The sequence below is a fragment of the Carcharodon carcharias genome, chromosome 18 (genome assembly GCF_017639515.1).
Source record: "Carcharodon carcharias isolate sCarCar2 chromosome 18, sCarCar2.pri, whole genome shotgun sequence".
NCBI lineage: Eukaryota > Metazoa > Chordata > Chondrichthyes > Lamniformes > Lamnidae > Carcharodon > Carcharodon carcharias.
In genome coordinates, this window is record NC_054484.1 from 13,504,594 (window position 1) to 13,576,682 (window position 72,089).

General features: G+C 47.3%; 1 protein-coding gene across 2 annotated transcripts; it reads left to right on the forward strand.

The window, feature by feature from the left end:
* The first annotated feature begins 25,930 nt into the window (after positions 1–25,930).
* On the forward strand, positions 25,931–50,550 carry LOC121290933 (E3 ubiquitin/ISG15 ligase TRIM25-like). 2 transcript variants are annotated; one of them, XM_041211988.1, is made up of 7 exons: positions 25,931–26,494; positions 27,679–27,774; positions 28,813–28,968; positions 32,767–32,789; positions 36,429–36,667; positions 43,125–43,268; positions 48,577–50,550. In XM_041211988.1, exons 1-7 carry the CDS (start codon positions 25,988–25,990, stop codon positions 49,104–49,106), a joined length of 1,695 nt encoding a protein of 564 aa, XP_041067922.1. In that variant the 5' UTR covers positions 25,931–25,987; the 3' UTR covers positions 49,107–50,550. The 2 variants fall into 2 exon arrangements, with proteins under 2 accessions (XP_041067922.1, XP_041067921.1); XM_041211987.1 differs by having other exon boundaries at positions 25,933–26,494; positions 28,813–29,043.
* The last annotated feature ends 21,539 nt before the right edge of the window (positions 50,551–72,089 follow it).

The following is a 72,089-nucleotide window of genomic DNA, read 5'->3' on the forward strand; positions in this document are numbered from 1 at the left end:
GGCATTGCCCTGGGAGATTACTAGAGTTGCTGAGGCATTGCCCATGGAGATTACGAGTGTTGCTGAGGCATTGCCCTGGGAGATTACTAAAGTTGCTGCGGCATTGCTCCTGGACATTACTAGGGTTGCTGAGGATATTGCCATGGGAGATTACTAGAGTTGCTGAGACATTGCCCTGCGTGATTACCAGGGTTGCTGAGACATTACCCCAGGAGATTACGAGGCTTGCTGAGGCATTGCCCTGGGAGATTACTAGAGTTGCTGAGACATTGCTCCAGGCAATTACTAGAGTTGCTGAGGCATTGCCCCAGGAGTTTACTAGGGTTGCTGAGGCATTGCCACAGGGGATTAGTAGGGTTGCTGAGGCATTGCCCCAGGAGATTACTACAGTTGCTGAGGCATTGCTCTTGGAGAATACTAGGGTTGCTGAGACACTGCCCCTGGAGATTACTAGAGTTGCTGAGGCATTGCCCCAGGAGATAACTAGAGTTGCTGAGGCAATGCCCCAGGAGATTACTAGAGTTGTTGAGACATTACCCCAGGAGATTACTAGGGTTGCTGAGGCATTGCCCCGGGAGATTACTAGAGTTGCTGAGGTATTGCCCCAGGCGATTACTAGGGTGGTTGAGGCGTTGCTCCAGGAGATTACTAGGGTTGCTGACACATTGCCCTGGGAGATTACTAGAGTTGCTGAGACAATACCACTGGAGATTACTAGAGTTGCTGAGACATTGCCCTGGGAGATTATTAGAGTTGCTGAGGCATTGCCCCAGGAGATTAGTAGGGTTGCTGAGGCATTGCCCCAGGAGTTTACGAGGGTTGCTGAGGCATTGCCCCAGGAGATTACTAGATTTGCTGAGGCATTGCCCCGGTAGATTACTAGAGTTGCTGAGGCATTGCTCCAGGAGATTACGAGGGTTGCTGAGGCATTGCCCTGGGAGATTACTAGAGTTGCTGAGACATTGCCCTGGGAGATTACTAGAGTTGCTGAGACATTACCCCAGGAGATTACTAGGGTTGCTGATGCATTGCCCCGGGAGATTACTAGGGTTTCTGAGGCATTGCCCTGGGAGATTACTAGGGTTGCTGAGGCATTGCCCCAGCAGATTACTAGAGTTGCTGAGACATTGCCCCAGGAGATAACTAGAGTTGCTGAGGTATTGCCCCAGGCGATTACTAGGGTGGTTGAGGCGTTGCTCCAGGAGATTACTAGGGTTGCTGACACATTGCCCTGGGAGATTACTAGAGTTGCTGAGACAATACCCATGGAGATTACTAGAGTTGCTGAGACATTGCCCTGGGAGATTATTAGAGTTGCTGAGGCATTGCTCCAGGAGATTACTAAGGTTGCTGAGGCATTGCCCTGGGAGATTATTGGAGTTGCTGAAACATTGCTCCAGGAGATTGCTAGAGTTGCTGAGACATTGCTCCAGGAGATTACTAGGGCTGCTGAGGCATTGCTGCACGAGATTACTAGGGTTGCTGAGGCATTGCCCAGGGAGATTACTCGGGTTGCTGAGGCATTGCTCCTGGAGATTACTAGGGTTGCTGAGGCATTGCCCTGGGAGATTACTAGAGTTGCTGAGGCCTTGCCCATGGAGATTACGAGTGTTGCTGAGGCATTGCCCTTGGAGATTACTAAAGTTGCTGCGGCATTGCTCCTGGACATTACTAGGGTTGCTGAGGATATTGCCATGGGAGATTACTAGAGTTGCTGAGACATTGCCCTGCGTGATTACTAGGGTTGCTGAGACATTACCCCAGGAGATTACTAGGCTTGCTGAGGCATTGCCCTGGGAGATTACTAGAGTTGCTGAGACATTGCTCCAGGCAATTACTAGAGCTGCTGAGGCATTGCCCCAGGAGTTTACTAGGGTTGCTGAGGCATTGCCCCAGGGGATTAGTAGGGTTGCTGAGGCATTGCCCCAGGAGATTACTACAGTTGCTGAGGCATTGCTCTTGGAGAATACTAGGGTTGCTGAGACACTGCCCCTGGAGATTAGTAGGGTTGCTGAGGCATTGCCCTTGGAGATTAGTAGGGTTGCTGAGGCATTGCCCCAGGAGTTTACGAGGGTTGCTGAGGCATTGCCCCAGGAGATTACTAGATTTGCTGAGGCATTGCCCCGGTAGATTACTAGGGTTGCTGAGGCATTGCTCCAGGAGATTACTAGAGTTGCTGAGTCATTGCTCCAGGAGATTACTTGGGTTGCTGAGGCATTGCTCCAGGAGATTACTAGAGTTGCTGAGTCATTGCCCTTGGAGATTACTGGAGTTGCTGAGGCATTGCCCTGGGAGATTACTAGAGTTGCTGAGACATTGCCCTGGGAGATTACTAGAGTTGCTGAGACATTACCCCATTAGATTACTAGGGTTGCTGATGCATTGCCCCGGGAGATTACTAGGGTTTCTGAGGCATTGCCCCAGGAGATTACTAGGGTTGCTGAGGCATTGCCCCAGCAGATTACTAGAGTTGCTGAGGCATTGCTCCAGGAGATTACGAGGGTTGCTGAGGCATTGCCCTGGCAGATTACTAGAGTTGCTGAGACATTGCCCTGGGAGATTACTAGAGTTGCTGAGACATTACCCCAGGAGATTACTAGGGTTGCTGATGCATTGCCCCGGGAGATTACTAGGGTTTCTGAGGCATTGCCCCAGGAGATTACTAGGGTTGCTGAGGCATTGCCCCAATAGATTACTAGAGTTGCTGAGACATTGCTCCAGGAGATTACTAGAGTTGCTGAGGCATTGCTCCAGGAGATTTCTAGCGTTGCTGAGGCATTGCCCCGGGAGGTTACAAAGGTTGCTGAGCCATTGCTCCTGTAGATTACTATGGTTGCTGAGTCATTGCTCCAGTAGATTACTAGAGTTGCTGAGACATTGCTCCAGGAGATTACTTGGGTTGGTGAGGCATTGCTCCAGGAGATTACTATTGTTGCTGACGCATTGCTCCAGGAGATTACTTGGGTTGCTGAGGCATTGCTCCAGGAGATTACTAGAGTTGCTGAGTCATTGCCCTTGGAGATTACTGGAGTTGCTGAGGCATTGCCCTGGGAGATTACTAGAGTTGCTGAGACATTGCCCTGGGAGATTACTAGAGTTGCTGAGACATTACCCCAGTAGATTACTAGGGTTGCTGATGCATTGCCCCGGGAGATTACTAGGGTTTCTGAGGCATTGCCCCAGGAGATTACTAGGGTTGCTGAGGCATTGCCCCAGCAGATTACTAGAGTTGCTGAGACATTGCTCCAGGAGACTACTAGAGTTGCTGAGGCATTGCTCCAGGAGATTTCTAGCGTTGCTGAGGCATTGCCCCGGGAGGTTACAAAGGTTGCTGAGGCAATCCTCCTGTAGATTACTATGGTTGCTGAGTCATTGCTCCAGGACATTACTAGAGTTGCTGAGACATTGCTCCAGGAGATTACTTGGGTTGGTGAGGCATTGCTCCAGGAGATTACTTGGGTTGCTGAGGCATTGCTGCACGAGATTACTAGGGTTGCTGAGGCATTGCACAGGGAGATTACTCGGGTTGCTGAGGCATTGCTCCTGGAGATTACTAGGGTTGCTGAGGCATTGCCCTGGGAGATTACTAGAGTTGCTGAGGCCTTGCCCATGGAGATTACGAGTGTTGCTGAGGCATTGCCCTGGGAGATTACTAAAGTTGCTGCGGCATTGCTCCTGGACATTACTAGGGTTGCTGAGGATATTGCCATGGGAGATTACTAGAGTTGCTGAGACATTGCCCTGCGTGATTACTAGGGTTGCTGAGACATTACCCCAGGAGATTACTAGGCTTGCTGAGGCATTGCCCTGGGAGATTACTAGAGTTGCTGAGACATTGCTCCAGGCAATTACTAGAGCTGCTGAGGCATTGCCCCAGGAGTTTACTAGGGTTGCTGAGGCATTGCCCCAGGGGATTAGTAGGGTTGCTGAGGCATTGCCCCAGGAGATTACTACAGTTGCTGAGGCATTGCTCTTGGAGAATACTAGGGTTGCTGAGACACTGCCCCTGGAGATTAGTAGGGTTGCTGAGGCATTGCCCCAGGAGATTAGTAGGGTTGCTGAGGCATTGCCCCAGGAGTTTACGAGGGTTGCTGAGGCATTGCCCCAGGAGATTACTAGATTTGCTGAGGCATTGCCCCGGTAGATTACTAGGGTTGCTGAGGCATTGCTCCAGGAGATTACTAGAGTTGCTGAGTCATTGCTCCAGGAGATTACTTGGGTTGCTGAGGCATTGCTCCAGGAGATTACTAGAGTTGCTGAGTCATTGCCCTTGGAGATTACTGGAGTTGTTGAGGCATTGCCCTGGGAGATTACTAGAGTTGCTGAGACATTGCCCTGGGAGATTACTAGAGTTGCTGAGACATTACCCCATTAGATTACTAGGGTTGCTGATGCATTGCCCCGGGAGATTACTAGGGTTTCTGAGGCATTGCCCCAGGAGATTACTAGGGTTGCTGAGGCATTGCCCCAGCAGATTACTAGAGTTGCTGAGGCATTGCTCCAGGAGATTACGAGGGTTGCTGAGGCATTGCCCTGGCAGATTACTAGAGTTGCTGAGACATTGCCCTGGGAGATTACTAGAGTTGCTGAGACATTACCCCAGGAGATTACTAGGGTTGCTGATGCATTGCCCCGGGAGATTACTAGGGTTTCTGAGGCATTGCCCCAGGAGATTACTAGGGTTGCTGAGGCATTGCCCCAATAGATTACTAGAGTTGCTGAGACATTGCTCCAGGAGATTACTAGAGTTGCTGAGGCATTGCTCCAGGAGATTTCTAGCGTTGCTGAGGCATTGCCCCGGGAGGTTACAAAGGTTGCTGAGCCATTGCTCCTGTAGATTACTATGGTTGCTGAGTCATTGCTCCAGTAGATTACTAGAGTTGCTGAGACATTGCTCCAGGAGATTACTTGGGTTGGTGAGGCATTGCTCCAGGAGATTACTATTGTTGCTGACGCATTGCTCCAGGAGATTACTTGGGTTGCTGAGGCATTGCTCCAGGAGATTACTAGAGTTGCTGAGTCATTGCCCTTGGAGATTACTGGAGTTGCTGAGGCATTGCCCTGGGAGATTACTAGAGTTGCTGAGACATTGCCCTGGGAGATTACTAGAGTTGCTGAGACATTACCCCAGTAGATTACTAGGGTTGCTGATGCATTGCCCCGGGAGATTACTAGGGTTTCTGAGGCATTGCCCCAGGAGATTACTAGGGTTGCTGAGGCATTGCCCCAGCAGATTACTAGAGTTGCTGAGACATTGCTCCAGGAGATTACTAGAGTTGCTGAGGCATTGCTCCAGGAGATTTCTAGCGTTGCTGAGGCATTGCCCCGGGAGGTTACAAAGGTTGCTGAGGCATTGCTCCTGTAGATTACTATGGTTGCTGAGTCATTGCTCCAGGACATTACTAGAGTTGCTGAGACATTGCTCCAGGAGATTACTTGGGTTGGTGAGGCATTGCTCCAGGAGATTACTAGTGTTGCTGAGGCATTGCTCCAGGAGATTACTTGGGTTGCTGAGGCATTGCTCCAGGAGATTACTAGAGTTGCTGAGTCATTGCCCTTGGAGATTACTGGAGTTGCTGAGGCATTGCCCTTGGAGATTACTAGAGTTGCTGATGCATTGCCCCAGGAGATAACTAGAGTTGCTGAGGCTATGCCCCAGGAGATTACTAGAATTGCTGAGACATTACCCCAGGAGATTACTAGGGTTGCTGAGGCATTGCCCCGGGAGAATACTAGAGTTGCTGAGGTATTGCCCCAGGCGATTACTAGGGTGGTTGAGGCGTTGCTCCAGGAGATTACTAGGGTTGCTGACACATTGCCCTGGGAGATTACTAGAGTTGCTGAGACAATACCCCTGGAGATTACTAGAGTTGCTGAGACATTGCCCTGGGAGATTATTAGAGTTGCTGAGGCATTGCTCCAGGAGATTACTAAGGTTGCTGAGACATTGCCCTGGGAGATTATTGGAGTTGCTGAAACATTGCTCCAGGAGATTGCTAGAGTTGCTGAGACATTGCTCCAGGAGATTACTAGGGTTGCTGAGGCATTGCTGCACGAGATTACTAGGGTTGCTGAGGCATTGCACAGGGAGATTACTCGGGTTGCTGAGGCATTGCTCCTGGAGATTACTAGGGTTGCTGAGGCATTGCCCTGGGTGATTACTAGAGTTGCTGAGGCCTTGCCCATGGAGATTACGAGTGTTGCTGAGGCATTGCCCTGGGAGATTACTAAAGTTGCTGCGGCATTGCTCCTGGACATTACTAGGGTTGCTGAGGATATTGCCATGGGAGATTACTAGAGTTGCTGAGGCATTGCTCCAGGAGATTACTAAGGTTGCTGAGACATTGCCCTGGGAGATTATTGGAGTTGCTGAAACATTGCTCCAGGAGATTGCTAGAGTTGCTGAGACATTGCGCTGCGTGATTACTAGGGTTGCTGAGACATTACCCCAGGAGATTACTAGGCTTGCTGAGGCATTGCCCTGGGAGATTACTAGAGTTGCTGAGACATTGCTCCAGGAGATTACTAGAGTTGCTGAGGCATTGCCCCAGGAGTTTACTAGGGTTGCTGAGGCATTGCCCCAGGGGATTAGTAGGGTTGCTGAGGCATTGCCCCAGGAGATTACTACAGTTGCTGAGGCATTGCCCCAGGAGATTACTACAGTTGCTGAGGCATTGCTCTTGGAGAATACTAGGGTTGCTGAGACACTGCCCCTGGAGATTAGTAGGGTTGCTGAGGCATTGCCCCAGAAGATTAGTAGGGTTGCTGAGGCATTGCCCCAGGGGTTTACGAGGGTTGCTGAGGCATTGCCCCAGGAGATTACTAGATTTGCTGAGGCATTGCCCCGGTAGATTACTAGAGTTGCTGAGGCATTGCTCCAGGAGATTACGAGGGTTGCTGAGGCATTGCCCTGGCAGATTACTAGAGTTGCTGAGACATTGCCCTGGGAGATTACTAGAGTTGCTGAGACATTACCCCAGGAGATTACTAGGGTTGCTGATGCATTGCCCCGGGAGATTACTAGGGTTGCTGAGGCATTGCCCCAGGAGATTTCTAGAGTTGCTGAGGCATTGCCCCGGGAGATTACAAAGGTTGCTGAGGCATTGCTCCTGGAGATTACTATGGTTGCTGAGTCATTGCTCCAGGAGATTACTAGAGTTGCTGAGACATTGCTCCAGGAGATTACTTGGGTTGGTGAGGCATTGCTCCAGGAGATTACTAGAGTTGCTGAGGCATTGCTCCAGGAGATTACTTGGGTTGCTGAGGCATTTCTCCAGGATATTACTAGAGTTGCTGAGTCATTGCCCTTGGAGATTACTGGAGTTGCTGAGGCATTGCCCTTGGAGATTACTAGAGTTGCTGAGTCATTGCCCCAGGAGATTACTAGAGTTGCTGAGGCAATGCCCCAGGAGATTACTAGAGTTGCTGAGACATTACCCCAGGAGATTACTAGGGTTGCTGAGGCACTGCCCCGGGAGATTACTCGAGTTGCTGAGGTATTGCCCCAGGAGATTACTAGGGTGGTTGAGGCGTTGCTCCAGGAGATTACTAGGGTTGCTGAGACATTGCCCTGGGAGATTACTAGAGTTGCTGAGACAATACCCCAGGAGATTACTAGAGTTGCTGGGACATTGCCCAGGGAGATTATTAGAGTTGCTGAGGCATTGCTCTGGGAGATTACTAGAGTTGCTGAGACATTACCCCAGGCGATTACTAGAGTTGCTGAGACATTACCCCAGGAGATTACTAGAGTTGCTGAGACATTGCCCCCGGAGATTACTCGAGTTGCTGAGGCATTTCCCCGGGAGATTACTAGAGTTGCTGAGGCATTGCCCCAGAAGATTACTAGGTTGGTTGAGGCATTGCTCCTGGAGATTACCAGGGTTGCTGAGGCATTGCCCCAGGAGATTACTAGAGTTGCTGAGGCATTGCCCATGGAGATTACGAGTGTTGCTGAGGCATTGCTGCAGGGGATTAGTAGGGTTGCTGAGGCATTGCCCCAGGAGATTACTACAGTTGCTGAGCCATTGCTCTTGGAGAATACTAGGGTTGCTGAGACACTGCCCCTGGAGATTAGTAGGGTTGCTGAGGCATTGCCCCAGGAGATTAGTAGGGTTGCTGAGGCATTGCCCCAGGAGTTTACGAGGGTTGCTGAGGCATTGCCCCAGGAGATTACTAGATTTGCTGAGGCATTGCCCCGGTAGATTACTAGAGTTGCTGAGGCATTGCTCCAGGAGATTACGAGGGTTGCTGAGGGATTGCCCTGGGAGATTACTAGAGTTGCTGAGACATTGCCCTGGGAGATTACTAGAGTTGCTGAGACATTACCCCAGGAGATTACTAGGGTTGCTGATGCATTGCCCCGAGAGATTACTAGGGTTTCTGAGGCATTGCCCCAGGAGATTACTAGGGTTGCTGAGGCATTGCCCCAGCAGATTACTAGAGTTGCTGAGACATTGCTCCAGGAGATTACTAGAGTTGCTGAGGCATTGCTCCAGGAGATTTCTAGCGTTGCTGAGGCATTGCCCCGGGAGGTTACAAAGGTTGCTGAGGCATTGCTCCTGTAGATTACTATGGTTGCTGAGTCATTGCTCCAGGAGATTACTAGAGTTGCTGAGACATTGCTCCAGGAGATTACTTGGGTTGGTGAGGCATTGCTCCAGGAGATTACTAGTGTTGCTGAGGCATTGCTCCAGGAGATTACTTGGGTTGCTGAGGCATTGCTCCAGGAGATTACTAGAGTTGCTGAGTCATTGCCCTTGGAGATTACTGTAGTTGCTGAGGCATTGCCCTTGGAGATTACTAGAGTTGCTGAGGCATTGCCCCAGGAGATAACTAGAGTTGCTGAGGCAATGCCCCAGGAGATTACTAGAGTTGCTGAGACATTACCCCAGGAGATTACTAGGGTTGCTGAGGCATTGCCCTGGGAGATTACTAGAGTTGCTGAGGTATTGCCCCAGGCGATTACTAGGGTGGTTGAGGCGTTGCTCCAGGAGATTACTAGGGTTGCTGACACATTGCCCTGGGAGATTACTAGAGTTGCTGAGACAATACCCCTGGAGATTACTAGAGTTGCTGAGACATTGCCCTGGGATATTATTAGAGTTGCTGAGGCATTGCCCCAGGAGATTAGTAGGGTTGCTGAGGCATTGCCCCAGGAGTTTACGAGGGTTGCTGAGGCATTGCCCCAGGAGATTACTAGATTTGCTGAGGCATTGCCCCGGTAGATTACTAGAGTTGCTGAGGCATTGCTCCAGGAGATTACAAGGGTTGCTGAGGCATTGCCCTGGGAGATTACTAGAGTTGCTGAGACATTGCCCTGGGAGATTACTAGAGTTGCTGAGACATTACCCCAGTAGATTACTAGGGTTGCTGATGCATTGCCCCGGGAGATTACTAGGGTTTCTGAGGCATTGCCCCAGGAGATTACTAGGGTTGCTGAGGCATTGCCCCAGCAGATTACTAGAGTTGCTGAGACATTGCTCCAGGAGATTACTAGAGTTGCTGAGGCATTGCTCCAGGAGATTTCTAGCGTTGCTGAGGCATTGCCCCGGGAGGTTACAAAGTTTGCTGAGGCAATGCTCCTGTAGATTACTATGGTTGCTGAGTCATTGCTCCAGTAGATTACTAGAGTTGCTGAGACATTGCTCCAGGAGATTACTTGGGTTGGTGAGGCATTGCTCCAGGAGATTACTAGTGTTGCTGAGGCATTGCTCCAGGAGATTACTTGGGTTGCTGAGGCATTGCTCCAGGAGATTACTAGAGTTGCTGAGTCATTGCCCTTGGAGATTACTGGAGTTGCTGAGGCATTGCCCTTGGAGATTACTAGAGTTGCTGAGGCATTGCCCCAGGAGATAACTAGAGTTGCTGAGGCAATGCCCCAGGAGATTACTAGAATTGCTGAGACATTACCCCAGGAGATTACTAGGGTTGCTGAGGCATTGCCCCGGGAGATTACTAGAGTTGCTGAGGTATTGCCCCAGGCGATTACTAGGGTGGTTGAGGCGTTGCTCCAGGAGATTACTAGGATTGCTGACACATTGCCCTGGGAGATTACTTGAGTTGCTGAGACAATACCCCTGGAGATTACTAGAGTTGCTGAGCCATTGCCCTGGGAGATTATTAGAGTTGCTGAGGCATTGCTCCAGGAGATTACTAAGGTTGCTGAGGCATTGCCCTGGGAGATTATTGGAGTTGCTGAAACATTGCTCCAGGAGATTGCTAGAGTTGCTGAGACATTGTTCCAGGAGATTACTAGGGTTGCTGAGGCATTGCTGCACGAGATTACTAGGGTTGCTGAGGCATTGCACAGGGAGATTACTCGGGTTGCTGAGGCATTGCTCCTGGAGATTACTAGGGTTGCTGAGGCATTGCCCTGGGAGATTACTAGAGTTGCTGAGGCCTTGCCCATGGAGATTACGAGTGTTGCTGAGGCATTGCCCTGGGAGATTACTAAAGTTGCTGCGGCATTGCTCCTGGACATTACTAGGGTTGCTGAGGATATTGCCATGGGAGATTACTAGAGTTGCTGAGACATTGCCCTGCGTGATTACTAGGGTTGCTGAGACATTACCCCAGGAGATTACTAGGCTTGCTGAGGCATTGCCCTGGGAGATTACTAGAGTTGCTGAGACATTGCTCCAGGAGATTACTAGAGTTGCTGAGGCATTGCCCCAGGAGTTTACTAGGGTTGCTGAGGCATTGCCCTAGGGGATTAGTAGGGTTGCTGAGGCATTGCCCCAGGAGATTACTACAGATGCTGAGGGATTGCCCCAGGAGATTACTACAGTTGCTGAGGCATTGCTCTTGGAGAATACTAGGGTTGCTGAGACACTGCCCCTGGCAGATTACTAGAGTTGCTGAGACATTGCCCTGGGAGATTACTAGAGTTGCTGAGACATTACCCCAGGAGATTACTAGGGTTGCTGATGCATTGCCCCGGGAGATTACTAGGGTTTCTGAGGCATTGCCCCAGGAGATTACTAGGGTTGCTGAGGCATTGCCCCAGCAGATTACTAGAGTTGCTGAGACATTGCTCCAGGAGATTACTAGAGTTGCTGAGGCATTGCTCCAGGAGATTTCTAGCGTTGCTGAGGCATTGCCCCGGGAGGTTACAAAGTTTGCTGAGGCAATGCTCCTGTAGATTACTATGGTTGCTGAGTCATTGCTCCAGTAGATTACTAGAGTTGCTGAGACATTGCTCCAGGAGATTACTTGGGTTGGTGAGGCATTGCTCCAGGAGATTACTAGTGTTGCTGAGGCATTGCTCCAGGAGATTACTTGGGTTGCTGAGGCATTGCTCCAGGAGATTACTAGAGTTGCTGAGTCATTGCCCTTGGAGATTACTAGGGTTGCTGAGGCATTGCCCTTGGAGATTACTAGAGTTGCTGAGGCATTGCCCCAGGAGATAACTAGAGTTGCTGAGGCAATGCCCCAGGAGATTACTAGAATTGCTGAGACATTACCCCAGGAGATTACTAGGGTTGCTGAGGCATTGCCCCGGGAGATTACTAGAGTTGCTGAGGTATTGCCCCAGGCGATTACTAGGGTGGTTGAGGCGTTGCTCCAGGAGATTACTAGGATTGCTGACACATTGCCCTGGGAGATTACTTGAGTTGCTGAGACAATACCCCTGGAGATTACTAGAGTTGCTGAGACATTGCCCTGGGAGATTATTAGAGTTGCTGAGGCATTGCTCCAGGAGATTACTAAGGTTGCTGAGGCATTGCCCTGGGAGATTATTGGAGTTGCTGAAACATTGCTCCAGGAGATTGCTAGAGTTGCTGAGACATTGTTCCAGGAGATTACTAGGGTTGCTGAGGCATTGCTGCACGAGATTACTAGGGTTGCTGAGGCATTGCACAGGGAGATTACTCGGGTTGCTGAGGCATTGCTCCTGGAGATTACTAGGGTTGCTGAGGCATTGCCCTGGGAGATTACTAGAGTTGCTGAGGCCTTGCCCATGGAGATTACGAGTGTTGCTGAGGCATTGCCCTGGGAGATTACTAAAGTTGCTGCGGCATTGCTCCTGGACATTACTAGGGTTGCTGAGGATATTGCCATGGGAGATTACTAGAGTTGCTGAGACATTGCCCTGCGTGATTACTAGGGTTGCTGAGACATTACCCCAGGAGATTACTAGGCTTGCTGAGGCATTGCCCTGGGAGATTACTAGAGTTGCTGAGACATTGCTCCAGGAGATTACTAGAGTTGCTGAGGCATTGCCCCAGGAGTTTACTAGGGTTGCTGAGGCATTGCCCTAGGGGATTAGTAGGGTTGCTGAGGCATTGCCCCAGGAGATTACTACAGATGCTGAGGGATTGCCCCAGGAGATTACTACAGTTGCTGAGGCATTGCTCTTGGAGAATACTAGGGTTGCTGAGACACTGCCCCTGGCAGATTACTAGAGTTGCTGAGACATTGCCCTGGGAGATTACTAGAGTTGCTGAGACATTACCCCAGGAGATTACTAGGGTTGCTGATGCATTGCCCCGGGAGATTACTAGGGTTTCTGAGGCATTGCCCCAGGAGATTACTAGGGTTGCTGAGGCATTGCCCCAGCAGATTACTAGAGTTGCTGAGACATTGCTCCAGGAGATTACTAGAGTTGCTGAGGCATTGCTCCAGGAGATTTCTAGCGTTGCTGAGGCATTGCCCCGGGAGGTTACAAAGTTTGCTGAGGCAATGCTCCTGTAGATTACTATGGTTGCTGAGTCATTGCTCCAGTAGATTACTAGAGTTGCTGAGACATTGCTCCAGGAGATTACTTGGGTTGGTGAGGCATTGCTCCAGGAGATTACTAGTGTTGCTGAGGCATTGCTCCAGGAGATTACTTGGGTTGCTGAGGCATTGCTCCAGGAGATTACTAGAGTTGCTGAGTCATTGCCCTTGGAGATTACTAGGGTTGCTGAGGCATTGCCCTTGGAGATTACTAGAGTTGCTGAGGCATTGCCCCAGGAGATAACTAGAGTTGCTGAGGCAATGCCCCAGGAGATTACTAGAATTGCTGAGACATTACCCCAGGAGATTACTAGGGTTGCTGAGGCATTGCCCCGGGAGATTACTAGAGTTGCTGAGGTATTGCCCCAGGCGATTACTAGGGTGGTTGAGGCGTTGCTCCAGGAGATTACTAGGATTGCTGACACATTGCCCTGGGAGATTACTTGAGTTGCTGAGACAATACCCCTGGAGATTACTAGAGTTGCTGAGACATTGCCCTGGGAGATTATTAGAGTTGCTGAGGCATTGCTCCAGGAGATTACTAAGGTTGCTGAGGCATTGCCCTGGGAGATTATTGGAGTTGCTGAAACATTGCTCCAGGAGATTGCTAGAGTTGCTGAGACATTGTTCCAGGAGATTACTAGGGTTGCTGAGGCATTGCTGCACGAGATTACTAGGGTTGCTGAGGCATTGCACAGGGAGATTACTCGGGTTGCTGAGGCATTGCTCCTGGAGATTACTAGGGTTGCTGAGGCATTGCCCTGGGAGATTACTAGAGTTGCTGAGGCCTTGCCCATGGAGATTACGAGTGTTGCTGAGGCATTGCCCTGGGAGATTACTAAAGTTGCTGCGGCATTGCTCCTGGACATTACTAGGGTTGCTGAGGATATTGCCATGGGAGATTACTAGAGTTGCTGAGACATTGCCCTGCGTGATTACTAGGGTTGCTGAGACATTACCCCAGGAGATTACTAGGCTTGCTGAGGCATTGCCCTGGGAGATTACTAGAGTTGCTGAGACATTGCTCCAGGAGATTACTAGAGTTGCTGAGGCATTGCCCCAGGAGTTTACTAGGGTTGCTGAGGCATTGCCCTAGGGGATTAGTAGGGTTGCTGAGGCATTGCCCCAGGAGATTACTACAGATGCTGAGGGATTGCCCCAGGAGATTACTACAGTTGCTGAGGCATTGCTCTTGGAGAATACTAGGGTTGCTGAGACACTGCCCCTGGCAGATTACTAGAGTTGCTGAGACATTGCCCTGGGAGATTACTAGAGTTGCTGAGACATTACCCCAGGAGATTACTAGGGTTGCTGATGCATTGCCCCGGGAGATTACTAGGGTTTCTGAGGCATTGCCCCAGGAGATTACTAGGGTTGCTGAGGCATTGCCCCAGCAGATTACTAGAGTTGCTGAGACATTGCTCCAGGAGATTACTAGAGTTGCTGAGGCATTGCTCCAGGAGATTTCTAGCGTTGCTGAGGCATTGCCCCGGGAGGTTACAAAGGTTGCTGAGGCATTGCTCCTGTAGATTACTATGGTTGCTGAGTCATTGCTCCAGGAGATTACTAGAGTTGCTGAGACATTGCTCCAGGAGATTACTTGGGTTGGTGAGGCATTGCTCCAGGAGATTACTATTGTTGCTGAGGCATTGCTCCAGGAGATTACTTGGGTTGCTGAGGCATTGCTCCAGGAGATTACTAGAGTTGCTGAGTCATTGCCCTTGGAGATTACTGGAGTTGCTGAGGCATTGCCCTTGGAGATTACTAGAGTTGCTGAGGCATTGCCCCAGGAGATAACTAGAGTTGCTGAGGCAATGCCCCAGGAGATTACTAGAGTTGCTGAGACATTACCCCGGTAGATTACTAGAGTTGCTGAGGCATTGCTCCAGGAGATTACGAGGGTTGCTGAGGCATTGCCCTGGGAGATTACTAGAGTTGCTGAGACATTGCCCTGGGAGATTACTAGAGTTGCTGAGACATTGCTCCAGTAGATTACTAGAGTTGCTGAGGCATTGCTCCAGGAGATTTCTAGCGTTGCTGAGGCATTGCCCCGGGAGGTTACAAAGGTTGCTGAGGCAATGCTCCTGTAGATTACTATGGTTGCTGAGTCATTGCTCCAGGAGATTACTTGGGTTGGTGAGGCATTGCTCCAGGAGATTACTAGTGTTGCTGAGGCATTGCTCCAGGAGATTACTTGGGTTGCTGAGGCATTGCTCCAGGAGATTACTAGAGTTGCTGAGTCATTGCCCTTGGAGATTACTGGAGTTGCTGAGGCATTGCCCTTGGAGATTACTAGAGTTGCTGAGGCATTGCCCCAGGAGATAACTAGAGTTGCTGAGGCAATGCCCCAGGAGATTACTAGAGTTGCTGAGACATTACCCCAGGAGATTACTAGGGTTGCTGAGGCATTGCCCTGGGAGATTACTAGAGTTGCTGAGGTATTGCCCCAGGCGATTACTAGGGTGGTTGAGGCGTTGCTCCAGGAGATTACTAGGGTTGCTGACACATTGCCCTGGGAGATTACTAGAGTTGCTGAGACAATACCCCTGGAGATTACTAGAGTTGCTGAGACATTGCCCTGGGATATTATTAGAGTTGCTGAGGCATTGCCCCAGGAGATTAGTAGGGTTGCTGAGGCATTGCCCCAGGAGTTTACGAGGGTTGCTGAGGCATTGCCCCAGGAGATTACTAGATTTGCTGAGGCATTGCCCCGGTAGATTACTAGAGTTGCTGAGGCATTGCTCCAGGAGATTACGAGGGCTGCTGAGGCATTGCCCTGGCAGATTACTAGAGTTGCTGAGACATTGCCCTGGGAGATTACTAGAGTTGCTGAGACATTACCCCAGTAGATTACTAGGGTTGCTGATGCATTGCCCCGGGAGATTACTAGGGTTTCTGAGGCATTGCCCCAGGAGATTACTAGGGTTGCTGAGGCATTGCCCCAGCAGATTACTAGAGTTGCTGAGACATTGCTCCAGGAGATTACTAGAGTTGCTGAGGCATTGCTCCAGGAGATTTCTAGCGTTGCTGAGGCATTGCCCCAGGAGGTTACAAAGGTTGCTGAGGCATTGCTCCTGTAGATTACTATGGTTGCTGAGTCATTGCTCCAGGAGATTACTAGAGTTGCTGAGACATTGCTCCAGGAGATTACTTGGGTTGGTGAGGCATTGCTCCAGGAGATTACTAGTGTTGCTGAGGCATTGCTCCAGGAGATTACTTGGGTTGCTGAGGCATTGCTCCAGGAGATTACTAGAGTTGCTGAGTCATTGCCCTTGGAGATTACTGGAGTTGCTGAGGCATTGCCCTTGGAGATTACTAGAGTTGCTGAGGCATTACCCCAGGAGATTACTAGAGTTGCTGAGGCAATGCCCCAGGAGATTACTAGGGTTGCTGAGGCATTGCCCCGGGAGATTACTAGAGTTGCTGAGGTATTGCCCCAGGCGATTACTAGGGTGGTTGAGGCGTTGCTCCAGGAGATTACTAGGGTTGCTGACACATTGCCCTGGGAGATTACTAGAGTTGCTGAGGCAATACCCCTGGAGATTACTAGAGTTGCTGAGACATTGCCCTGGGAGATTATTAGAGTTGCTGAGGCATTGCTCCAGGAGATTACTAAGGTTGCTGAGGCATTGCCCTGGGAGATTATTGGAGTTGCTGAAACATTGCTCCAGGAGATTGCTAGAGTTGCTGAGACATTGCTCCAGGAGATTACTAGGGTTGCTGTGGCATTGCTGCACGAGATTACTAGGGTTGCTGAGGCATTGCACAGGGAGATTACTCGGGTTGCTGAGGCATTGCTCCTGGAGATTACTAGGGTTGCTGAGGCATTGCCCTGGGAGATTACTAGAGTTGCTGAGGCCTTGCCCATGGAGATTACGAGTGTTGCTGAGGCATTGCCCTGGGAGATTACTAAAGTTGCTGCGGCATTGCTCCTGGACATTACTAGGGTTGCTGAGGATATTGCCATGGGAGATTACTAGAGTTGCTGAGACATTGCCCTGCGTGATTACTAGGGTTGCTGAGACATTACCCCAGGAGATTACTAGGCTTGCTGAGGCATTGCCCTGGGAGATTACTAGAGTTGCTGAGACATTGCTCCAGGAGATTACTAGAGTTGCTGAGGCATTGCCCCAGGAGTTTACTAGGGTTGCTGAGGCATTGCCCCAGGGGATTAGTAGGGTTGCTGAGGCATTGCCCCAGGAGATTACTACAGTTGCTGAGGGATTGCCCCAGGAGATTACTACAGTTGCTGAGGCATTGCTCTTGGAGAATACTAGGGTTGCTGAGACACTGCCCCTGGAGATTAGTAGGGTTGCTGAGGCATTGCCCCAGAAGATTAGTAGGGTTGCTGAGGCATTGCCCCAGGAGTTTACGAGGGTTGCTGAGGCATTGCCCCAGGAGATTACTAGATTTGCTGAGGCATTGCCCCGGTAGATTACTAGAGTTGCTGAGGCATTGCTCCAGGAGATTACGAGGGTTGCTGAGGCATTGCCCTGGCAGATTACTAGAGTTGCTGAGACATTGCCCTGGGAGATTACTAGAGTTGCTGAGACATTACCCCAGGAGATTACTAGGGTTGCTGATGCATTGCCCCGGGAGATTACTAGGGTTTCTGAGGCATTGCCCCAGGAGATTACTAGGGTTGCTGAGGCATTGCCCCAGCAGATTACTAGAGTTGCTGAGACATTGCTCCAGGAGATTACTAGAGTTACTGAGGCATTGCTCCAGGAGATTTCTAGCGTTGCTGAGGCATTGCCCCGGGAGGTTACAAAGGTTGCTGAGGCATTGCTCCTGTAGATTACTATGGTTGCTGAGTCATTGCTCCAGGAGATTACTAGAGTTGCTGAGACATTGCTCCAGGAGATTACTTGGGTTGGTGAGGCATTGCTCCAGGAGATTACTAGTGTTGCTGAGGCATTGCTCCAGGAGATTACTTGGGTTGCTGAGGCATTGCTCCAGGAGATTACTACAGTTGCTGAGTCATTGCCCTTGGAGATTACTGGAGTTGCTGAGGCATTGCCCTTGGAGATTACTAGAGTTGCTGAGGCATTGCCCCAGGAGATAACTAGAGTTGCTGAGGCAATGCCCCAGGAGATTACTAGAGTTGCTGAGACATTACCCCAGGAGATTACTAGGGTTGCTGAGGCATTGCCCCGGGAGATTACTAGAGTTGCTGAGGTATTGCCCCAGGCGATTACTAGGGTGGTTGAGGCATTGCTCCAGGAGATTACTAGGGTTGCTGACACATTGCCCTGGGAGATTACTAGAGTTGCTGAGACAATACCCCTGGAGATTACTAGAGTTGCTGAGACATTGCCCTGGGAGATTATTAGAGTTGCTGAGGCATTGCTCTGGGAGATTACTAGAGTTGCTGAGACATTACCCCAGGGGATTACTAGAGTTGCTGAGCCATTACCCCAGGAGATTACTAGAGTTGCTGAGACATTCCCCCCAGAGATTACTAGAGTTGCTGAGGCATTACCCGAGGAGATTACTAGAGCTGCTGAGACATTTCCCTGGGAGATCACTAGAGTCGCTGAGGCATTGCCCCGGGAGATTGCTAGAGTTGCTACGGCATTGCCCCAGGAGATTACTAGAGTTGCTGAGGCATTGCCCTGGGAGATTACTAGGGTTGCTGAGGCATTGCTCTTGGAGATTACTAGGGTTGCTGAGACATTGCCCCTGGAGATTAGTAGGGTTGCTGAGGCATTGCCCCAGGAGATTAGTAGGGTTGCTGATGCATTGCCCCAGGATATTACTAGAGTTGCTGAGGCATTGCCCCAGGAGATTAGTAGGGTTGCTGAGGCATTGCCCCAGGAGTTTACGAGGGTTGCTGAGGCATTGCCCTAGGAGATTATTAGATTTGCTGAGGCATTGCCCCGGTAGATTACTAGAGTTGCTGAGGCATTGCTCCAGGAGACTACGAGGGTTGCTGAGGCATTGCCCTGGGAGATTACTATAGTTGCTGAGACATTGCCCTGGGAGATTACTAGAGTTGCTGAGACATTACCCCAGGAGATTACTCGGGTTGCTGATGCATTGCCCCGGGAGAATACAAGGGTTGCTGAGGCATTGCCCAAGGAGATTACTAGGTTTGCTGAGGCATTGCCCCAGCAGATTACCAGAGTTGCTGAGGCATTGCTCCAGGAGATTACTAGAGTTGCTGAGGCATTGCTCCAGGAGATTTCTAGAGTTGCTGAGGCATTGCCCCGGGAGATTACAAAGGTTGCTGAGGCATTGCTCCTGGAGATTACTATGGTTGCTGAGTCATTGCTCCAGGAGATTACTAGAGTTGCTGAGACATTGCTCCAGGAGATTACTTGGGTTGGTGAGGCATTGCTCCAGGAGATTACTAGAGTTGCTGAGGCATTGCTCCAGGAGATTACTTGGGTTGCTGAGGCATTTCTCCAGGATATTACTAGAGTTGCTGAGTCATTGCCCTTGGAGATTACTGGAGTTGCTGAGGCATTGCCCTTGGAGATTACTAGAGTTGCTGAGGCATTGCCCCAGGAGATTACTAGAGTTGCTGAGGCAATGCCCCAGGAGATTACTAGAGTTGCTGAGACATTACCCCAGGAGATTACTAGGGTTGCTGAGGCACTGCCCCGGGAGATTACTCGAGTTGCTGAGGTATTGCCCCAGGAGATTACTAGGGTGGTTGAGGCGTTGCTCCAGGAGATTACTAGGGTTGCTGAGACATTGCCCTGGGAGATTACTAGAGTTGCTGAGACAATACCCCAGGAGATTACTAGAGTTGCTGGGACATTGCCCAGGGAGATTATTAGAGTTGCTGAGGCATTGCTCTGGGAGATTACTAGAGTTGCTGAGACATTACCCCAGGGGATTACTAGAGTTGCTGAGACATTACCCCAGGAGATTACTAGAGTTGCTGAGACATTGCCCCCGGAGATTACTAGAGTTGCTGAGGCATTGCCCCGGGAGATTACTAGAGTTGCTGAGGCATTGCCCCAGAAGATTACTAGGTTGGTTGAGGCATTGCTCCTGGAGATTACCAGGGTTGCTGAGGCATTGCCCCAGGAGATTACTAGAGTTGCTGAGACATTGCTCCAGGAGATGACTAGAGTTGCTGAGACATTGCTCCGGGAGATTACTAGGGCTGCTGACGCATTGCCCCGGGAGATTACTAGAGTTGCTGAGGCATTGCCCCAGGAGATTACTAGGGTTGCTGAGGCATTGGCCCAGGAGATTGCTAGAGTTGTTGAGGCATTGCCTCGGGAGATTTCTAGAGTTGCTGAGACATTGCTCCAGGAGATTACTAGGGTTGCTGAGACATTGCTCCAGGAGATTACTAGGGTTGCTGCGACATTGCCCCGGGAGATTACTAGAGTTGCTGATGCATTGCCCTAGGAGATTACTAGGGTTGCTGAGACATTGCTCCAGGAGATTACTAGAGTTGCTGAGACATTGCACCAGGAGATTACTAGAGTTGCTGAGATATTGCACAGGGAGATTACTAGAGTTGCTGAGACATTGCCCCAGGAGATTACTAGGGTTGCTGAGGCATTGCACCAGGAGATTACTAGGGTTGCTGAGGTATTGCCTCGTGAGATTACTAGGGTTCCTCAGACATTTCCCCAGGGGATTACGAGAGTAGCTGAGGTATTGCCCAGGGAGATTAGTAGGGTTGCTGAGACATTGCACCAGGAGATTACTAGAGTTGCTGAGGCATTGTCCCAGGAGATTACTAGGGTTGCTGAGACATTGCACCAGGAGATTACTAGGGTTGCTGAGTTATTGCCCAAGGAGATTACTAGGGTAGCTGAGACATTGCCCCAGGAGATTACTAGAGTTGCTGAGGCATTGCCCCCGGAGATTACTAAGGTTGCTGAGACATTTCCCCAGGAGATTACTAGGGTTGCTGAGACATTACCCATTAGATTACTAGGGTTGCTGAGGCATTTCCCCGGGAGATTACTAGAGTTGCTGAGGCATTTCTCCAGGAGGTTACTAGAGTTCCTGAGGCATTGCCCCAGGAGATTACTAGAGTTGCTGAGAAATTGCCCCGGGAGATTACTAGAGTTGCTGAGACATTGCACCAGGAGATTACTAGAGTTGTTGAGACATTGCACTAGGAGATTACTAGGGTTGCTGAGGCATTTCCCCGGGAGATTACTAGAGTTGCTGAGGCATTTCTCCAGGAGGTTACTAGAGTTCCTGAGGCATTGCCCCAGGAGATTACTAGAGTTGCTGAGAAATTGCCCCGGGAGATTACTAGAGTTGCTGAGACATTGCACAGGGAGATTACTAGAGTTGTTGAGACATTGCACTAGGAGATTACTAGGGTTGCTGAGGCATTGCTCCAGGAGATTACTAGAGTTTCTGACGCATTGGCCCTGGAGATTACTAGAGTTGCTGAGGCATTGCACCAGGAGATTACTAGGGTTGCTGAGGCATTGCACCAGGAGATTATTAGAGTTGCTGAGGCATTGCCCCAGGAGATTAGTAGGGTTGTTGAGGCATTGCCCTGGGAGGTTACTAGAGTTGTTGAGACATTGCCCTGGGAGATTACTAGAGTTGCTGAGACAATGCCCCAGAGGATTACTAGCGTTGCTGAGAAATTGCCCCAGGAGATTAGTAGGGTTGTTTAGGCATTGCCCCAGGAGATTACTAGAGTTGCTGAGGCATTGCCCAATTAGATTACTAGAGTTGCTGAGGCATTGCCCTGGGAGATTACTAGAGTTGCTGAGGCATTGCCCTGGGAGATTACTAGAGTTGCTGAGGCATTGCCCTGGGAGATTACTAGGGTTGCTGATGCATTGCCCCGGGAGATTACTAGAGTTGCTGAGGCATTGCCCCAGGAGATTACTAGAGTTGCTGAGGCATTGCCCCAGGAGATTAGTAGGGTTGTTGAGGCATTGCCCTGGGAGATTACTAGAGTTGCTGAGACAATGCCCCAGAGGATTACTAGCGTTGCTGAGAAATTGCCCCAGGAGATTAGTAGGGTTGTTGAGGCATTGCCCCAGGAGATTTCTAGAGTTGCTGAGGCAATGCTCCAGAGGATTACTAGCGTTGTTGAGAAATTGCCCTGGGAGATTACTAGAGTTGCTGCGGCAATGCCCCAGAGGATTACTAGCGTTGCTGAGACATTGCCCCGGGAGATTACTAGCGTTGGTGAGACATTGCCCCAGGAGAGTGGCAGTGGCTCCGTGGAGGATCTTAACGTTGTCCTGTCTCAGTTTAACAGTATCTGTGTTTCCACCGCTGTCACTCACCAGTCCCTTTGCTGGGCACCAGGAGGCTCTCCAGACAAACTTTGCCAAGGCAGTGTGACCGGATAGCTGCGGCAGTCAGTGCCAGCTGCCTAGGACCAAGAAACTGGAGGAAGTGCAGTGCCAAATTTCAATGGCCTCACATGTGTGGTCAAGGTCAGCAAATGCGTCTTCATATGTCATGTCCTACTAACTGTACCATTAGCCTCGCACTATCCCCAATGCGCCACACTCACATCATTCGCCTATCAACATTCTCTATTGACCGTAACTCATAGTTCACATTCATAGCCTCATCTCACCCCTTCACACTTAACATTGCTGCAAACCTCACACCCACATCTTAGCAGCTGACACACACTGCCAGCTATTCAACTTCTTGCTCCCCATCACTTCCCTCAAGGGTTGAGGAGAAGCAAGAGACTAATGTTAAAGAAGCACCATCACTCGACCTTCCTGGCAGCCAGCTCAGTTACTGGAACTGTGCCGACTTGAGAGGGTAGCTTAGAGGTAGAATGTGCACATGGTGAGTCACCAGGCATGAGTGGCCTCCAGCCAGGGCAGGGGTAAATGCTCACGCATATGCCAGGTCCCCAGAGGGTGAGGTTGCAGATGGGTTCTGCTGCAGAGGTTTCCGAATAAGATTTTGATGGGGTAGCATACAGAAAATGTCTGATCAGCATATGCACAGAAATCCTTGGCACTTTGACAGGAGCCTCGCTTACATGAGCTCTTTGATGACTTCTTTTTTTTCCCTTCCCTGGTGTTTCCCTCTCTTTCTCCCTCTCACAGTTACTCTCTCAAGACAGAGAGTTCCCAAGTGATTTTCATCATCTTCAGACAGTTTGGGGACTGTCCATGTGTGAATGGTGCAGAAAACGGTTGTGGATGCTGGTAATCTGAAATAAAAACAGAAATGGCTGGGAATACTCAGCAGATCCACTTTCTGTTGTAAATAGATTTTACTTAAAACTCTAGAAATAAAGAACTTACATTTATATAGAACCTTTTCATGACTAAAGCCCTTAACAGCGAATCAATAGAGTGTATACAATGCTGTCATGTTGAAAACACGGCTGTCAGTTTGTCCCAAGGTCCTACTGACAGCAAAGACCAATCTATTATAGTGACATAGGATGAGGGATCAATATTGTTAAGGACACTGAGGAGACCTCCTGTGCTCAGGATCATATGCTTCTACCTGAATGAACAGACTACGCCTCATCATCCAAAAGACAACACGTCCAACACTGCAGCACTCCTTCAGCTGTGGCTTAATGGGTTGTGCTCTTGCTCCCTAACTTGTAAAGTTCTGGGCTCGAGTCCCAATCCAGGAGCATAACAATCAGTGCTGATGCTCCAGCGCTGCACTGTTGGAGGTGCCACCTTTCCATGAAATGGTAAACCAAAGCCCCATCAGCTTGCTAAGGTGAATGTTAAAGATTCTGTGACAGTATATTGAAGAAGAGCATGAGAGTTATCCCTGGTGTTTTGACCAATATTTAATCCTCAGTAAACATCACAGTAAAACATCATTCGGGTGTTATTGCATTGCTGTTGGTTGGAGCTTGCTGTGCACAAATTGTCTAACATGTTTCTGATGTTACCGCAGCGACAGCACTTCAAAAAAGCACTACATCCACTTTAATGCACTTTGATAAGTCCAGTGGTGTAAAAAGCACTAAATAAATGAAAGCTTTACTTTCTTCTCCTTTAGTACCATGGGGTTACGTGCTCAATTCTCTAGAGTGGGACTTAAACTCACAACACTCTGCCATAAAGGCAAGAGTGCCACCAACTGAGCTAAACTTGACCTCAAAGCTTAAGGTACATTTTAAAATTCACTATTTATCACAGAGAAACCAGAACAGTTGTAATTTTTTTTGTTTTTGATAATTTCATGGTTGTAGTTTAGTCTTTGCAGCCTCTACGGAGACTTAAGTCTATTCTCCCAGGCCTCGGCAAACTCAGAGCGGCCAACTACTGGTGAAAAATTTAAGAGAACACTTTGGCATCAAGGTGGACATTTGGCAGGTGAGGGGTGGTGCTGCCGGGGCTGTCAGAGCCGGTGGGCTTGCTGGAGCTTTTGAGGTTGCAGGACAGGAGATTGAAGAGGAGACCGCAACGCGCACACACAGGTACGTCCAGCAGTTGGGCAAAGCTTGAACGTCATAAGTACGGGAAAAGCAGCGTCGCAGCCTCAAGCAACACGGGACATGGGACACCCGTCCCCATTACAAGATGATCCCATAACACCGAGGATGGTTGGTCACCCTGGACAAACCATCAGCAGCCTCTTACCGGGCCTGTTTATCATTCCTCATTAATATCATGGAAGAACGCCACACTTCCAGCCCCTGAGGAAGCAATGTAGTCTAGATGCAGCACTACACAAACAAATTATCTCCCGTAATCTTGTCATTATTTCATTGCTGCTCGTGGGACCAAGCTGTATGCCAATTGGCAGCCACATTTCCTACATTACACAACAGTAACTAAATCTCAAAAATGTATTTCACTGGCTGTAAAGCTGCCTGTGCCCTCACATCATGAGAGATGGTACAGAAATGCAAGCCTTGGTTTTATTGATTTAAAAGCAGCTGGACAAGTTCTAGAAGGAAATGAATATGACTGCACATAATGCAAGTGGAATGCTGGGTGGAGTGCCTCATGGTCAGCGTGGTTTCTTGAAACTTGTTTTGCTTGTCTTCAGGATTGGAAAGAACACATTTTCAGAGTTCTTTCTACCCTGAATTGGCCTAAAAAATTCCTTTGGCCCTTTTCCCAGGAGATTATATGGATGACAGTGGTTGGGAAGCATTGTGGATGGGGTGGAGTGGGTGGGTGGTTAAAGGAGAGGAAGGTGGGTGAGACTGTGATGCCTAATTGCGCTATGACTATGGGACAAGCTCCTTGGGCTGGCTGGCTCTTGGCATTTTAAAAAATCTCTACTCTATCCTGAAATGTCACTTTTGGCACAGTTTTTACAGTTGAAGATTCTAAAGCAGAGTGAGGAAAAACACTGATCCTAATGAATATTTACCAACAACGTTCTGGCTCTGATCGGTGAAATTGGGAACTTGAACCCTTGTTGCTGAACTGGTACGATGTCAAGGGTTAACCCACAGCGAGAGAGCTGAAACAGAAATTCCTCTCCGTCTCCATTCCTATGTATGGTATCAATAGAATCCACCCAAGGTTGTGGTATTGCATCAGCTAATTTATCTCATTCCATTGCACCAAGCTAATTTGTGTAGCTGTTGTCAACAATCAGATCGATTTTCCTTTTGAAATGATTACATTGGGAATCATATTCTCCTTACTGGCACAGCAGCAGTGAAATAAAATATTCCTTTTGTGTCCTGTTTATAATTTTATATGTTTTTTTGATTAACCAGGATAAAATAGCACTTCAAGCAATGCCGTACTGCAATCCTACCGGTGCTGAAATGGGGATTCATCACCGTTAATCGAATTGGTTTTTATTGGACGAGTCAAGGATGAGTTAAATTGCATACTGAACCCTAGACACAAGTGTAAATCTTAATGCATTTCTTTACACTTCTACTCTCTCTCACCAAACAAAAATAAACACCTTTTTTCATTAAACCTAAACTCCTTATTTTTAAAAAAAAATATTGTTCCTGTCTGGTCTGATTAGAGATGGTCACTAAATCCAAAATGGACCACTTGTCACTGAATATTAGGAATTCTAGTCATTTTAAAAAAATCTGCACTCCTTCCTTAAATGTCACTTTTGGTACAGTTTCTACAGCTGAAAATTCTAAAACAGAATGAAAAAAACAGGGATCCAAATGAATATTTACTAACAACATTCTGGCTCTGAACTGTGAAATTGGGAACTTGAACCTTTGTTGCTGAACTGGTATGGCTCAATGCAAAGGGTTAACCTGCAGTGAGAGAGCTGAAACTGAAAGTAATAATTGCCATCCCTCTGTGCAATGTTTCACGCCCTGCACTTACTTAATACTCTTCATTGTGCCATGTGAAACCTCTCATTCAGGGAGCTCAGGAGGATGGAGGCCAGAGCTTTAGAAGAGGTGTCAAACTGTGCTGTGTGTCTCCAGGTGTACAAAGACCCTGTCACATTGCCGTGCCAGCACAGCTTCTGCCTCAAGTGCATCGAGGATGTTTGGACCCAAGCAGTTGATCAGGATGGGTTCAGCTGCCCTCAGTGTCACAAGAAATTCAACCCCAAGCCCAATTTGGAGAGGGGTATTCCCACTGTTACCTGTGATTACTGCATCGAGAGTCCGTCACCAGCTGCGAAGACCTGTCTGAAATGTGAAACCTCCTTTTGTGCCTTGCATTTGAAGCCACATTTGACAAAAGAGATCTTTAATGATCATGTACTAGTCGACCCTGTGACTGACCTTAATCACAGAAAGTGCCCAGACCATCAGAAGATTCTTGAGTTCTTCTGTACTGATGACGAAGTCTGTGTGTGTTCTTCATGTGGAGTAATAGGCAGACATAAATCCCATACAATGGTGGGACTAGATGAAAGAGAAGCTGAAATGAAGGTAAATTCCTATTCTGTTTTTATGCCAGACCTCAGGTTATCTCTAGGAAATTATCTGGTTTGATCAAATGCTGTTTCAATTGTTTTAAGCAGAAATAATTTTATGCTGTAAATGTATCTGGGGGATTAAGAGTGAGTTACATCATCTAAAGCAAATCTTGAAACATAATGCTGGAAATGTTAACCTGGCTTCTCCTTGTTTAGCTATGGATCAACCGGATGTAGATATTAAAAATTTCATTCCTCCAATTCTGGTCTGTTGTACATAACCCTCTCCCCTTCCTGTGCCCCACCATTGCCAACCAGCCAGAAGTTCAAAACCTCTCTGCCACTCCACCCCACTTCTCTCTCTCTCTCTCTGTCTCTCTCCTCCTTTAAGTATCTCCTTCAGACCTACCTCTGACCAATGTTTTGATCACCTGTCATAATGCCTCATTCTTTGGTTCGGTGTCAATTTTAATCTGATTGCACTCTTGTGAATTGCTTTGGGATGATTTACTCAGCTAAGGGTGATATATAAATGCAAACTCTTCTTATTTCAGTCTTTAATGCATAACACAATGAGAATGGAGGAGATCACGGTCTAGCAAAAGAGGCTATCATCAATCATGGGAAAGTTTACATGTTTGCTCTCGCTATTGGAATAGTGGTAATCAGCCAATTGTTTGCAGGGCCAGTTCTATGGTGTACTGCCTTTTGAAGAACATTTAAAAAAATGTTTCCAGCAGAGAGGAGAGAGAAGGCTCCTTTGTGGGATTGCAGATTGAATACAGAAATGAATTTCACTTACACCTGCAAAAATTTGAACCCATTTCAAATGCAGCCGAGAAACCAGCCCAAGGTGTGATTGGAAAAAGGGCATTCAATCAGTAAAAGTCTCTCAGCTGAGAAGTAAATTGGGATAGTTCTACATTCCCACACTCCCAGGGGGTCCTGCAGTCATAGAGGGCACAGGTTGGGTATAGGGTAAAAACATTGTGGCCTCAATTTAATGCCCTCCCCACTCCATGGGAGTGAGTCTCTCTCCACTGGGATCATGAAGTTATCTTTAATATTTCTGGTCAGCGACTAGAAGCTGACCATCTCCTGAGCCACTTAGTACCAACACTCAACTGGCACTGAATCATTTTGCTTTTAAGTTCCTGCTCAGAATTCTAATTTGAAATATTTCAATCATTTTCACAGGAAGAATTGAAAAGTGAAGTTGAGAACCTTTGGAGACTTCAGCAGAATTACTCCATTAAACAGCAAGACTTGGAGAAATCAGAAGCCGAAATAAAGGTAGAAGCTATTGTGTAATGAGATATACTGAGTAAATACCCATCTCACAAACACTCCTTAGGAATCTGGTTGGTCCTGTTACAGATTAGCAAATGTCCAATAAATCTACTAAGTGTCCTTTATTCCAATGCTCTCTTGTTTGCTTTCACAGATTCTACCCTCTATAACCTTGAGGTCATCCAAAATTCTGCTGCCCGTGTCATAATTCACAGCAAGTCCTATTCCTCTAGCTTCCCTGCACTCACTGACCTACGTTGACTCCCAGTTAAGCAATGTCTTGACTTTAAAATTCTCATCCTTGTTTTCAAATCCCTGTATGATCTTCCCATCTCTATCTCTGTTACCTCCTCCACCCACAAGCCTCTGAGATATCTGTGCTTCTTTAATTCTGGCCTCTTGTGCATCCCCAATTACAATTGCTCCATTATTGGTAGCCGTGCCTTCGTTGCCTTGGTCCCAAGCTCTGGAATTTCCTCCCTATAACTCTCCGTCTCTCTATCTCACTTTCCTCCTTTAAGACCATCCTCAAAACCATTTTCTTTGAACAAGCTTTTGGTCACCTGATCTAAAATCTCCTTGTGTGACTCAGTGTCATGTTTTATTTTATGTTATTCCTGTGAAGCGCCTGGGGAAGTTTCATTACATTAAAGCCAATATAAATAAAAGTCGTTGTTATGGTTTGTTAGACATGGAACAGCAGGCAGGTGGGAGCGTGTTACAAGGCTGTGAGACACCCCAGGGGTTTGTATCAAATAATGTAAGGCCTTTCCTCTTGGGGGTTCAGTCTTCACCTGAAGCCTGACACAATAATGTGTGGGTGGCAGTGCAGGTCTACAAAGCTTCACCTTGTCTCTATCACAACATTGTCATTTTGTGCTTTAAGATCCCTGTCCCAGAATTCCCATCTTGATGAGGTTGCCAATATGCCAATCTGTTCTTCCAAATGTGATCCGCAATTTGTACAAAACATATTACCCTATACCTATACAGCGCCTATGTCTGAACTGTTTGTCATAAGAGTGTGGCTTGGGTTTTTAGACACTCGTCAATGAGCTGAAAGGAAGCCTGTCGAAGAAGTTCTCTGAATCGAGCAAACAGTTGGAAGAAGATGAAAAGGACGTACTGAAACTCATCGATCAGGAGGAGCGTCGGGTGCTCTCACAGATTTGGAACTATTCAGATGCATTAAACAAGGTGATGGAGCACATTACATTAATAGAAAATGAAGCACGGGATCTGATGCAAGGAGACTCTCTCTACTCCATTCAGGTACACCAATTCTGTTTCTCTTTTGCTTTCAGCCTCTATTCCCGAAGTCACTGATGTTAATCTAGTGTAGTCCCAGAGACACTCTATCATCAATGTCAACCCAATTATTTGAGTGAAAGCAACTCCCTTTATTTTACACATTGTTTTGTCCTTGGGACACCTCTCAAACATTTCATCATGCAGGAATTATTTTTGAGGTTCTTATTTTTATGGAGGCGTTGATGCCTCAGACAGGAATGGTCACAAATGACCAGTTAAAATTAAGTCAGTTTTATCTCTTCGGGCTGGACCTGAAGCAAGAAGGGGCTGGTGGTTGTACCCTGGAGGTACCTCAGAAAATGCGCAGGGGTGCTCCCGGAGAACCACGCAAGGATTGAAACGGGAATTGTCCGGGAAGTTTAAACTTCCGATGGGCAATTACTTTGCATCTGTTTTACGAAACCCTGATTCAAATCGGAAACTTAAACAGAGGAGATGGTGATGTAATGGTAACATCATTGGACTAGCAATCCAGATAACTAACTAATCCTCTGGGGGGGACATGGGTTCAAATCCCACCATGGCAGCTGGTGGAATTTAAATTTGATTAATTAAGTCTGGAATTGAAAGCTGGTCTCAATAATGGTGGTCATGAAACTATCGTTGACTGTTGTAAAATCCCATCTGGTTCACTAATGTAATTTAGGGGAGGAAATCTGCATCATTGTCTGGTCTGGCCTACATATAACTCCAGACCCACAGCTATGTGGTTGACTCTCAACTGTCCTCTGAAATGGTTGAGCTAGCCACTCAGTTCAAGCGCATTTAGGGATGGGCAACAAATGCTGGCCTTGCTAAAGACGCCCACATCCCATGTAAGAATCAATAAGATAAAACTTCGAATGGTTCCAACTCTCTTACCAGAATAGACACCTAGGAAAAGTTAACAGGATTAACATGAATTCTACCTGCTGGGTAGCTATGTAACTATGGTACTGTCCACCCTTCTGTCCCCTGACTACCTCCCCCAACCACAGCCCATTCCCGACCACTCAACCTCTCCACCTCCCCCTGACTACTCCCCCTAATAACCCAACCCAACGATCTAACCATTCCTACACCCAGACTACCCACCAGTCCTCTACTAGCCCCCACACTCTCGACCACCGCTGCTGAACATCCCTCCAACTGATCACCCTACCCCCTCAGCCACTTACCTTTCACACTTACCTTCACTCCTTTCAAAGTTGCTGGGACCTTTAAACTCACCTGCTTTACAGCAGCTAGTGCTGTGTGTGGCTTCACATTCCCCCATACTGCTGGTCCTGCACAGAAAGTTGCTGAGCTGTGCGTTTCTCACTTGGCGCGGGCTGGATAATCAGGCGAGAAACGTGCAGCTTCCAACTTGTGTTAAGTATCACTCCTCGAAGATTCTGGCTCATTGAAAATACCAGATTGTTGAACAAACCTATTAGAAAAACAATCTGCTATCCTTACATGCACCTGCAGACCCAGGGCCTGAAATGGCCTAGCAAGCATATTGAGTGTGATAGTTCCTGATTTCTGTTACCCGCGTGTGAAAAAGTACTTCCAGATTTCCCTCCAGAACGGCCTAGCTCAGATTCTTAGATAATAGCTTGTCATTCACCACAAGAGGAAATAATTTCTCCAAGTGTACCGTATCAAATCTTCTTAACATTTTAAACACCTTGAACAGATAGGAAAATCTTCTCAATCTTCTGTATACAGGAGAATATAAGCCAAAGTTTATGCAACCAGCCCTCATAATTAACCCTTGAAGTCTGGGTATCATGTTGGGGAGGCTGGCTGGTCCCACTCCAAGGCCAGTATAACATTCCTGAGGTATGGTGCCCAAACCTGCTGGTGTCTCTCCAGATCTCTGTACAAATGAGTATAAGTTAATCTTTTTTTTTGTATATTGGCCCCCTTTAAACCATTTGCATAGATTTTTGTGTTGAAGTCTTGGAGTTAGGGTTGAATTTGTGACTCAAGCCAAAGAGTGCTCCAAACAAAAGGTTGTGGTTCAAGCCCCACTCCAAAGGTTTGAGCACAAAAATCTTGGCTGATACGCCAGTGCAGTGCTGAGGGAGTGGAGAGGCTGAGAGAAGTGTGAGAGAGGGAGACCCGTGGTGTCAGCACCATACAAAGCCGACTCCCATGCCTGTGAATGATATCAAAAAGGGCAGTATTTACATGATGACAAGCAGGAGGACAAGAATGGCACCTCTGGGGTATCACCTCCTCTGGGAGGTGAGAGTGTAAGGTTGGGAAAAGAGGCCACTGTTGGAGATTCTCTAGGAACAACTGAATGGGGAAGAGCTTGGGATGAGTTTCATTCAACAGGAACACGTTCGCGGTTGCTGGAGTACTAAAGTGGTTAAAACGTTTTGCAATTCTTTGCAAATGTTACCTGATAATTTAAGGATGTTCATGAGTTGGAACAACTTGCCCTGGATGAGAAAGCACGGTAAAGAAAACATCCATGAAGATCTCTTACTATGAAGCCCATCGCAGATGCTGAATGAAGAAATGTTGGAGGACGATGGTGTGGTAAACTATGGCCAGCATTTTCTGGTCAGTGTGTGGGGGCGGGTCCTGCAAACCAACACGTAAAATGACGTGCAGTCCCTACGTCACCGATCTTCCATTCGGCTGGCGGACACCGGTGTCGGCTGCGTGCCCACCGAACTGTCAAAGGCCTGTTAAGGCCACTTACAAACCAATTAAACAAATAGTCAGGGCTGCCTGTCCAACCTTAAGGGGGCAGGTGAAGAGACCAAGCGGCCTTCGCATTTTTCATGAAACCTTATCCACGGGTGGGATGCGGTTTCATGAAGGGTCTATTAAATTAATATTTTTCGAACATTTCATAAACATATCCCAGTTCATGTGACATGAGGGGAAACGCCTAAATGATCTTTACATGTGCGAAAGAGCGCAGTCCCCGACTCTCCCTCATCCCCATGCCCCCACAGGTATCGCTGAGTGTGACTGGGTGCACGCCACGCTGGGGCGGGTCTTAATGGGCCCGCCCACGTAAAATGGCGGCATGCAGCTGATTGCGGGCGGTGATTGGCTCAGCGCCCGCTCCCGACCGGCCCACCTGACGGGGGAGAAAACTCTCCCCCTACGTCACAGACTGCAGCAAGGTGGAGGAGAATGAGGGGACATAATGCAACATGTCCACTAGAGGATAGCGGTTGTGACTTTACAGATGTTTCAGCGCAGAGGGAGTTACAAAACTCTGTGGAAAAGATAAGGCCCGCAAATTACTTTAAATCCAAAGGACCCAAATTTCAAGCAAATAATAGATATATTTAGGACCAATGGTATGAAATTGTTCTTCAGGAAGTGAGGGATCATGGAAAAACAATTTTGCATCATTTCATGATCAATTGGATGCTGTAACTTTAGCGTGTTTTTGGATGAATGAGCTAATATGGGAGAATATCTATAACCATCTTGTGATTTAATGATGAATAAGGCCGGCGCTGAGGCGTAATTATAAGCACATTGTTTCTGTCCCCAACATTGTTGCTGCTGCCTCACACCTGACCTCAGAATATCGTGTAGAGAACTATCTCATTGTTCAGTGACTGTGACTCACTCTAAATGCCATCAGACACTCAACTCTTTACATTAACTAGCATTCACTTTTGTTTCATTTGGCAATGTGTTGATTTGTTAATTCAATGCTTTGACCTCCTCTCTTCTTATTTGCAGAATTCTAAGGAGCTCCTTTCCAGGTAGGTTGATTTCCGCTACTGTTGGAAATCTTCAATAGTATCTAGGAGAAGAATTAAAGTTTGGGACACCATGCTGTAAGCCACCCCCCGATAATATAACTCAACTTGCTGATTTGGAGCATCACCACTGGAGTCAGTCTATAGGGAAACGAGACTGATGTGAGCTTTTGCACTTGTCCCTTTCACTTCTCAGTAACCCGTTATCTGCCATATGTAAAAGAGAAACTTACAGTGACTTGTAAACAAAGAGCTTCAGTTCAGATAGCACCTTATTACTCCTTCAGGGCGTTCCAATATGGCTCAGCTGATGATGTCTCATCTGATTCAGAAATTTGTGTGTTCCATCACACTGGGGAAGGGGGAAGGGCAAGAGGAGGAATGCTGGTCAGCCTAGCCCTTAGGCAAACCCTTAGGATTGAGGATGACTTGCTTCCACTCCAGTTCGATGGGTTCTGAAATGGCTGATAAGTCCATTGCTCGGCCTGCAGACTCTGCCGCATATGGGCCAGGTGGTGCTTGCAGGGGTTGGTAGATGGGGTGTTTGGAGGTTTGTGTGCTCCCTTTGACCCCTTGACTTCACCTCTGCATGTTCCCAACTAAGTCTTTCAATGCTCTTGGTGCCTTCCAGAATAAACCTTCCCTATGTTTGCCAGCAAGCCAGGGATTGATTCCCTTGAGTAGATGTTTGATTTCTTCAGGGATGTTCCCAGGCTTTTTCAGTGAAGCCACTCTTTGATCACACCATGTAGATTGACCCCGTTAGTGCAACACTCAGAGAATGCTACATTACCAGAGGTGCCATCTTATAAATGAGGTGTTGCACTGAGCTGTGATAGAATCATGATAGAATTGAGAGATAAGAAAAAAAATTATTTCAACCCTTGATAGGGGTTTGTGAGAGGCTACTCCTTCTCTTGGACTTATATGATGCCTTTAAATGTAGTGCAACATCCCAAGGTGCTTCACAGGAGCGTTGACAAACAACATTTAACATCGAACCGCAGAAGGAGATGTTAAGACATGATCAAAATCTTGGTTAAAGAGGTAGGTTTTAAGGAGTGCCTTAAAGAAAGAGTTTGAGGCAGAGAGGTTTAGGGAGAGATTACCAGAGCCTACAGCCTAGTCAGCTGAAGACAGTGCTGCCAATAATAGAGTGCTTGAAATTGGGAATGCTTAAGAGGCTGGAGTTGGAGGTCTCGAAGGCTTGTAGGAATGGAGGAGGCTATTGAGATAGGGATGAATTGGACCATGGAGGGATATCAAAACAAGGCTAAGAATTATAAAATTAATACGTTGCCTGACCAGGAGCTAATGTAAGCCAGCGAGCACAGTGTTGATGTGTGAATGATGCTCGAGCTAAGAGTCCTAACAAAGGCATGGATGAGGGTTTCAATAGCAGATGAGTTGAGGCAGGGTAGAGTTGGGTGATGTTGTGGATTGGGTGGTCTTGTTGATGGAGTGGATGTGTGGATAACTGCTGATCTTGGGTCAAATACAGCATCAAAGTTGCTAACAGTCTGGCTCATTCTCTGACAGTTCCCTTGGGGAAGGATGGAATTGTGGCTAAGGAATCCAGTTTGTGCCGAAACTGAAGGCAATAGCTTCATATTTCCAACAGTTATTTGTGGGAAATATCTGCTGATCCAGTGCTTACTTATTTAATACTTAAACTTAAGAAAAAAAATAAAATTTTAAAATGTATAATTTAAGTGGAGAGAGACTCCAAAAAAGTGCAGCACAGAAGGATCTGGATGTTCTTGTGCATGAAATACAAAAAGTTAGCATGCAGGTACAGCAAGTAACTAAGAAGGCAATTGGAATTTTGGCCTTTTTAGCTAGGGGATTGGAGTTTAAAAATAGGGAAGTGTTGTTACAACTGTACCCTTGATTCCCTTACTGATTAAAAATCTGTCCATCTCGGTCTTGAATATACTGAACGATCCAGCCTCTACAGCCCTCTGTGGTAAAGAACTCCACAGATTGACTACCCTCTGAGAGAAGAAATTCCTCCTCATCTCTGTTTTAAAGGAGCGTCCCTTTACTCTGAGATTATGATCTCTGGTCCCAGACTCTCCCACAAGGGGAAACAACCTCTCAGCATCTACCATGTCAAGCCTCCTAAGAATCTTATATGTTTCAATAAGGTTGCCTCTCATTCTTCTAAACTCCAATGAGTACAGGCCCAACCTACTCAACCTCTCCTCATAAGAAAATCCCTCCATACCCGGGATCAACTGAATGAACTTTCTCTGAACTGCCTCCAATGCCAGTATATCTTTCCTTAGATAAGGGGACCAAAACTGTTCACAGTATTCTGGATACGGTCTAACTAGTGTCTTGCATAGTTTTAGCAAGACTTCCCTATTTTTATCCTCCATTCCCTTTGTAATAAAGGCCAACATTCCATTTGCCTTCCCTATTACCTGTTGAACTTGTGTGTTAGCTTTTTGGGTTTCATGCACAAGGACCCCCAAATCCCTCTGTGCTGCAGCTTTCTTCAGTCTTTCTCCATTTAAATAATATTCAGCTCCTCTATTCTTCCTGCCAAAGTGCATAACCTCACATTTTCCCACATTATATTCCATCTGCCAAGCTTTTGCCACTCATTTAACCTGTCTATATTTCTCTGTAAACTCCTCATGTCATGCTCACCACTTGCCTTCCCAACTATTTTGGTGTCATCCACAAGCTTGGTGATAGTACATTCACTTCCCTCATATAAGTCATTAATTTATATTGTAAGTAATTGAGGCCCCAGCATCGTTCCCTGTGGCACTCGACTAGTTACAGGTTGCCATTCTGAAAATGTCCCCCTTATTCCAATTCCCTGTCTTCCATTAGTTAGCCAAGCCTCTCTGAATGCTAATATACTACCCCCAACACCATGGGCTCTTATCTTATTAAGTAGCCTTATGTGCGATACCTTATCGAATGCCTTTTGGAAATCTAAATATGTTACATCTACTGGTTCCCCTTTATCTATCCTGTTTGTTACCTCCTCAAAGAATTGCCACAGAATAAGGGGACACTCACTTAAAACTGAGATGCGAAGTAATTTCTTTTCTCACAGGGTAGTGAATGCCTGGAATTTTGTACCCCAGACAGTTGGGAAGGCTAGATCACTGAAAGTATTTAAGGGAGAGGTAGATAGATTTCTGAAATATCGGGGAGTTGAGGGCTATGAGGAGCTGGCATGAAAGAGGAGTTGAGGCCTGGGGCAGTTCAGCCATGATCTTGTTGAATGGCGGGGCAGGCTTGAGGGGCCAAATGGCCTACTCCTGCTCCTGTTTCCTATGTTATTATTTCCATATAGCTGCACTTGGTGCATTCCTGCAGAGAGGTGCTGAAATTCAGTTTCACTGCTGATGAATTTTGTACAGAGGGACGGTGCTGAAATGAAGATTGCTTTGAAAGTCCTGAAGGAGTTGAAACAATAGCAAACTAGGATCTCACTGAGTGTGTGGAGATCATTGTTGGCTGGAGGGATAACTGCAGATCCCTGGATTCTGACCTTTTCAGGATGATTTGCTGGACGATTTTAAGAGGAGCTTTAGTCATTGCAGTGATCACTTGCTAACACTCGAATTTCTATCTGAAGTCTCCCACAGATTAAAGTACTGTTTTTCTCCATCATTACAGAGTTATTGAGATTCAGGAAGTCACATATCTAATTACTCCAGAGCTCACCCTGAACCTGTCCAACGTATCTCAACTTCTCAAAGAGAGGACAGAGAAATCTAAAAAATACTACCTGGCCGTAGAGGAATTGATAAGAATGCATGAATGTATGAAATCAACAAGTAGGAATGGACCAGCTGATCCATCGAGACTGCCCCGTGCACAGAACAACCAAGCAAGCCCACTCCTCACTCAGAGAGGTGAGAAAGTCTGGTATTACTCTCACATTAAGCATTGACAGCAAACTTATTGTATCAGTTTTGGAGACTTTCGAATATAGATGGTATACAATGCTGCTGCTGTGTGTCACTGGTGGAGGGAATTAATATTTGTGGATAGTGTGAGAATCAAGCGGATGGCCTTGTCCTGGATGGTGTCAAACTTTTGGAGTGTCGGAGTCGGGCACAGGAGGTACACAGTCACAGGGCGATGAACATAATGATAAGTGGAGTGAGAAATGTACATTTCACGTATCAAACCCACTCCTCACCCCTGATGCAATCTACCTTGTTATAGACATTGCTGAATGCATTCAATCTCCTTAATAAATGTACCACGATCCCCAATGATCATGAATAAATCAACATTCGATCACCCTCGTATTGTCACTATTTATCCTGCTCCTGCTGGTGTCCACACACTTGAATATCCTACCCTCCCTACTCATGGCCACACTGGTATAGAAATGATTGTATCAGGTTTATTGTCTCAATTGGTCGTCTCAGTCCATCCCTGTCCTCATTACCTTCAGTCCATTACCCAGCAAGGGGAGATGGTGGCATTGTGGCATTGCCACTGGACTAGTGTTCCAGAGAATGCTCTGGGGATCTGGGTTTGAATCCCATCCATGGTGAAATTTGAATTCAATGAAAAGTCTGATGATGACTTTGAAACCATTGCCAATTGTTGTGAAAACCCATCTGATTTACTAATGCCCTTTAGGGAAAGCTATCATCAAGACTGCTTTTTAAGAGAGGTGAATTTCCCAGTGACTGATAGAAAGAATCAAAGGGCAAGATTTCATGTTTTAAGATTTTTATTGTAGAAAACAAATTAAAAACAACATCGATCAAACATTAATTAACAGGCAACTAATACACTAAACTAAATAAAAAGTACATTTGCATTAACTAAATAACACAATGGAGAACAAGAACAAGAACATATCCAGAGTTTTCTGGCCGGTGCAGACGCTGAGTGGCCTCTTTCTGTGCCACAACTTTTCTGATGCTGGTGAGCTGCCTTCTTGAACGGCTGCAGTCCATGTGGTGTAGGTATACCCACAGTGCTGTTAGGAAGGGAGTTCCAGGATTTTGACCCAGCGACAGTGAAGGAATGGTGATATATTTCAAAGTCAGAATGTTGGGTGGCTTGGAGGGGAACTTCTAGGTGGTGGTGTTCCCATCTATCTGCTCCCCTTGTCCTTCAAGGTGGTAGAGATCATGAGCTTGGAAGGTGCTGGTGCCTTGGTGAATCCCTGCAGTGCATCTTGAAGATGGTATACAATGCTGCTACAGTGTGTTGCTGGTGGAGGGAATTAATGTTTGTGGATAGTGTGAGAATCAAGCAGATGGCCTTGTCCTGGATGGTGTCAAACCTTTGGAGTGTTAGAGCTGCACTCATCCAGGCAAGGGGAGAGTATTCCATCACACCCCTGAATTGTTCCTTGTAGATCATGGATAGGCTTTGGGGAGTCAAGAGGTGAGTTACTCACTGCAGGATTCCTAGTCTCTGACCTGGTCTTGTAGCCACAGTATTTATATGGCTGGTGTGGTTCAGTTTCTGGTCAATGGTAACCCCCAGGTTATTGATGGTGGGGTATTCAGCAACGGTAATACCATTGAATGTCAAAGGATGATGATTAGATCCTCTCTTGTTGGAGATGGTTATTGCCTGGCATTTGTTTGGCATGAATGTTACTTGCCACTTGTCAGCCCAAGCCTGGATATTGTTCAGGTCCTGTTGCATTTGGACATGGACTGCTTCAGTATCTGAGGAGTTGCGAATGGTGCTGAACATTGTGCAATCATCAGCGAACATCCCCACTTCTGACCTTTTGATGGAAGGAAGGTCATTGATGAAGCAGCTGAAAATGGTTGGGCCAAGGACACTACCCTGAGGAACTCCTGCAGTGATGTCCTGGAGCTGAGATGACTGACCTCCAACAACCACAACCATCTTCCTCTGAGTTTTCCCTCTGATTCCCATTGGCTCCAGTTTTGCTAGCACTCCTTGACCCACACTCAGTCAATTGCGGCCTTGATGTCAAGGGCAATCACTCTCACCTCACCAGCATTTGTTGTCCATTCCATATTGCCCTTGAGAATGTGCTGGTGAGCCATCTTCTTGAACCACTGCAGTGCACTTGATGTAGGTACAAACACTGTGGTGCTGGGAAGGGCTTCCCAGGATGTTGACCCAGCGACAGTGAAGGAACGGTGATATGTTTCCAAGTCAGAATGATGTGTAGCTTGAAGGACAACTTGTGGGCGATGGTGTTCCCATGCATCTGGTGCCTTTGTCCTTCTAGGTGGTCGAGGTTGTTAGTTTGGAAGGTGCTGTCAAAGGACCCTTGGTGAGTTACTACAGTGCATCTTGTAGATGGTACACACTGCTGCTAAGTGGTGCAGGGAGTGAATGTTTAAGGTGGTGGAAGCTTGCTGTGCCTGCATATTAACTTTCTGTGAATCATGTACACGGAAACTCTGGTCCTGCGGAATCCAAACATTTTCCAGTCTGTCTCCCATTCAAGAAACATTCTGCTTTTTAGCGGGATAACTTCATACTTCACCATATTGTATTATGCCTGTATATTCCTTCCCATTCACCCAACCTGTCTATATCCCTCAAATAAAAGCAAAATTCTGAAGAAGAGTGATATTGGACTCAAAACATTAACTCTGTTTCTCTCTCCATAGATGCTGCCAGACCTGCTGAGTTTTTCCAGCATTTTCTGCCTGTCCCCCCTCAGCTTCTTTGCCTCTTCCTCATTGCTTAATTTCCCACCTGACTCTGTATGATCTGGATATGTTACACTCAGTCCTCTCATCTAAATCATGAATATAGATTGTAAATACCTGAGACCTGAGTACCGACCCTTGTGGTACCTTGCCACATAGACTGGTAACCCGGAAATGTCGCTTTTCTTCCTACTCTCTGTTTTCTTTTCATTAACCAGTTGACAATCTGTGCTCAATCTGTGATGAGTCCTAATTATTTTGTAACAATTCGAATGCATTTTGAAAATCCACATACATTGCATCCACTGGTGTTCTCTTATCCATCTCTTATCTATCTTACTAGTTAGGTTATCAAAAAATTCGGAGATTTCCCTTTCATAAATTAACACTGGGGAGAATTTTCTCCCCCTTTCGGGGGTGGGGGGGTGTTGGGCAGGAGCAGGCGCGGGCAGACGCACAGCTGATCGCCGCCCACGATTGGCTGGGCGCTGCCATTTTACATGGACGGGCCAATTAAGGCCCTCCCAGCATGATGCTCACCCGGAAGTGCTGAGCGTTCCCTGTGCAGGTTTGGGGGGGTGGGGGGGCGGGGGGCGGTGGGGTGGGGGTGGGGTGGGGGGGAGGGGGGTAGGAGGTTTGCCTGAGTCAGAGCCTGCGCTCCTTCACGCATGCGTGTGAAAGAGTTTCAGAAATCTCCCTAAGGCTCAGAGCTGCCTCAGGAAGATTAGTTTGATTTTTAATAATTTAAAAAAAGGAAAAAAAAAAATTTTTAAGGGGTACCCTCATCTGACAGTTTCACATGAGCCGGGACATGGAAACATAGAAACTAGGAGCAGGAGTAGGCCATTCGGCCCTTCGAGCCTGTTCTGCCATTCATTATGATCATGGCTGATCAGCTAACCCAATATCCTGCTCCCGCTTTCTCCCCATATCTTGTGATCCCTTTCGCCCCAAGAGCTATATCTAACTCCTTCTTGAAAACATACAATGTTTTGGCCCCAACTACTTTCCGTGGTAGCGAATTCCACAGGCTCACCTCTCTCTGGGTGAAGAAATTTCTCCTCATCTCAGTACATGTCTACGAATCTTAGTAAAAATCTTTATTAAAGTTTAAAAACTTTCCTGAAACCTCATCCCGCCCGCGGATGAGGTTTCACGATAAATGCAAAGGCTGCCTGGACTCTTCGCCTGCCCCCCGCCAACCTTAAAGTTGGATGGGCAGCTCAGTTAATTATTTCAATTGATATTTAAGTGGCCATAACAGGCCTTTGACAGTTCGGCGGGTGTGCAGCTGACTCCGATGTGTGCCCGCTGAACTGAAGACCTGAATGATGTGCGATGATGTCAGGACGCACATCTGATGTCACCACACGTTCATTTTACGCATCGGAGACCGGGTCCCACTCCCGCTCGCTGACCCGAAGATTCCAGACATTGGCTGTGCTTCATCATATTATGATTTTCTAACTGTCCAATTACCATGTCTTTAATAATAGATTCCAGAATGTTGCCCACCACTGATGTCAGGCTAACATGGCCTTTGGTTCTCCATTTTCCCTCTTCCTCCTTTCTTAAACAGCGGGGCTATGTTTGCTACCTTGCATTGTGGACTGTTACAGAATCTGGGGAATTCTGGAGGTCCAAACCACTGCCTCTGCATCTCCCTCTTTTAAAACCCTTTCATACAGGCTGTCAGGTCCAGACGATTTGTCACAACTTAGTCATATTAAACGTCATCTTGTAGTACAGAAGTTGAGCATTGCTGAAAAAAAGACATTTTCTCGAAGCTTTTCACCTTGCACTCATCAGGACAATCCCAAGAATACCAATGTCAGGGGAAGCAACAACTTTTTACTCTCTGAGGAGAGAATGCTGATTGGTTGGCAAGCAGACACTGATTGGTACAGGCATTGCCATGGAGAATACACCAGTTCCTGTTCCCTTGACATTGGTATCCTTGCAACTGTCCTGATAGTGCCAGACAAAAAGATTTGATAAAATATCTTTTTTCAGCAACACTTAGTCATGCTAATTTCTTCACTACTATTTCTTTACTTGTATTAATTTCTTTAAGTTTCTCATTCTCGCTAGATCTCAGCATGAGCCAGGCTTTGTTTATTAACAGGATCATAAACTGTATTCGGTGTCTAAGGTTACTGTATGGTTCAGCGGGGAACTTGCAGTTACATGTTGCTGACACGTTTCTAGCATTTAACCATTTCTTTGTGATGTGAGTTCATGCCATAACCTTTAACCACTGCCAGCACTGAGCGCTGGCAGACTTTCCCCCACCTGCAAGTCAAGTGATAAATTGATGATGTTGTTTCTGTGGACTGGGTCCTGGATTCCACATAAAGTGCTCTCAAGCACATTCATTTATAAAACACATGTTGCAAAGCTGCATCGTCTCTTTTGCCCTCAGCTAAGGCTCAACAGGAAGTCCTCAGTGCAGGAAGGTGGACCCTGGTTTTGCAGCCCAGTGTATGCATTATTATTTCAAATGTTTGTGCTTTTTTTTTAAAAAAAAACATCTTGTGGCATCTTCCATGGGCAATAACTTGAAAGGGAAAAATGAACGTGAAACCTCCGTTGTAAAAGACTCCACTGCAGAACCACAAGGTTATGCTCAATTTCGGGAGAACGTCTCAGGTGGGTAAAGGGAAAACTTGCACACAAGGTGAACTAATAATAATAAAATAGAGGGGCAAGTGAGGTCACATGCCAGGGATTTGAGAGTTCAGTTTCTTGACCATTGTACTCACACTGTCTGTGTCACATCTCTTGTCCCCACAGTGTCTGTGTCACGGTCTGTTGTCCCCACACTGTCTGTGTCACTGTCTGTTGTCCCCACACTGTCTGTGTCACGGTCTGTTGTCCCCACACTGTCTGTGTCACTGTCTGTTGTCCCCACACTGTCTGTTTCACAGTCTGTTGTTCCCACACTGTCTGTGTCACTGTCTGTTGTCCCCACACTGTCTGTGTCACAGTCTGTTGTCCCAACCCTGTCTGTGTCACTGTCTGTTGTCCCCACACTGTCTGTGTCACTGTCTGTTGTCCCCACACTGTCTGTGTCATGGTCTGTTGTCCCCACACTGTCTGTTGTCCCCATACTGTCTGTATCATAGTCTGTTGTCTACACACTGTCTGTTCTTCCCTCACTGTCTGTGTCTCTGCTTGTTGTACTTACATTGTCTCTGTCACAGTCTGTTGTCCCCAAATTGTCTGCTTTTCTGTCTGTAGTTCACACACCTTCAATGTCACTTTTTTATCCACACTGCTGCCACTGTCCATTGCACACACTCTGTCACTGGCTCAAATCCCTCATCTCCTCCAGGTGTCATGTCCTAAGAGGGCATTGGTAACCATGGACTTCCATTGGGCTGGTTCATGCTAATATTTGGCAATATACTGCAGTGGTTTGCTGTTGCTTTCTGCAGTATAGCTGACAAGGTATCTCTCCTGCTCTTACCGCCTGCCATCAGGAATATTGGAAGAGTTTACAGGCTGATACTCAACCTATTCGGCCACGTTATGAATGCACCTTCCACGACCATCAAGTTCTGAAGTAGGACTTGAATCTGGTTAGTATCTGGCCCAGAGGGAGGCCCACTACCACTGCACCACATGACCTCCTCGCAGCCCCCTTACACTCTGTTAATCTGAATTCTCTTGTTCTATTCCTTGTTTGCACTGACAGCTGTCATCAAGAACTGTCGCCTAATAGAAACCAGATCCAAGTTCTCTACAAGACCAATGTTAGCACGAAAGGTGGTTGCAGCCAGTCCATGGGTTGGCAACCCGAAAGCTTATGTATTGAAAAGATCATTAAGAGAATCAAAAGGTATGTTTACATTACTGAAAGAAGGTCATGTGGGGAAGGAAAGATTCTCCTTTACTAACTCTTATCTTTACAGTGAGGCACATTTTTTCCCAATTCAGGTGGGTGCACATTACACAAACTGTTTCAGATCTCACTGTTTGGTAAATGCACTTACTCCAGAATGTGGACACAGCAGGCTGACAAAAAAAAACAATTGCGTAGGGATGCTTAAATACAATTGTTAACTGGTCACATTTAAGATCCAGTCAACACAGTCAAAGTTCTGCATTTTGTTTAACGATCTGGGGGACCCTCTGAAAACATACTGAAAGATTAATAAAGCATGAAGCATCCCTTTAACTGCGGTGATTAGCTCTTAGTGCAGTGATGCTTGGTGATGCAAGCAGAACATTAATTGAAAACTGTTCCAGTGGAATAAATTTGAGACCACATTGATATCTTGTCCAGCCCTCTTCATCTTCACAATAATACCAGAGCTGAAAGAGTTAAATTAGACTAAAATACTAAGCTTGTATTCCCTTGAAAAAAAAGGAAGGTTAAGGGGTGATCTAATTGACGTGCTTATGATGAGTAAAGGGGTTGATGGGGTAGAAAAAATATTTATCCTGGTGGGATAACTTTAAAATTAGAGCCAAACCATTCAGGGAGGGAGCACTTCGTCACACAAAGGGGAGTGGGAATCTGGGACTGTGTCCCCGAAAACCTGTTGAAGCTAGCGGCCAACTGTAAACTTAAAACTGAGATTGACAGATTTTTGTTAGGTAAGGGTTTTTAAGGGATACAGGGTGAAGCTGAATAGATGGAGTTAAGATACAAATCAGCGGAGATCTAATTGAATGGGGAAACAGATTCTAAAAGCTCTCCCTGTTCTGATGCAATAAACTCACTGAAGTAGTTTAGGCAGCCAGTCAGGTGCATAATATTTCTATAACCTGTAAATTATAATGTGCAATACTCTGTTAGAGAAATAGGAAAGTTGAATTGGTTAACCCATCATTCTGATTTAAACATGAAGGGAAATGACTACAGGTTCAGTGTGGGTGGATTGAAGTCTCAGATAGTTAGAATTCCGCATAACTGTGGTTAATAATTGTGTTTGCACAATACAAAATCCTCACCAACTCCAACACAACAAATGGTCTGAATTTTCTAATGTGCCCTTTCTCTGCTAAGCTTTTGATTTGTAAATGCTAGTCTGGCTAGTTTATGAACCAATTTTCTATATAATTTTTGGGTATATTTAAAACTCATACCTGGAAACGGCCACACACACTAAGACGATATGCAGCACCGATGAGATTCTCAGCTTAGGTTCTGCATTTATCTAGGGAACCCAATGTGCTCCCTGATCTTACACTTGGCTCCTTGTGTCGAAGATCTTACCGGCCCCAGTTTATATATCTGATGCAGATTAACAATGAGAGTTATCAGCATGAGAATCCTGTGCTTGTAAAGGAGCCACAGAGTTAAATACTTACATCAAACACATGCCAGAGAATTTCACCAAAGATGACATTTACATTTTGAAAAATAGCTTCTCCAGAACTTGCCAGGTGTCAGGAATCTGCCTCTGGCGCCCAGAAACAGAGGTGCTGAATGGCCCATTCAGGTAGGGGTCAAAGGAGCAAAGCCCCTGGCTGCGTTAGGATTTTAAGCATATTTAGAAGCAAGAGAATGGTTTTCCTTGTTTGCAAACTTTAAACCTTATTTTGAGAATCATTAGACATAAAGATCTGTAACAGTGTTAGAAAATTAAAATGTAGAAGAAATGTACTTGTCAGGAACAAGTATTGCTTCAGTTTAATTAAATAGCTAAAAATAAGTTTTTAACCACCTGGATTGTTCTCCAAAGTTAATAACAAGGCTTCACAGCCAGGGTTGGTGAGAAGAGGCTTTCGCTGAACTATAATGGTTTGTTTAGAAGTCCATTTAAACTCAACCTGCCCCAAGATGTTCCATTTACTTTCTAAAACTTTTCCCAGCTGCCTTTATCATAGGAATCATAGAATGGTTACAACACAGAAGGAGGCCATTCAGCCCATCATGTCAGTGCTGGCTCTCTGCAAGAGCATTTCAGCTAGTCCCGCTCTCCTGCTCTTTCCCATAACCCAATTTTTCTCTTCAGGTGCTTGTTCAATTCCCTTTTGAGTGCCATTGTTGAATCTTCTGCATCCGCCACACTCTCAGGCAGCACTTGCCAGATTCTAACCACTCACTGCGTGGAAAGATTTTTCCTCATGCCACCATGGCTTCTTTTGCTGACCACCTTAAATCTATCTGCAACATTCCAACATTGGAAACAGCGTCACTCCATTTACTCTCTCTGGACCCCTCAGGACTTTGACTGCCTCCATCAAATCTCCTCTCAACCTGTTCTTCTCTGAGGAGAAGAGCCCTGACTGCTTCAATCTGTCCACTTAGCTGAAGCCACTCATCCCCAGAATCATTCTTGCAAACGTGGTTGACTCTTAACTGTCCTCTGAAATGTTCACTGCAAGGGTAATTTGGGATGGGCAACAAATACCGACTTTGCCAGGGACTCCCTCACATCATGAAAGAACAAAGAGGGAAAAAAAAACTCTCCTGCATCCTCTCTGAAGCCTTCACATCCTTCTTAAAATGTGGCGCAGGAATTGGACATAATACCCCAACTGAGGCTGAACCAGTGCTTTGTAAACATTTGTTGTAACATCCTTGCTTTTGTGCTCTATGCCCCTATGCATAAAACCCAGGATCCCGTATGCCTTTTGAATGATTTTCTCAAACTGCCCTGTCATCGTCAATGGTTTGTGCACTTAACTTCCCAGGGTCTCTTTCGCTGCTCCCCTTTAGAATTGTGACCTTTATTTTCTATTGCCTCTCCTCATTCCTCCTACCGAAATGTATCATTTCACGCCTCTCTGCATTAAGTTTCATCTGTCTTGTGTCCACCCATTCCATCAGGCTGGCAATGTCCTCTTGAAGCCTTAATATCCCTCCTCACAATTCAAAATTCTTCCAAGTTTTGTGCCATCTGCAAAGAGTGAAAGTGTGCACTGTACACTCAAGTCTAGAACATTAATATATACCAAAAAATCTCTTGCCTTTAAAGCAGTGGTCCTAACACTGACAGCTGGGGAGCCCCACCATATACCTTCCTCCAGTTCATGAAACAACCGTTCACCACTACTCTCTGATTCCTGTCACTCAGCCAGCTTCATATCCATGCTGCCACTGACCCTTTTATTCCCCGTGTCTCAACATTGCTGGTAATCTGTTATGCAGCACTTTGTCAAACAATTACGTAAACTTAAAATCAACCCCCCCACCCCGCTTTCAAATTAAACAAAACAAAATAGAATTGATTTGTCCATTATTAGCTGAGCTCAATGCACTCACTGCCTATGCCCACATTCCATATAATAATGCAAAGTTTAAGGATGCTTCTGAAGTCACAATCTGTGGCATAATGAACTGCTTAAACTCTCATGCTTGATATTTTCTCCCCTCCCTCTAAATTGCTAAGTTTGAGACCTTGCCCTGCACTTATCGGTTCTGATAGACTGTGCAACAAGCAGATAGGAGTCAACACGTTAACCAATTAGCTGACAATAAGTCAAGAGTTTGGAGGGAGACTTGCAAACAACCGAGCATCTTTGGTTAAGAATCCAGCCTAACTGATCTAAAATTAAGCTCTTGCCCAAGACAATTTTTTATCTCCCGTGGTAAAACAAAAATAAGTCTAATTGGCTGTGAACTCACCTAATTGACAACATCTTAGCAACATTGGTGGAATTTTTTGGAAGGGAGGAAGCTCTATAACAGGTGGCCACTTGCCCTAAGGTGCAGCCCAAACGTTTAATGCAAGTACAAGTGCATGGTTGACTTAGCCTATAGAAGTGGACTTCTGAAAGTGTAAAAGCTGTTCATCATTTCTCAGCCTTACTTGAAAAAGAGCAAGGGGTGCTCCCTACATTCTTTGGCTAACACTTGACCCTCAAGGTCTTTTCTGTATACATGTTGACTGCAGCGTTTCTCGTGCCTAGGCTTCAAACGTACCTCACTGACCCAGAAATTCTTTGAGTATTTGAGAAGCCTTGAAAAGTATCATATGATTGCAATTATTCTTTCTTCAGCAAAATAACAAGTGAAGAAAACTCCTCATGTTTCTTTGTCGGAGCTCATATTCCAATAATGATGGCTCCATTGAATGAAGGTAGTCTTGCAGCAATAGCAACAGTATATAAACAGGGTGTTGTTGTAGGGGATGACAGGCTCCTGTGGGTTTCAGGCAGATTCTTTCTGTGCAGCCTGACTGACCTCTCCCCCTTTTGTTGTTCCTCCTCATTCTTTTCTTCCTCCTCCAAATAACTTGAGCGAAGATGCACTATTTGGGGCCCCTTTGAAAAATGATAAAAGTGGCCTGATTAATTATTTTACATTTACATTTAAAAATAAGCTCATCTGAATTTTCCAATTTGTGACAAAGTATGAATAAACTTAATTATTAATGTTTGCACTGACTGTCCAGCAATGCAACGCAGACGCTAATCACCATGGGCAGAATTTTTTGGCTGTCAGGTGGGTGGGGAGCTGATCCCCGCCGGAGATGTGGGCCCCGCCGCCATTTTACCTGGGCGGGCTAATGAAGGCCAGTGTGACGTCTGCCAGGAAGCGCATGCGCATGAAAGAGCGCACATCTCCCTGAGGCTAAGTGCAGCCTCAGGGAGATCGCTGACACTTTTAAAAATGTTAAAAATATTAAAAGAAAAAAAGCCTAAATATGGCCCCCTCATGTGACAATGTCACATGAGATGGGACATGTTCATAAATTACACTAAAACTTTATTAAACTGTTTAAAACCCTACACGAAGCCTCATCCCGCCAGTGGATGAGGTTTCATGTTTCCTCTATTCCCCGCTGGGGCTCCTGGCTGACCAGCTAACCTTAAGGTTGGACGGGCGGGTCCTTTAATTGTTTCAATGATCCTGTCAATGGCCAATTGAGGCCGTTGACAGGTCGGCGGGTGCGCAGCTGATTTTACTGTGGGCGCCCCCTCCCCCCCAACCTTCCTGAAAATTTAAATGGGGCGCGGTGATGTCGGGGGTTCCGCCTGACTTCACCGGGCATCATTTTACATGTCGGCGAGCAGGCCCCCCACTCACCGACGGCAAAATTCAGCCCCATGGATTCTGCTTGGTGGATATCCACGCGACGTGTCTAGAATACAGTGTGGGAGGTTCTGTGGCGCTTTATCTGAAAATGCTGTCAAACTTACCCTGCCACTGTCAATCATTAATGTGAGAAACCCATTCCTTTCCTCTCCAGCGCAATTTCCATGGCTGACCCTGGATCCAAAGACTGCCAACGGGCACTTGATTCTGTCTGATGACCTGCGATCAGTGATGCACAGATATCGGGAACAGCCCTACCCAAGAAACCCAATGAGGTTTGAAACCCGCTCTCAAGTCCTCTGCGCCCAGAATTTCTTCTGGGGGTGCCATTCCTGGGACGTGGAAACCAGTGGCAACTGGTGGGAAATAGGGATTGCATATGGGAGCATACCAAAGAGGGGCTGCGATTCCGATCTTCGCAAAACCACAAAAGCCTGGTGCTTGCATTTCTGCATTAGTACTTTGTCAGCCTATCATAATAAAAAGTTTGTACACCTACCACTGAAACACTCCGCCAGCAGGGTCCGAGTTCAGTTGGATTATGATGCAGGGACTGTGTCATTTTTCCAGGTCACTGACACACTGACACATTTGCATACATTTGAAACCACATTTACTGGGCACGTGTATCCTGCTTTTTGCTGTGAGGACAAATCTGAGCTAAGGCTCTTAAATTCCTTCTGAATTTCTAAGAGTCTTTAATATCTTTTTTAATATTAATTCTCCATTCCTGGGTTTCACTGGTAAGGCCAGGATTTATTGCCCATCCCTAGTTTCCTTTGCTAGTCCACTTTAGTGCGCATATAACAGTAAACTGCACTGATGTGGTGCAGGGTTCACATATTGGTCAGGCTGGGTCAAACCTTCTCTAAAGACCATTAGTGAACCAGTTTGGTCCCACAGCTTCCTGGTCACTTTTACTGCCACCAAATTCTTTTTAATTTCCAGATTTTAATTTTAAACCGAATTCAGATTCTCGAGTATCATGGTGAAATTGGAACTCACGTTCTCAAAATTATTAGTCCAGGCCTCTGGGTTACTAATTCCATGTTAAGTATTACACCAATTCAGTCTGTAAACGGTTAATGCTAATTGGTTAAACTGCTGTCAAAATGCATGCCTTATAACAAAATGCAATGTAATCACTATTGGGTACATTATGCTCAGGGATTAAAAGGGTTAAAGGGGTGAATAATACTGATACCTATGTAGATTCTCTCATCTATAAGGTATTGAACTGTTAAATAGCAAAATAAATGCTAAATGGCTGGATTTTAAAAATGATATCAGGGGTGGGAGCACGGTTTGCTGTAACGAATTGCAGAAAAATATGTTGAAAGGAAAAATAGAAATGGGATTAGTAACTTCTATTCAGATCAGCAGATAGAAAGTGAAGCTACCTGAGTACCAAGCAAACACACAAAAGCAACAATGATGTGATGATGATCACTGGGTTGTCATTTGCAATCTAGCCCCTGATGGCAGTCATGACTCCTGTTATTGGATCCATGTCCCTGGGCATGTTGAATTGCCTGGGGGCAAATGCATAGGTGAAAAAGCAGACAGGTTTGCACACTTTGCAAGGGAACCTTGGCCCCCAGATGCATTCATTCAGATTAATGGGATATTCCGGTAGGATCCCTACTGTCCCGGTATTCCTCAATGTGCTGCACTTAGGAGATTCAAAATCACCATGTACAGAAAAAGGAAAATCTGAAGCATGGTCCCACCTGCTGATATCAGAAGAAAGCTGACGGGACTCAACCACCACCAACGTGATGGACATGTGGTGCTTAATGGTATTTTTATTCTGGCCTTAATGTGCACTCAGTAGAGTGAGTGTACCTGAATTTTACTCCCAATGACTCACAATGATCAACTTTTTAGTGGTAATGAGAATGACAGAGAACATATTAATGTATACAATTTTGTTGTTTGAGTAAAGATCCACATTCCTAACAGCACATCTTCACTTTTGCTTTTGAAGTTGTCCATTTCTGATTTAATTACATTTTCTGTTGAATAAAGTGAGCATAGAATGCAGCGATTATGTGGGTTGTGTGCTCAATTTTTTAATAAATATCATGTCGGCTGTGATAATGGTTTCTCACTCCACATGTTACTCTTCCTCAGTGTCTTGTTCCATTCTGCACATTGCATGTGATTTAAGAGTTGGTACAGGGTAGCTGGGTATTCTCCTCCCTGAGCAAGCAGGAAAAATTCATATCCACTGAACTAAATGATGATCTTCTTGTGAGTTAGTATACCCTCTCATGGCGTGAGAACATAATCCAGACCCACAATCGAATACAGTACTGAGGGAGTGCTGCATTGTCAGAGGTGCTGTCTTTTGGATGATATATTAAATTAAGCCTGCCCTCTCAAGTGGATGTAAAAGATCCAATAGCAGTATTTTGAAGGAGAGCAGGGGAGTTCTCTTCATGTCCTGGTTATCTTACAATCACCATTGCTAAAACAGTTGATTTGGTCATCAATAACATTGCTGTTTGTGGGAGCTTGTTGTGCACAAATTGGCAGCCATGTTTCTTACATTACAACAGCAAATAGTTTTTTTTAAAAAAAAAATGGCTGTAAAGGGTTTAGGGACATTCAGAGATCATGAAAGATGTTGTATGAATGCAAATCTTTATTTTTATATCATCTACTCAATGTAGCTTCAACAGCACAAGCACAATTTGCTGAAGTGTCCAGAATTGTAAAGGTTCCCTTAGAAGCCACTTCCACAGAGTAGGCCCAGAGTTGTCCCTTGTGTCAGTGCGTGGCATTGAGTTTTCCTAAGCCTCTATAGAATTGCTGCACTGAAGATCAGGTGAGGGACAGACCCATGTCCTTCAGTGAGGTAATGGAATTCTATCGATGGATCCTGATGATCCATTTTTTGACAAACTCTTTACCTAATTTACCCAGGCGGTGCGACTGCAATATTGCAAATAGTGCAGACTGGATAATTGTTTATCTTTCACTTCAAAGGAAATGAAAATCAGGAGAAATATCAAATGAGTGGTTGAATCTTTAGTGCCCATTTTATCCTATCTGTTATGATATGGCAGATGCTAATTGCCAAGCTGACCAAATCCCACAGGGAAACTTGTCCACGCTATCACAACGATTTTGCTATTTTGTATTTATTACAAGAAGGTTTGTGAACTGAAGTCAGAAGACCATAAGACATAGGAGCAGAAATTAGGCCATTCGGCCCATCGAGTCTGCTCCGCCATTCAATCATGGCTGATAAGTTTCTCAACCTCATTCTCCTGCCTTCTCCCCGTAACCTTTGATCCCCTTACCAATCAAGAACCTATCTATCTCGGTCTTAAATACACTCAATGACCTGGCCTCCACAGCCTTCTGTGGCAATGAATTCCATAGATTCACCACTCTCTGGCTAAAGAAGTTTCTCCTCATCTCTGTTCTAAAAGGCCTTCCCTTTACTCTGAGGCTGTGCCCTCGGGTCCTAGTCTCTCCTACTAATGGAAACATCTTCCCCACATCCACTCTATCCAGGTCTTTCAGTATTCTGTAAGTTTCAATCAGATCCCCCCTCATCCTTCTAAACTCCATCGAGTATAGACCCAGAGTCCTCAAACGTTCCTCATACGTTAAGCCTTTCATTGCTGGGATCATTCTCGTGAACCTCCTCTGGACCCTCTCCAGGGCCAGCACATGCTTCCTGAGATACGGGGCCCAAAATTGCTCACAATATTCTAAATGTGGTCAGACCAGAGCCTTATAAAGCCTCTGCAGCACATCCCTGCTTTTATATTCTAGTCCACGACCATGTTTAGAGATTTTAAAGATTAAATTAAAACATTGATTAACAAAAGAAAACACAAGATTACAGTGGCACAGTTACTTAGTCTTAACAGTTCTCAAAATTTATACTTAACCAGATTCCCAACTATAAACCCCCTTCTAGGCAACAGTCCAGATAGATTTTGAATTTATAAAGGCATCCAGCAAATTATCACAAGCACCCACAATGGAATTCCAAAGGCTTTTAACACAACTTTAGTTACTGCAACAGCAAACTTCTTTAGGGTGGCTAGAGGCTTTCCTCCAAAGTCTGTTTCACACAGTGCACCTTTCAAGATCTCACTCGGCCACACCTCACACAGCCTTCCATCCTTCTTTAAATATATTTCTCCCTTTTTGATCCGTGAATCTCAATGGTTCAACTTGTCTCTAGAGGTTACTTTTGCCAGGATATATTAGAATCTTTCATGTTACTGTTATGGCCAGCACTTTTGGGGGGAAAAAAAAAATCAGTGTAATAACCTTGCCTTATTTATCTTGCCTGCTGTAAACATTTTGAAAATCAAACACTTCTCCACTTATCCAAAGGTGCAAATTTTATTCACATTGGGCAGAATTTTGCCCTTGGATGGCGGGCGGACAGCTGACCCCCGCCACCGAAACGGGGCTCGCCGCCATTTTGAGTGGGCAGGCCAATCAAGGCCCACCCAGCGGCATCCCTGACAGGAAGTGGTATGCGTTTCCTGTGACGATGGGGGAGGGATTCCCCATCTGTCAAAGAGCGCTCTTTCACGCACGCGCGCACTGCTTCCTGAGGCAAAATCCTGTCTCAGCGAGATTCGTGAGAGGTAAGTAAAGTCTAAAAATAGATAAATATTGAAATTATTAACATGTCCCCCTCATGTGACAATGTCACACGAGATGCGACATGTTAATAATAAACACATAAAATTTATTAAATGTTTAAAAAACGGACATGAAACTTCATCCCATCAGTGGATGAGGTTTTATGTATTATCAGGAGCTCCTGGCCTGCCCGCCAGCCTTAAGGTTGGACGAGCAGGTCTTTAATTATCTTAATGAGCCGGTCAATGGCCTCAATTGGCCATTGACAGGTCGGCGGGCGGACGGCTGATTTCGCTGTCCTCCTGCCTTCCTAAAAATTTAAAGGGACTGGGATGATGTCCCGACATCATCCCGCGTCATTTTCCCCTTGGTGACCGGGCCCCACCCCCAAATCGCCAAGGGGAAAATCTTGCTCATTGTCTCTGCTGAGACCTCAGCCCAGCTTATTCATCTCCATTTCAAATGTCAGTTTTACACCTCACCTCTTTGATAATTTAAACTTTGCAATCTAACCAGCTCTAGTTTAATTAAATTAGCCACATGCACAGAACCACACACACACACACACACACACACACACACATAAGCCTGCTTTTAAGTATCCCACAATAATGTTAGGAAAAATATGATAGTTCCTTGGCACCCCCATCCTTATGGAAAAATGAACTGTCACATATTTAAAAGACAGTTTTATTTCCTCAACCCATCTCACATTACTTATCTGTACACATAAAAATATTACACTACCAGATACATGCATTATCATAACAATATATACAAAGCTCTTGTATCAACAGGGGTCATTTCAATCCGGTGTCCACATTTCAAATATCCAAACTCCTTTGAACTTTAAACTCTTAACAACAGATCCACAATGAAATTTTCTCGCCCAGCTACATGTATAATTTCTAAATTAAACGGCTGCAGTAATAAACTCCATCCACACAGTCTTGCACTTTGGTCTCAAAATTTGTCCAGAAATTTTAAAGAATTGCGGTCTGTATAAACAACTGTTTCTGAAGAATTGCTTGCAACATAAACCTCGAAATGCTGCAATGCCAACACCAGACCTAGAGTCTCGTTATCGATGGCTGAGTATCTTTTCTGATGTACATTCAGCTTCCATGAAAAATGTCCTACCGGCTTTGCAATTCCTGTTTCATCTTCTTGTGACAACACGGCACCAAAACCCAAATCACTTGCATCAATTGCCAACTTAAACTGCTTGGCAGAATGAGGTGCCGCCAAAACTGGTGTGGTGGTCCAAACGGTTTTTAAACTGTCAAGTGCATTCTGACACTTTTGTTTCCATTGAATTTTCTCATTTTGTTTTTAGTAGCTCAGTCACTGGAGCAACCACTGCTAAAATTCGGTACAAACTTCTGGTAAAATCCACTCAGGCCCAGCAATATCACCACTTTTTGTTGTCGACACTGGGAAATTCACGATGGTTTTTACTTTTGCATCTCTTGAAGCCACCTGATCATGTCCGATGGCATGGCCTAGATATGTGTCTTGCGCTTTTGCAAATTCACCCTTCGCCACGTTCGCTACCAAATTAGCTTCTTGTCGTTGATCAAGTAGTTCTTTCAGATGTTGTAAATGCTCTTGCCATGTTTGTCTGAAAACTACCGAGTCAGGAACATGAACAGCGCAATTGCTCAGTCCTGCAATTACTTTGATTGTCAGTCTTTAAAATGTTGCTGGTGCATTTTTCATGCCAAATGGCACAACTTTAAATTGATATAATCCATCTGACGTTACAAGAGCCAATATCTCTGTTGCTCTTTTCGCTAAAGGTACTTGCCAATATCCTCGAAGCAAGTCAATCTTTGTGATAAACTTGGATTGTCCCACTTTCTCAATACAACCTTCCAAATGTGGAATTGGATATGAATCCACTTTTGTCACTGCATTTCCTTTTCAATAATCCACACACATTCCTTGTGTTCCATCTGGTTTTAGCACCATCACAATAGGTGAACTCCAGTTACTGCAACTAGACTCTATGATGTCATTCTGAAGCAATAATTCAATTTCTTTTTGCACTTGAGATAATTTTGCTGGGTTTAATCTGTAAGGATGGTGCCTTATTGAAATGGAATCTCTCACATCTACATCATGTGTAGCTAAATTTGTTTTCCCCAGCTTTGTGTGACTGCAATAGCTTTTCCAAATCACTTTGACTGGAAGGTAACTCAATATTACATTTAAATTTCTAAGTATCCCCTCATTGCCCAATTTGATTAGAGAAAAGTCAATTTCAGAATCCTTCATTTCTACCTTTTTCTCTTTATCTACCACTACTAATACGTCCTTTTGGTTATCCTCCCTGCCTAAGAACTTTTTAAACATATTTATATGGCAAAACCCTCTGCTTCTTTCTTTTACCTGGGGTATTTATTAAATAATTTAATTCACTCAATTTCTTTTCAATCTTGTAAGGCCCACTAAACCTTGCCTTTAACGGTTCACCATTAATGGGTAACAAAACTGACACCTTTTCCCCAGCAACAAAACTATGAGCTTTTGCCCTCTTATCTGCATTTGTCTTCATCACCTGCTGTGATATCTTTAAATGTTCCCTAGCTAACTCGGGGTGGGGGGGGGTGGTGGGCGGGGGTGGTGGGGGTGGTGGGGGTGGTGGTGGTGGTGGTGGTGATGGGACCCGGGGTGGGGGGGGGGTGGGGGGGACCCGCACACCGATGCGTAAAGTGACGCGCGGTGATGTCGGGTGTGCATCCCGATGACACTGAGTGCCATCGCGATATTTCGGTGGGTGGGCGCGCGACAATGTCAGTTGCACAACCACCATTAACTAATGGGCCACTTAAGGTGCTTGAAGCTCCAACTGACCTGGATTTTGCGGCGCCCGTGAGATCTTTGGCTTGTCGCACGGGCACAATGGGCAGGCGGGTAGCAGAAATTTGCATGAAGCTCATCCACAGGTGGGAGAAGAGGGCTCAGTGCGTTTGCGAATCCAAACATATAAAAGTTACTGCTCAGGAGTTGGTAAAATTTGCCTGTGTGAGGTGGAAAAGTTGCAAACGCACAGCAGCTACCTGGACTGGACTCATAACCTTCAGGTCAGCACTTTACAGTGAGGATTTGTTTTGGGGCCTGTAGGTTTCAGGAAGCCTCTTTGAGCCTGGGAATGGGAGGTGATCTCTCCACTGGAGGCACCTCATTAGTAGAGGAAGGGAGGGCTAGAATGGGGAGGAGGCCAGGAGTGTACATTCAGCCTGCAGGGGAGCCACCTTTGGGAGGCCAGGAGCAGGTACAAGGGGCGCAGGGCCAAGAGGTTGTCCAAGGTGGAAGGGGCCACAGGAGACACCACTATCCTGCTGCCAGGGTATACAGGCAGAGAAGCAGCTACCTCAATATGTCTGAGGTGCAGTGCTGAAGGAGGCTCTGTCTGTCAAAGGAGACAGTTAACTACATCTGTCAGATGATTGGGCCAGAGATCTCACCTAACTATGTGGGTGGACACCCCATGCCAATGGCTCTAAAGGTCACAGCTGCCCTCAACTTCTATGCCTCTGGTTCCTTCCAGGGGTGGGTGGGTGATCTTTGTGGTGTCTCCCAATCAGCTGTCCACACTTGTGTCAAGCAGGTGACAGACACTCTGTTCAGGCGTGCATTGACCTTCATCCATTACTGCTGGGACGATGCCAGCCAGACACAGTGAGCCAGAGGCTTCACGGCCATTGCTGGGTTCCCCCATGTCCAGGGTGCTATAGACTGTACACATGTGGCCATTAAGGCACCAGCAGGTGAGCCCGGTGCCTTTGTCAACAGGAAGGGCTTCCACTCCATGAACATGCAGATAGTGTGTGACCACAGGATGCTGATTCTACAAGTCTGTGCAAGGTACCCAGGCAGCTCCCACGATGCCTACATCCTCAGGAACTCCCAACTGCCAGGGCTCTTCAGTGCTCCAGCCCGGCTGGATGGATGGATGCTGGGTGACAAGGGCTATCCCCTCAGAAGGTGGCTCATGACACCTCTCCACCATCCAAGAACAGAAGCTGAGCAGCGGTACAATAGGAGCCAGGTCACCACAAGGGCTGTGGTGGAGAGAGCCATCGGTCTTCTCAAGATGCATTTCCGATGCCTGGACGGCTCAGGGGGCGCACTCCAGTACCCCCCAGATTGTGTGTCGGTGATAGTGGTTGCATGCTGCACTCTCCACAATCTTGCGCTGGAAAGGGAGGGACGCTGTGAATGATGAAGATGTAGATGCAGCGGATGCGGCTGCACACAATGAGTCCAGCAGTGAGTCCGAGGATGAGCACACACAGGGAAATACTGAGGGGGTAGACGCTGACCTGGGCATACTCCAGGGAGGCAGAGACACCCGGAACTCTCTAATCCAAGGAACATTCAGCGAACACATATGGATCTCCAACACAAGCCTGGCCTGTAGCTTCCATTCTGGAGACCTTAGTGCAAAATCTGTCTGGATAGGAGCATTGACGATGGGCCCAGTCAATAAATGTAAATGACACACAAATCACTCACCAACTCTCAGGAATCCATCCACCTGCCCAAGAAAAGAGGCACCCCCAGCCATTTCAGATGGCATAAATTTAACGCTGTAACAAAAGTCTCTCGACATAACAGGAATAAAATTGTGTTGCACTTCACACACAATCAGAAGGAACTCACAGGAGGGCCAACAAAAAACCACCAGTGATGAACCCGAGATGTGCCTAAGGTGCCTTCATTTTATGTTTGCGGGTCTTACGTCTCGGTGCTCCCCCCTCGCTGGCACTAGCATCTGAGACACCCTTCTCTCTCTCTGATGACCAGTTGGCCTTAATGACCTTGGCGGACGTCCTCTGGCCCATGGAGCCTGTGCTGGCCCCACCTGGGAGGGAGCTGCCAGTTCCACAGCTGGCATCTCCCCAGTCGTCGCAGCCTCATTGGGTGCTGCGGTCATTTGCAGAGGGGCAGAGGAGCTGCTGCCCTCATCTGGAGTGCCCTGAGAGGTGCCAGCAGAGACGACAGGCAGCTGCTCCGCTGATGTGAAGTCCATTTGGCCCTCCCTGCTCACCGTAGATGGATGGGCACCGTGGTGAGATGCCTGGTGCCCAAACCACTGCCCACACGGGCACTGACCACCTGAGGTCAATACCCCTGTGAGGGATTGCAGGTCCGAGTGCAACCCTAGGACCCCCTGATCCTGTCCCTGGAGCTGCCTTACTATGAGAGTCGCCACTCTCCCCACGGAGGAAGCTTGTCGCTCAGCCATGAGGGCCAATGCATCGGCCACAGCCGGCGTAGACTCCTCCACCACTGACACCAAGCCAAGCACAGCCTCATGTATCTCCACCAGATGCTCCCGCACACTCAGCCGCATGTCAGCACTTGACTGCATCACTGACAACTCCAGAGGCTCATCATCAGCGACGGCCTGAGCATGTGCCAGGGCCCCTACAGTCCTCCGACTGCTGGCGCCATCGTCACTCTCTACCTCCGCCAGCTGCTCCAGCAACTGTGACGTGTCCTCACCGCTGTGCCCCAGAACACTAGCCGATGATATGATGCCCACCGAGGTGCCAGTATCTGAACTGGTGTCTGCCTGGCAGAGATGGTGTGATGCTTGTGATGGTGCCCCTCAGTTGTCAGAGGGGGTCCCTGCTGCTCCAGGTCCCAGCCCTGCACCACTGATGCTGAAAGGAAGAATAAGGACATTCGATCAGTTAGACTGCGGGCAACATCAATGTACATGCCTGTCTCCGGATTATCACACGCTCATCATTCCACACGCCACGGGCAAGCCATGTTGGTAATGCCACTCACTCAACAATCAGCACTGTCATGGATGTTGGGAGACAGCCGGTGATGTGATTGCTGGCCGTACATACTTGCCCCTGGAACCCCAGCCTCTCCCGCTCCAGTGGACCTGGGCGTGTGGCACCTCTCCAGGTCGAAGGCCTCCTGCTCAAAATACCTAAGCGGCAAAATCTAGCCTGGCCCACCATCAGTCTTCAGCTGTTCAGCAGCGTTGTGAGAATTCCTCTCCTGGAAATGAAAAAATAGCATTGATAAGTGATGCTTGTACTGTCAATCTCCTGGGGGCTGGCCCACCCCGAGCCCAGTTGCCCACTGCAGGGGTGCAGTGCATCCTTCCCCCGCTGTTGGCCAGCACTCACACAAATATGCCAGGTGTGTCCTTCTCCGCACCCCACCACCACCCCACCCCCCCCCCCGCCCACCCACCCACCCACCCCACCCCGCCTTGGCCACATGTTGCCTTCATCACAGTTGGGAGCACACAGCTGTACCTGCCGTTGCAAGGAGGCACAATGACGTGGAGCACAGAGGGCAGCACATCGATCGGTGCCATGCCACCTTGAACATACCCTCTCATCATGCCATCACCCTGACTTCGACATGTCCTGGAGCTCGAGCACTGCGGCTGGAGTGCAGATCCTTCAGGTTGAACCCATCTCATCACCAGCCTCTCAGGCTGACGAATGGCATAGGGAATACCTTGCTGGCCCACCCAGCTAAGGACACTGGCCGCCAATGGCTCACTGCGCTTAGGCCAGTCAGACATGGGTGGGGCGCCAGCGGGGGAGAAGGTTACATGATGGGTGAAGTGAACGATGCCAACATGCGGCTCACCCTTCCGGTGCACAGCAGGTCGTCGAAGCGCTTGCGGCCCTGGGTCCACGAGCGCCGCACCACATGGTGGGATCTCATGACCTCCGCTACCTCCTCCCGCGCACGCTTGGTCAAGTGGGTGGGGGGGGGGGGGCCTCCTCCTCCTGCCCTCGGTGATGAGCACCTCCCACCGTGCTGCCACCTCCTCGAGGACGGCCGCAAGGCACTCGCCTGAAAACCTGGGCGCACTTGGACCACCCGCCCTACCCTCCCGCATGGCCAGCCTCGACGCGCCTTGGCCCCGACCTCCGGCCATGTACACCAGCACTGGAGCGGCTGCAACCTGCCCGTTAAACAGGCCACCAGGTCACCATTCGACCCGGCGGCACTTGCCGATCTGCTTCTGCCCGCCCACTCCCGCTGTCCCCGGGAGTCGGCAAACACGCTGGGCAGGCCTTAATTGAGCCCACCCGCGTAAAATGGCGGCGCGGTCCCGATCGAAAATCCTCCCCCTTGTAGACACATCCACGATTGTCAGCAAGTACTTTTGGTCTTAGGGAGGGGCCCCACACAATGAATCAGGACCCTGGTAAATGTTCCTCAAATGCTTGAGTTGGAATTAAAGGTGCAGGTTTAATCACTGCTTGAGGTTTCCCTGTCACCTGACATGTGTGACATGATCTACAGAATTTGACTACATTTTTATGCAGCACAGGCCAATAGAAATGTTTTTGTACTTTTGCCTGAGATTTCCTAATTCCCAAATGTCCAGCTATAGGAATTTCATGAGCTACTCTGAATATTTCACTTCTGTCTACAGATGGTATAATTATTTGATGGACTACCGCCCAGTTCTCATATGCTGGAATATGAGACGGTCTCCATTTCCTCATTAACACATTACCTTTATGGTAATATCACTCTGGAATACATTCTGCCTCTGTTTCCAAGTAAGCTGCCTGATATAACCACTTCGCTCATGATTCCTTCTGCTGTAACTCTACCAACTTCACTGAACTAAACACTTCTGCCTCAGTCCAGGATGTTCCTTCTGCAACGTTTCTGTTGAATGCATCGCCACCGGCTGCTCAACTACAGTAGGCATCACCAACATCTGTGACCCGGCTATAATCATTACCTAGAGTAAATTGAATCCCTGCAATGGGTAATTTTTCCAAAACTCCAAAATCACCCCACCTGTCTTCAACTTACCCTTTAAATTTATCTTCCACGATGGAATAGGTTTGCATCCCCAGTGGATTCCACCGATTACCACTCTTTCCCTGCAATACTTCCTCCGGACAACAAATAGCACTATCCCATAACATTAAGGACTGATTAGCCCCGGTATCCCTTAAAATTTTAACACCTTTGCCTGCTCCGCCCTTGCACACATGGAAAGACTTTCCTTTCACACACAAAGGCATGAATTGGGTGTTGGGTGTGCACAATCGGCAGGCCTGGGAGCAGTCAGGAAACGGGCCCCCGACTGTGGTCAGCCCCAGGCGGTGATTTAACGCTGGCCGGCCAATTGACGGCCAGCCAGTGTGAAACGCGCTTTGGAAAGCTCAGCGCTGCCAGGGTGGACGGCCAGGAAGCGGGCAGGCGATGAGGTCACTGCGGACGTGGGTGAAGGCAGACAGGCTGTCCCAGGGAGCTGCAGAGATGCAAATAATGAAATAAAGCACAAAAATGCTGCAAAAAAAAAAACGTCCACGCAGCACAATCAAGCACCTGAAAGCACACTTCATTAAAAATGCTGTCCCCAGGTATTTATTTTTATTTTATTTCCTAATGGAGATTTCACCCAGCCCTTGGGTAAGATTTCCTCCAAAATGTAAAGGCTGCCAGGCCCATTGGCCCATCCACCAACCGCAAAAAAAAATCGCTGGCAATTGTGCCATTAAATCTTTAAGCATTAATGTAAGCTGCCCTTCTAAACCCGCTTGGGTAAACTGTGAACACATTCCCACTTCTTTACCAACCACCGATTCTTCCTGCTCCACCTGTACACAAACCCACTGATTTTTCTTGCCCTGCATCTCAGGACCCACAGTACTCTTATTTCCAGAACATTCCTGCATCCCAACTACTGCAATAGGCTTTCCCGGTAACCTCCAACACACTGGCTTTGTGTGCCCCACCTTATTACAGTGAAAACACTTAAGTCTTTGAGTGTTACAGCTACTCTCAGCACCTTCCTTTCTGTTCTGAGGAGAAACTTCCTGAAAATTTCCAACTACTCCTTCTCTTCCCTTCCTACCTTCCTTCCTTTCACCTTCCCACTTTCTATCCTTCTCGGATTTGAAAGGGTGACAAAAAAAATTAGATCTATGGACTAGCTCATAATCATCAGCTCTCTCTGTTGCTTGTCTAGTCGTTTTAACCTTCTGTTCTTCCACGAGTTGTAACTACCGAAGGAATTGTGTCTTTAAATCCTTCCAAAAGAACTACTTCTCCAAGAGCTGCATATGGTGTCTCTACCTTTAACGCCCGTATCCACCAGTCAAAATTACTTTGTTTTACTCTCTCCAACTCAATAGGAGTCTGACCAGGCTGTTTCTTTACTTTCTGAAATTTCTGCCTCTACGCCTGAAGAACCAACTAATGTGCACTCAAAATAGCCTTTTTTACTGCATTATAATCCACCGATACATTATCCAACAGTGATACATATACCTCAGGAGCTCTATCTACTAACCTAGAGTGTAAAAGCAATGTCTAGATTTCTTGTGGCCTTTCATTTGTTTAGCTATCATCTCAAATGAAATAAAGAATGCCTCGACATCCCTTTCCACAGGGCTTTGGATTAAAGGTGGTTTGTCCACATCAAAACCTATCTCAGCATCTGATATCTCACTAGTATTCTCTTTCCCTTTCCTTCTCTCCTTCCTCCACTGCTAACTTCTCCATTTCCCTTTGAAATGCTCATTCTCTTTCCTTTTCCTCGAGCCTTTGCAATTCCAATTCTTTTTCTTTTGCCTCTAATTCAACTCTTTTCATTTGTAACTGAAGTCTCACTACCTCCAGCTGTGGCTCACTGGTTTCAGGTATCCCTTCCAGTTTCAAATGGTGCACTATTATTTCAATTATGTCTATTTTCTTTGCCCCTGCAGTTAATCCTAACTGCACCTGTTAGCCACACACACACACCCACACGCACACACACACACACACACTCACACACACCCACGCACCCACACTCACACACACACACCCACACACTCACACACCCACACATACACACCCACACATACACACCCACACACACACACACACACACTCACGCACATCCACACTCACACACACACACCCACACACTCACACACCCACACATACACTTACACACACACACTTACACACACACACACACACACACACACACACACCCAGACTCACACACACACACCCACACATACACACCCACACATACACACCCACACATACACACCCACACACACACACACACACACACACACACACAGACACAAGCCAGCTTTAAAGTATCCAACAATAATATTAGGAAAAACATGACAGTTCCTTGATAAATCACAGAAAGTCAAAATGACCCCCATTGAATATCAAGTCTATGAAGACTCTTTGGGATCATTCAGCTTCATCCTTACCTATTGCAATCCACTCCACGCCACTCCATTCCAATCCAATCCAATCTTGGATTGCATGTGTTGCATATTTCCTAAATCCAGTCCTTTACAACTGCCTGCATTAAATTTCATCAGCCAATCATCTGTTCAGCCACCTATATTGTTGAAATCATTCTGTAAATCCGAGTTGGTTCTTTTCATCACACTGCCCTTCCCTGGTCTGCATTTCGATAACGGTTGCACGACATTTCTGGGTTCATTTGCAGCTTCCTCCTCTGGGAGATGCCCTCGTGCAGTGGATTACCCATCTATTTTAGAATTCCCCCCTGATCTCCATTCCATCAACGTCAACCAAATGAAGATCAGGCTGGCTCAATAATGCGTGGGCAATTCGCTCTGTCAGTTCAGCACCCACACCCAACCCCCACCACCGCCCCCAGTATAACTACAGGCCACTGATTTAAATTAAAATAAGCAGCTGTCCCAACACTGAGCCCTGGGGAATCTCGATCAGTAATCCTGCCCAACGCCAACATAATTCCTTTAACAATTACCCCTTGTGTTCGCCCCTTCAGTTAATTTCATATTCATTGGCAAGTTTTATCCTGAGTCCCCACACCTCTGAGGCTTGGCTAGTAGCCTAAATTGTGAAACTTTATAAAATTATTTTTGGAAACAATAGTGCACAATATGGTGGAATTTAAATCTGTGAACCTAGGCTGTCACTTCCTGCAAGATATTAAGGAAGATATAGGGTGATTGGTGCAAACTGTTCTTCAGCTTTAAGCTACTCCATTCTCTACCATCATCTGTTAAGAAAGGAGAGGTTATACTCCTCAGCAAACACGACCAAAACACCATTCCTTTTAAATGGAATAACCTTCAAAATTGTTATACTCAGTATGAGAAGATCAAAATCTCCATATTAACTGTTCAGCAAGTCAGGCAAAGCGAGAGGACCATTTATTTCACACATCCCTCTCAAGTTTCCAAGTGCCGAGTTTGAATAGTTTTCATTCAATGAAAGGCAGCGTTCTTTCTTTGAAGACTGTTATGCTTTACTGTGTGGAGAACAGACTGGTCCAATGGTAGCCCAACCCCTCCAATTAGATTTCAACATTATAACAAGGTCAGTTCAGAAAGTTATGATACGCAGCATTACCTGCAAAATTGCCTCCATCACCCCCCATTAAAAAAACACTCTTTGACTCCTGGCCCTTGCAAGCTAAGCCTCTCTTTCCTCTCCAAAAATCCTAGAACATATCCCAAATCCATGCCCATCTTTCCCATAGGCCCATGGCTGAACCCCCACCCCATCAGGTTTCTGTCCTGCATATGTTAACTCTGGAGGCCCCCGTGGAATTGCCTGGGGTCCCTTTTATTCCTCATCTGCATCTTGGTGACATCACCCAAAGATCACAGCGGCCGGGAATGATGGCTGGGAATCCGGGAGAGTCGGGCAGGTGTGTATGCATTTCCAATTCCCAATGTTGGAAAAACTGCACCCGGGTTGAATGGTAAGCGGGAAGGGCCCGATGTGGGAATCCCTCACGCTGGCAGCAGGTTATCAATTGGGATCATTCACGAGCTATTTGAAAACAATTATCCCTGAGCCCAAATGTGCCTCCTGAAAGTGGCCTAGCATACCCTGTCAGGTTTGCCTGTCATCTCGTAGTGGAGGAATCCCTCGTTTACAGCCACTCAGTACCTGATCGAGGGACCTGGCTTTGGGAAAGGAGATGGGGGGGTGCGGGGGGTGGGTGGGCAGTGCTGAAAGTCACTCTCTGCTCCTGCATTCGACCCATCCCCTCCTCCCCCTCACTAGCGACCCTCCTCCCTGTCACCCCTGCCCCGCCCTCACATACCTCGCTAGGGATCCAACATTGACCCCTGAGGAAGGCCACAGTGCATTACCAGCAGCAGCCACTCTCCTGGTGGCACTGCTGGAACTGGAGAGCTCCTGGCGTCTGATTCGCCAGCAGCTATGGGTGGTGGGGGGGGGGGGTGCAGAGCTCCCAGGCTTGATCCAAAGGGAAGCCCGATGCAGTCCAGGTAAGTGCCTGATTGCACTGAAATAGCATCAGGCCTCCCATGGAAAAGGGATGAAGGGTTCCCATCAGCTCTCCAGCCAGCATGCAAGACACCCCCCCCCCCCAACACCTCAACTAAGTGCCACCGAGCGTCAGATTAACACATACGCTGGCAACACCCAGCAACACCTCACCAACCACCTCTCTTGACCCAGCCACTGACTCTAATTTATCAGTTGGCTTTTCCAACACCCCAGTGCTGGATGAGCAGAAATTTCATTCAGCCAAAGACAAAAACAATGGCTTCAGTCCCCATCACAAACTCCATTCCCTAGCCACTGACTCCATCCGCCTCTCTCTGAGGATGGACGACACTATTTGCAATCATGATGTCCTACTTGACCCTGAGCTGAGTTGGTAGATCTTTCGATCCACTTACTTCCACCTCCATAACATCACCTGTCCCTTATCTTTCTCTGCTCATCTGCTGCTGAAACTCTCATCCAAACCTATGTTCCCTTTGGACTCTATTACTCTAATGCTCTCCTGACCGGCCTCTGTAAACTTGAGGTCATGCAGAGCTTGAGTGCCCATGTCCTAATTTGCACCAAGTCCCATTCACCCCTGTGCTTACCTACATTGGCTTTGGCAATGTCTCGATGATAAAATTCTTACTTTTTCTTTCAAATGCTGCCATGGTCTCACCCCATCCTATCTCTGTCATCTGCTCCAGCTCAACAACCCTCCAAGGTCTCTGCATGCTGCGGATTTTGGCCTCTAGAGTATCCCCAATGTCCACCATCCCACCACTGACGGCCTTCAGCTGTCTCTGCCCGGAGCTTTGAAATTCTCTCCCTAAACCTATCTGTTTGACAGAGATTTGGGTCCCCTGTCCTCATATCTGTTTATGCGGACCAGTGTTAACTTTTGTTTGACTGTGAAGCTGTGAAGTGCCTTGGAGTAATTTACTATGTTAACGGCGCGATATAAATCCTGGAAATGCTCAGCAGATCCGGCAGTTCCTGTGCAGATAGAAACTGAGTTAATGTTTCGGGTGGATGACCCTGCTGTAAAAGAAGTCAAAAAGTAGATAGAATCAGGTGAAGGCTTCCACTATAGTAATCATACAATCTTCACATATGAAAGCAGTTCTTCAGGAGCTTGGGGAGGTCAAAGGTGTCCTGAAGTTCAACCTGATTAGCTGACTATCATGATAATAAGCTGCATCCTCCACAACCTTACAGTCTGAAGACATGTTGTAGAAAAATAGCCCAGAGAGCATTACAGAGCCAGGGTAGCCTGACAAGATGGCAGATGAAAGCCTATCTTGTCACTGGGCCGATCCAGAGTGAACACCGCTCCTCTTCTCTCTCAAACTCGACCAAGTCTCTCGGTTTCAATCTTAGTCCATGTCAGTATGTAAAAATTAGCAAACCAGTTAAATAACTTGGAGGCTGTTTTCAAGTAGGGAAGTTAATAAGAATATATCCTCTAGAGGGCAGTCAGGTTCAACAAGCCACCCAATGAAGATAAGAACAACTGAGCAACAATCTAAAACAAAAACAGAATTACCTGGAAAAACTCAGCAGGTCTGGCAGCATCGGCGGAGAAGAAAAGAGTTGACGTTTCGAGTCCTCGTGACCCTTCAACAGAACTAGTTCGAAACGTCAACTCTTTTCTTCTCCGCCGATGCTGCCAGACCTGCTGAGTTTTTCCAGGTAATTCTATTTTTGTTTTGGATTTCCAGCATCCGCAGTTTTTTGTTTTTATCTCGAGCCACAATCTAAATGCTCAAGAGCTTGGCAGATAGGGTTCACAGTAAGTAAACACAAAGAGTTAAACACATTGAAATAAAGAATGGGGAATAAATGGAAGAGCTGGGACTCTTTTCCTGAAAGCAGAGAAAGTGGTGGGGAGATTTGATACAGGTGTTCAAAATCGTAAATGGCTTTCATACAGAAACTGCTTCCAGTGGCAGAATGGGTGGTAACCAGCGTGGACAGATTTACACCTGATTGACAAAAGAAGCAGAGAAGACATGAGGGAGAGTGTTTTTTCACAGGAAGTTGTTGCGACCTGGAATGTGCTGACTGAAAGGGCGATTGAAACAGGTTCAATAGTAACTTTCAAAATGGGAGTGGATAAATAGTTGAAGGGGAGACACTTGCAGGACTGTGGGGAAATAGAAGGGGAAAGGGACTAATTGGTAACTCAGGCATGAAGGGCCAAGTGGCCTTCTTCTATACTGTATCATTCTGTGGTTCTACATTTACTCACTGGCTTGGGCAGAAATGGGAAGAGACCTGGGGGTGGAAGTGGACTCAAAGCTTAATAACCCCAATGTTGCTCATCAGAAACACGGATTTCCTCGATGCTCAGGAGAGGGAATGGCATCAGCTGTTGGCTCTCCTCTGGTTGCCTCAGCATCTTTGAGTCTGCCCCGGATTGGTAGAATTGAGAGCCTGCCCACCCAGAAGGACAGAAACCAGTTGGGACCAGCACTCTGATTTCCCAGTTTTTACTGGTATTCCATTTTAAGGAATACAAGACCAGTTCAGACCAGTGTTCTTATTTCGCAGTTTTTACTGTGTTCTCCTACTGGGCATTGTTAGGAAGTCCAAGGTGAGGGAGGCGAGGGGAAGCATTGCTTTCCCTTCGGACTCATTTTCCTCTCCTTGGGCGGAATTTTCTGAGCCCGGCTGGTTGGTGGGCGTGATGGTTGGCGTGCGCAGGAAATATGGCGGGACCCACTTCGCGACGGTGCGAGGGCAGGTCGCGATCGTCCACTCAGCCCGCCAACAGCGGGCCACGTTTCCTACCATCGGCCAGTGGGGAGCTAATTGTAATACATTAGCATATAGTTAAAATGCCATCCCGCCAGGCTCTTGGAACCCCGCTGAATTGTCCGTCCACATCGGCGGGAAAGCACGCCAATGTCTTTCACAACAGCACGCAGGCAACATGCACTTGGTGGTCTTCACTTTGGGGGAGCTGAGGTGAGTGAGCAGCAGCGTCTTCCACAGCTCACCCGATGTTTACAGGCTTTAGGGCCGCTGGGGTGAGGGGTGGAGGAAACTGATGTCTGGCTCCGAAGGTGACTGCTGAGGAGGGTGGGGGGGGTGTCAAGTTCTGCCCTGGTGCTGCATCCCATGCACAGGCGATCGAGGTGGGGGGGCAGGGTAAGTGAGGGAAGTGGCCGCGCATTAGGGACACCCTGTATAAACTGACCATGTCTCTGCAACTGAGACAGATCAGGCACAACCGCAGTGATACGATTGGGGTCAGGCTCCTAGCCTACCCACCCAGGGGATGCCCTCCATGTCCCCTTGGCGCCATGTCCTGCAGTAAGTGGCAGGTGTGAGCCACCAGGTCCCTCGACATGCTTAGTCATTGGCCACACTGGTTCTCAGTCATCTGTAGGAATGGCAGGCGGCGCCTATAGACCCTGGGTGTTGCTAGGCAACGTGGAGGCACCAAAGGGTCACCAAGTGCTCCATACATTACCCCCTCTCCATACCTGCAAGCCCCCTGCACAGACTTCGAGTCTGCCACCAATTTATGGGTCCGCGGAGCAGTTGGGCTGCACACGTTGTACAATCTCCTCGCCAACGCTGGCCATGTAGCAGTCACTGCTGGCGGTGCTCACAGCCTCTTGCAATCTCAGCATCCCGGTTTGAACCAGTGTCCCCCATGTCTCATGTTGACAGGGCAGCCAAGCAGCGCACTCATCACTGGCCATCCGAGGGGTGACCAGCAGACTGTGGGAAGCATTAAGGGGCAGTCACACAGGGCCAGGAAAGGCCCTAGGTACACCCAGATAACCACGTCTCTCCCTCTCTTTCATGCTGCAGGAGGACCACATCAGGATCATGGATCCTGGTGACCTAGCTGTATGCCTGATGGTCTACAGAGAGCGAAGAAGACGGAGGAGGGAGCGACTGAGGCTCCTGGCTGTGCAAAGGTAGGAACAGCAACCTCATGAAGCAGGGCTTCCGCACACACTGCCCAGGAGCAACAGTGAGCCGTGGCTGGTTGGCGCCTAGCAACATCCAGGGCCTATAGACGCCACCTGCCATTTCTACAGATGACTGAGAACCAATGTCGCCGATGACCGCACACGTCTAGGGACTTGATGGCTCACATCTGCCACTTACTGCAGAACTTGGTGCCAAAGGGACATGGAGGGCATCCACTGCCAGTGGCTGTAAAAGTGACCACGGTGCTCAATTTCTATGCCAGTGGCTCCTTTCAGGGCTCCACAGGGGACCTCTGTGGGATTTCACAATCCACCACCCACAAATGCATCTATGAGGTCATGGATGCATCTTCTCCATGGCAACAACTTTGTGCATTTCACCCGGGACCGGGACAGCCAGGATGCAAGAGCCATTGGATTCGCCCAGATCCTGGGATTCCCACAGGTGCAGGGTGTGATTGACTGCACTCATGTGGCACTCAGGTCCCCATCGCTACACTCAGTGGACTTCATCAACCGCAAGGACTTTCACTCACTGGACATGCAGCTGATATGCGACCACCAGAAACACACCCTACACGTATGCGCACGGTTTCCAGGGAATGTGCACGACGCCTACGTCCTGAATTGCTCATCTTCCTCAGTGGTGACAACATTGGGGTTGAGGATCTCGCTAGATGAGGCAGGCACACTCGGGAGGCGCTCATAGCTGCCAGATTTGTGGAGGATGATGACAACATGCAGTCAGGTGTCCCCACAGATCCTCACACCGCAGTTGTGAAATTTTGACTCCAGTCTGGCTTATCTCAGCGCCAATATCCTCTGTGAGAATGCTTCTGTCATGGAGATGCAGTGGAGGCTCTAGTAGTTGCTCGATTGCAGGAGAATGATGACAACATGCAGTGAGGACTCTCCAGAGATCTTCACGTAGCCTCTGGGAATGTCTGACTCCTGTCTGATCGAGGGCAGCTCGCTTGCGCTCCATGATCAGGGCCATCTCAGAGACGCAGCCATGAAACTTCAGACGCATCTGATGCTGTGTCCACCTTCAGCACCTCAGCCCTTTAGGAGCTGGTGCACAGCATCACTGGTCGCAGATGCTGGTGTGATGAGGGCCAGCCCCACCTTAAAGGTGCTGAGAACACACAGAGAGAATAAGAGAACTCTGTGACGTCTGCCTGTTACATTCTGGCAGCAATGATCAGCACCATTGAGGTGCAGGCATCAGTAATGTTTCCAGGGAGTGTGAGGCTGGACCATCACTGTGGTCTGAAGGCTGCACAAAGCACAGGGAAGAGGCCCTGGACTGAGACACCTGCCTTTTATCTTGAGCAGAAAGGTTTCACCTCTGAGTGACAAGAACACTGCTCATCAGGACAAGGAGCTACAGGCAGGGAGGCATTCTTAGGAGTTTATTGACAATAGGGAATAGTGTGTACAAGTGATTAACACCCGTGGCCAGGCTGTGCAACTACTTTTACCTAACTTTCCTAACCCTGCCGCTATTTCTTGGTGCTCCCTGGACATCCACAGCAGAGGTGGAGGCAGCCTGCTGACTGTGATGCCCTGTCTGTGTTGACTTTGGCGAGCGTCCTCTAGAAGGCTGAGACTTGAAGGGCCCTGGGCTGCTTTCGGGGTCCAGCTGTGTGGCAGTGGCACCCTCCTTGGCCTGTGAATCTGGATATGTGGAGCTCACAGGAAGAGGGGATTTGGATGGACCGGTCACTCCCAGAGTCACCTGGGTGGATGGCCCCGGAAAGTGCACCTGCTAATTCTCCTCCCTATGAGTGCCCGAGGGCCCCAGGCTGACTCAGTGGGTGGAAGGGGTTGCTGGAACGAGATCAAGCTGCCCTGCACCCCTCTTGCTTACACACTGTTGGAGGCCAACAATGGCATCAGAGATGGAGTTGAGCCCGCGTAGCAGTGTAGGAGTGACATCCTGGACCAAGGTCACCATGGCAGCCGCCATCCTGCCAGTGTTGACCTCGGTATATTGGCATGCCAGCGCTATCACCTCAGCTTGAAGATAGACGGACTCCTCCATCATGCCTCGCAATCTGAACAGTGGAGTGGGCATCCCTTCCTGATGTTCCTGAGCTTGCCTTTGCAGCTCCAACAACTGTGACATGAACAAGTTCAGAGGCTCATCATCTGATTCGGACTCAGCAATGTTCCAGCCTCCAGCAGTCCCCCCGAGTGTGGGAGAGCTGGGAAGTCCCTGCCCCCGTCTGCTGTGGATCAGATAGTGCGATGTGCTCATCAGGTTGTGATCCTGAGTCTACTCTAAAGCTAGGTCCCACTGAGGTGTGTGTCTCTGCACTGGTGGAGGGTGTGGGTGAGTGCTGTGACTGGACTTCAGGGAGAGTGCCTTCAGATTCCTCTTCAGAGGTTTCTTCGGAGCTTGCTTGGAGGCTTTGGGTCATGGACTCTGTCAGCTGTTTGGCAGATGTGCCTGTGAAAGCAAGTGGAGATAATTAGCGCACGGCAGTGGCCTGTGAAACAGGACACATCACTCATAGAATGGTTGTCTGATGGATGTTGCACTGCTGGACCCTCACTTGGTACAGCAGCACCGACCTCACCACCAGCACAGATCCTGGTCATCGCCGGCCAGCTGGATGGCTCTGTTTTTGAATTCTGTCAGAACTTTGAATTCCGGCATCCCTCCACCTGTCTGTGACCTCTCCCTCCTGTTGTGTACCAGGTTGCCCTACATGGATAGAGATGGAGAGAGTGTAAGCAGGACACCTGCCGGGCCAGATGATAAGTATGCCTGGCCTGTGTGGGTGGTGATGGTCACATGGACAGGATGAGGACAATGACG

Excerpts from the sequence above, each read along its gene's own strand:
- LOC121290933 (XM_041211987.1), top strand. The coding sequence starts at position 25,988 with ATGGAGGCCAGAGCTTTAGAAGAGGTGTCAAACTGTGCTGTGTGTCTC. Across the intron at positions 27,775-28,812 it reads AATCAGAAGCCGAAATAAAG|ACACTCGTCAATGAGCTGAA; the intron begins GTAGAAGCTATT and ends TTGGGTTTTTAG. Across the intron at positions 36,668-43,124 it reads CCCACTCCTCACTCAGAGAG|CTGTCATCAAGAACTGTCGC; the intron begins GTGAGAAAGTCT and ends TTGCACTGACAG.